Below are 72089 nucleotides of genomic sequence, written 5' to 3' on the forward strand. Positions count from 1 at the left end.
TTTTCATGCCTTTCCGTTGTATAAAAGGGCTTGATCCTGCCGCCGACATCCATCCAGGGATTGAGACCATGGAAATCCTGATAACTGGAAAGAAGGGCCGTCATCACGACCCTTGCATTGCAGATCATGTCGCTATTGATGAGATCGTTTAGTTCGGGATAAGTGAGGGCATAATCCCAGATCTCCGCGCCATTGGCCCTTACGAAGGCCATGCCACCGTCCAGATCGCATTGGTTGAGACTGTACCTCGGCCTTGTGCTTTTCTTGTCGTTTTGTTGTGGCCGCCTCGGATTTGTCGATGACTGCCTGGATTTTTTGCTCAACCATTTGGTCGCGTGCGTCAAGCTTCCATCAAAATCTGTAGAGGTTCGATACAGGTCCTTCGCGCCCAGGATGCGTGTGTTTCTGAAGAGGCTTTGCTTTATCAGCATTTCAAGTCGATGCATATAGAAAGCATTCTGTTGGAGGCCCGCGTTGCCTTCGGCCAGCCATTTCTCCTGCTCCTATGCGCTACTGATCGATTCGTTCTGCATTTTCCGAATCGCCAAACCCTCGCAAGAACCCATCCAAGACCAGCCGAAGAGCCCTCCTTCCTCGTTCGTTGTCTTCTAGTTAGCACCCACTTGGTGGTCACCTTCATGTTGGATTTGCCTTCATATATGCAAATTTATGTTGTTGTTAATATTGATAATTTAAGGTTGTATGTGCCTCCTTTGATTGAAGATCAAGGAGAGAATGTTCAAATTCCATCTATTGCAGACTTTTCTCTAGAATTCCCTCATAATCTTCAGCAAGACACTATACTTGACAAAAGAACAAGGACATCGAAAAGGGGAAGTGTCGATTATCTTCGAGTGGGGCTCAAGGGAACAAATCCTTCAAAATCCAAATGGATAGAGATTGGAAAGGTGAGGGAACTGTACCCTCACCTGCTGGACAACTGAAAGTGATATTTTGGGGTCCAAAAGGCTTCCAGTGGGGAGGAATGATCAGGTGCTCAAAATTATGCTCAAAAATCAAAGTCGTCAAAATGGTGTGGAACCTGAATGACCACATAGTTCTCGTCATCTTGAATCTGGCACAACTCATTTCACACTAAACAGACAATGTATGCTCCTAGAAATGCGTTATGTTCACTTTGTCAAACAGGTAAAATTTTTGTAGGTGCTGATAGGGATGCTGACTGGGCATCTATACAGCCCATTCAGCAAAAGGAATATTCTTGGTATATTCTTGTGGTATATTCCTTCAACATATTCTTTGGAATATTCTTCAGGCTCGGTGGCATCACTTTATTGGTCCACGTGTTTTTTTAGGGCCAATGAGGAGGTGATAAGTGGCTAAGCCTGAGGCCGCCACGTGTCCTCCTCGTGGCATAGTAAAATTTATTATGGTGGACAGGGAGGAGACCAGGCTGGACCCTACGACCTTCCATAAACGAATGCAATGGCATTATTAATACACCACATGTTTGTTACTTAACCATATGGGGAGGTAGGGGTATTTAAGTTTGAATGGTTTTCAAGTTGTGGGATGGGGACCATGGTTAACCCCTGACCCCGATCCACAGACCATGGTTACGGGCAAACCACAACCCCAAACCTTAACTACCACCGATAACCAATAACAATAACTGCCATGTGAATGCGTATGCAGCAGGTGGAGTTGGGGGCCCGAACGATAGGGCCGGGCCGTTGGCCTTAGCCCCTGGGCACGTGGCGCCCCCATGTGGCTAGAATTTTCAGAACATAAGAGTTAAAGGACATTTTAATGTTCTGAAAATTTTGCCTGATTTTCAGCAAAAATGTCGCTCAGTTAGAATGCTTAGTGAGCAAATTTTTAAGATGATGCCGAATTTTGGGGAAAATGTAGAGCAAATAGTGGGAAAAATAGGAGAGGTCATAACTTCTCCAATTTTCAACCAAATTGGCAAAAAGAGGCTAGGTAGTAATTTTTGGACATTCTGGACTCATTGGAGCAGATTTCAGAATCATTTGAGATTGTAAACACATATTGTTACATTTTTTAGCATAATAGAGAGGTCCAAGCCATTGGAAGCTGCACCAAGGAGACGTAGCTTAGGAGGGGTGAACTCCTTCATCATGTTCCTATTGTGATGTGTTTTTGGTGATGTTTTGTACATTTTTATGCTGCTATTGAGTCTCTTATTCATGTTAAAATTTCTGATAAAAAATCATTGTACACTTGCAAAACTCATGAATCCTTAAGCACATGAGAAGCATTTTGTTTCTAATCTGAGGAGGATCTTAGAACAACAATCTAATATTCTTAATCAAATCACCTATTAAGGCTAAATTTCAGGACCAAAGTTCTAGTACAAAGAAGGTTGAACTTAGGCATGTTTTGAGGCCAAATATTCGTGTCTTTGAATGTGAGTTTTAGGTTTGTTTTCAATATCTAGAGTTGTTCTCTATTGAGGAGGTGAACCCTGTGGATGAGGTAGAGTTCTAAAAAATGAGTTCTAATTTCTTGAGGGCTGCTTATAGGTGCATTAAAGTCCAAGTTTCAGTCCTAGGTTGGGGCCTGTTAAGGCCAAGTTTTGCTAATGAGGAGGTTAAGTTCAAGGATTATTTGTTGAGGGAAGTTATATTGCTAAGAAGGATGTGCTTGGGAAATTGAGTGCTTGTGTGAAGGATACAGGAGCAACTACTAGGAGGGAAGACTTTCCTTGACTAATATTGACTTGTGTACAAACTTTGGTGGTGACAAATTAGGGATTCGTACTTCCTTTCAGTTGGTGTTGATAAATTTGAATGTACTTTATATATATATATATATATATATATAAGAAAAAATATTCCATGGTTTTTCTTGCTTTGCACTTCCACGTAAAAATATTTGTGCTCCATATATTTATGTGCTTATTGATTGTGTTATAAAGACCCTTATGTCCGCGTCCTAATAGGCCTCGTGGAGGAACATGTGCCTCCAAAATATCTTCCATACTGTGACCAATCCCAAAGTTGGTTCTATACATATGACCAACAATTGAAAAAACAAATGCAATAGCTAAATGATGATGAGCCATATCACTCAGCCATAAAATTTGAGTTTGTGGATGGAATCCTCCGAGAAGAGTTAGAATAGCAGTTCCCGCCCCTTGGGAGGTACCGAATAAGTGACTACTAGAATCAGGATTTTGAGCATAGAGATTCCACTGACCTGTGAAAAACAGTTCTAAGCCTTCGGGATGCGGTAATACATCCCAAAAATTATCCCATCTGACGTGCACTCCCCTTGATTCAGGAATAGCGACATGAACTAAATGCCTTGTCCAGCTAGAGAACTGACTCCGAAGAGTCCTGAGAAATGATGATTGATGGGACTCGACATTTTTGAACCATGAAACACTTGGTCTCCATTTAGGTTGTAGATGTAACCTACCCGCTATTAAAAAGATGACAAAAAGAAATAGCAAGAAAAGAGCTCCAGCATAAAGATCTTCGTTAGTGCGTAAGCCAATTGTATACCACCACTGATAAACACCGGAATAAGCAATATTGACCGGACTGAGAGTACCTCCTCGGGTAAAGGCTTCTATAGCTGGTTGACCAAAATGAGGATCCCAAATTGCATGAGCAATGGGTCTTACATGTAAGGGATCGCATACCCATGCTTCAAAATTGCCTTGCCAAGCCACATGGAACAAATTACCAGAGGTCCACAGAAAGATTATTGCCAATTGACCAAAGTGGGAAGAATTTTTTTTATGATAAAGGCGTTCTTTGGTAATATCATCATGACTCTCAAATTCATGTGCGGTCGCAATACCGAACCAAATACGACGAGTAGTTGGGTCCTGGGCCAAGCCTTGGCTGAAATTTGGAAATCTTGATGCCATATACTTTTCAAATCCTCCTAGCCTTTATCCTACTGCAATAATTCTTACCAGGAAGAACGCCCATGTTGTGACGATTCCACCTAGAAGGTAATGAGCTACTCCTACAGTACGTCCCTGTACAATGCTCAAGGCTCTGGGCTGGATAGCAGGAGCAACCTTCAATTTGTTATGGGCCCAAACAATAGATTCAATGAGTTCTTGCCAATACCCACGGCTGCTGAATAAGAACATTAAACTGAATGCCCAAACAAAATGAGCACCTAAAAATAAAAGACCATATGCAGATAATGAAGAACTATAAGATTGGATCACTTGAGAGGCTTGTGCCCATAGAAAGTCACGGAGCCACCCGTTAATCGTAATGGAACTTTGTGAAAAGTTTCCTCTCGTAATATGAGTTACCACTCCCTGATCACTTATATTACTCCAAACATCGGACTGCATTTTCCAGCTGAAATGGAATATTACTACTGAAATTGCATTGTACATCTAGAATAAACCAAGGAAGACATGATCCCAGGCAGATACTTGACATGTTCCTCCTCTACCAGGTCCATCACAAGGAAAGGGAAACCCAGATTCGCTTTATCAGGTATTAACCGGGAGCTACGGGCATATAGAACACCTTTAAGTAGGATTAAAACAGTCACATGGATAGTAAATGCATGAATGTGATGTACCAAAAAATCCGCGGTTCCTAATGGAATTGGTAACAAAGCCACTTTGGAACCTACTGTCACCAAATCACCACCTCCCCAGGTTAAGCTGGTACTCGCTATTGTACCAAGAGCTGTTGAACCAGGTGCTGAAGCATGAGTGTTTTGTATCCATTGCGCAAAGATAGGTTGTAATTGTATAGCAGTATCTGAGAACATATCTTGAGGACATCCTAGAGCGCTCATAGTATCATTATGAATAAACAGACCAAAACTATGGAAACCTAAGAATATACATACCCAGTTGAGGTGTGATACAATTGTATCACGATGTACAAGAACACGATCTAATAAATTGTTGTATTGAGTAGTTGGGTCATAGTCTCTTACCATAAAAATCGCTGCATGTGCAACTGCGCCAACTATGATAAACCCACCAATCCACATATGATGTGTGAATAGAGAGAGTTGGGTACCATAATCAATAGCTAGGTATGGATAGGGAGGCATCAAATACATGTGGTGAGCTACAACAATAGTTAAATATCCTAACATAGCTAGGTTAATAGCTAGCTGAGCATGCCATGAGGTAGTTAAGATCTCGTAAAGACCTTTATGGCCCTCCCCCGTAAATGGACCTTTATGAACTTCTAAAAGGTCCTTGAGGTTATGGTCAATGCGCCAATTGGTCTTATACATATGACCGGCTATCAGGAAAAGAACTGCAATAGCCAAATGATGATGCACAATATCGGTCAACCACAGACCCCCCGTTACTGGATTTAATCCTCCACGAAAAGTCAAAAAGTCTGAATATTCCGACCAATTCAGGGTTAAAAATGGGGTCAATCCCTCAGCAAAACTGGGATAAAGTTGAGCCAAAAGATCGCGATTTAAAATAAATTCATGAGGAAGTGGTATCTCTTTAGGATCCACTCTAGAGTCTAGAAGTTGGTTAATGGGTAGAGAGACGTGTAGTTGGTGTCCTGCCCAAGATAGAGATCCAAGTCCTAGTAGCCCTGCTAAATGATGGTTCAACATGGATTCTACTTCCTGGAACCAAGCCAATTTTGCGGCAGCTTTGTGATAATGGAACCAACCAGCAAAAAGAATTAACGCTGCAAAGATCAATGCACCAATTGCAGTGCAGTAAAGTTGTAATTTCACTGGTTATTCCAGATGCTCGCCAAATCTGGAAGAACCCAGAGGTTATTTGTATCCCTCGAAAACCTCCACCTACATCCCCATTCAATATTTCTTAGCCTACTATTGGCAAAACTACTTGGGCACTGGGTTTGATGTGAGTGGGATCAGCCAGCCATGCTTCATAATTGGAGAAACGAGTGCCGTGAAAGTACATCCCACTTAGCCAAATAAAGATGATGGCTAGTTGACCAAAATGAACGCTAAAGACTTTGCGAGAAATCTCTTCCAAATTATTAGTATGGTTATCAAAATCATGAGCATCAACATGTAAGTTCCAGATCCAAGTGGTAGTATCAGGGCCTTTAGCTAGTGTCCTTGAGAAATGACCAGGTTTGGCCCATTTTTCAAAAGAGGCTTTTACAATATCTCTATCCACTACGATCTTTACTTCCTTTACTTCTGGTTCTGGTGAACAAATGGTCATTGAATTCTCCCCTTTTCGGACGGGACTTAAATAATAAGAAACCTGCCAATAGCAATTAGTGAACTTACGAGAGATATATCTCAACTCGTTTCTCCCTTTATTTTCTAGTTTATGACTGGAGCGACTATGATACGGGAGTCAATCTGAGGCAGGTGTTCAATTTTATTATGACATATCTTTTGAGGTGCTCAATGGACTGTGGGCTTTTATGCATGAAAAAGCCTTTTTTTTGTAATTTTAAAAAAGCAACGGTGATTATTACACCGTTTCTAGATGGATAAATAAATATATCTGTATATATATATATATATATATATATATATATATATATATATATCCATCTATTGATACTCCTCCGTATGTCCCATATAAAAGGCCATCCATTATAAATCGTTATTCATGGATCATTAATGAAAAAAATCTCCGGATGGATTTTACCCCTATTAAGAAGATCCATCAACAATCCAGAATCAGAAAAGGTATTATTTTTATATTGTAAATATATTCTTATAAGATGTCGACGAAATAGACTCTAATTTTTGGGAATATTCTGGAAAAATCCCATTGATTTTGAGTCAGATATTCAATAATGAAAACGATTTCCCAATAATAGAAACTCTCATTCTCCAAAGCATCTTGTAATCTTTAACCAATTTTGTGCTTCGATGTAATTGCCCGGAGCAAGTACTATAGCTTGCTCCCAATACTCAGCAGCTTGATCGAACCAAGCCTCCGCAGTTTCAGGATCTCCCTATCGAATGGCCTATTCTCCTCGGTCGGGATAGGTAAACTTGGAAAAGTTTTCTTCCCTCAGAACCGTACTTGAGAGTTTCCTACCTCATACGACTCAATCCACTATTCTTTAGTCCTCTACCAAAATTTCCAAAGAATTGGAGATGATTCATTGGGAGTTCATATTAACCAAAGGACCAAAAAAAGTCAATGACATGAGTTTCCGATTTAACTTCCAATCAATTCAATGACCAGGTTCTATCTTTTCTCCTACCCTCAAAAAGATGAAGTATATTTCTTTCTATACTTCAAATTGATTGTCCAAATCAAAGTCTTTTTGCAAGGTAACTATCTCAGTTCCATATAGAATTTTTGGAGAGTACTCTTTGGCTGGAGTACTTCACATCTTTAGGATCTGATGCTACACCGCTGCTCAATAGCTTAGTAGATCAACTCTATTACATAAGTTGATTCGTGATTCTTGTCAATGAGCAGATTTGATCGTATAAGCCCGAACCTTCTTTCAATAATTGATCTTTATGGTGCTTCCATCATCAATTGAATTTATTATCCATGGAATATTTAGGCTCTATCTATTCATATTCGGGCTCCTATGAGAGTTTTTTTCGCTACAGTTGATAAAATACCGTTACTTGGGACGATGCATATGTAGAAAGCCTTTTCTTTTGTCCTTACTCGTAGTAGTTATTAACTAAGTTATTCTATCGTACAGATAGTCGCACGTAATGACAGATCAAGGCTGTATTATTAAGAGCTTGTGGTAAGGATGGGTTCCGTTCTAATGCTTGGAAATGATATTCCAAAGCCTTCGTATGTTCCCCATTACTTGTATGCACAAGACCTATATTATATAGTATATAACTTCGATCATAAGGATCAGTTTCCAGTCGCATAGCTTCATAATAATTTTGTAAAGCTTCCACATATTCCCCTTCCGATTGAGCTGACATTCGTTATGGTCGTTCATTCCATTGAAATGATCTCCGCTTCAAAACCGTACATGAGATTCCCACCTCATACAGCTCCTCCTTTCTGTACAGTAGGTAATATGGGGAGTAATCTGTGGAATTGAAAAAAAAAATTCTGACCCAATATTATGAATTAGCAGGTGCTAGTGTATTTCCAATGAATCTCTAGCCATCCTTCTTGCAAAGATTCTTTTCCAAATACCAAGGATCTTACTACTAGGAATGGAACCTATAACAATTTCTTTGTTCTTAATGCCCTGTATTCTCCGGGGATTAATCACTTCAACAATCTCCGATGGTTCCATTATAAGGGTATCTGAAGTACAAACGAGATGGATGTTTGTTGTCTCAACCATTCTCACTACCCTTCAGAAAAGGGTAATGCATATGGGCTATAACGAAGCTTTTGTGTTGTCGATTTCCATACGTAGTGCTTTCTCCCCTCATGCACGCCTATCAAATAGGTTCAACTATAGAAGCAAGGTCTATTGCATAGGTGTAACCTTTCGCTCGGTACTAAAAGCCTCAAGAGATGAAAGCATCTAAAGGTGCATTGACTGGGGATACACGACAGAAGGAATTGTTCTATCTCCAGAACTCACCTTCACTGAGCGTAAGTTTTATTTTACCCAATTTTTATTCCCGAATACCTTACCTTTTCTTTCCCCAAAAAAGAAGAACGGAAAAAATATCAAATCACACCATATCTCTAATAGGTAAATGCTTCTTTCTCCCTCGGAGCCATCAGGATTATTCGCAATATGATATTTGCTACAATTGTGAAGGTCTTATCAATAAAATTTTCATTTCTTTGAGATATAGGCATAGTCAATTACAGATTTGATAATTTCCTTCATTCCCTTACGCAAATGATTCCATGAACGAAATTTTTTTCTGGTGCACAATACCATAAAATTGATTTCCTTACAATCATAAATATGTTCTCATTCTACCTATTCCAATCTATTCTTTAAAATTAGAAAAGATAGGGAATAAATTGAATAATTGTTTATTAGTAATGTGAATAATAATGGAAAAAGGCTCATATTGAAAGAATAATAGATTGGGTAAACTCAGGAAATCCAGTTCGATTATGATCTGAACAAAGAAAGAGTTAAACGATTGAGCATTGCATAATGAGGATGAAATGCGTACCCAACAATTGTGTGCTTTATCCATATAGATAAAAGAATATCAGGAAAATATAGTCATCATGACACAGGATCATTGCCAAAGAATTAGTTCTTATACAATTGATAAGATGATCACTACAGATCTATATATGATCATAATATGGAATGGATCAGTTAATCTGTCTTAAATTATTGATTAGGCGATCCGAATACGTCAGATTAACCGGGATGATTGAGGATTTCCTAAAATAAGAGGAAGTTGTAAAAAATGTCCTTTCATCTTTCCAGGGGGGATTGAATCATTACCTTATTTATTATCTATTTATTTCCGAAAGATTGAACTGTTCGTACCTGAACAAAAAGAATTCGTTTCGTAAGGAAGTTGCTATTGACTCATTTTATTAATTAGAACCAAGAGATCTCATAGGAAAGATGGCCGAGCGGTTCAAGGCGTAGCATTGGAACTGCTATGTAGGCTTGTGCTTATCGAGGGTTCGAATCCTTCTCTTTCCGTATCTTTGCCCTACTATCTATTTTCTTCTCATCCATTGTTTTTCCAATCTATTGAATCCCAATAGGACTATTTCCTAATTCCAGGATCAATCTACCTTTATTTGTAATAGAGAAAATAGAATGAACATTGGTTCGTGGTATGGGAAAAGTAAAGACTATTTTAAGAAGCAATAAAAAAAAGTATCACAGATAACAAGTAACGTACGTAAGGATTATAAAATGTCTCCTTCGGGGAAGGGAAAAAGAAGGGAGAAGAACATAATTTCCAGATGCCCAACAACCAACCCACCCTTCTCTTTCATTTCATTCTCGATTCAAGCCTGACGGGAATAATACTCTACGACCAACAATTCATTAATCTTCAAATTGATCCATTTACTATCTATTATTTGATTGATTAATCCTTTATATTGTAAGGAATGAAAAGTCAAATGATTTGGAAATTTATCCCTCTAGAACAGATCTATATTCTTCTTAATGATAGCTCTCAATATTTGTTGATCTCTTATAGTAATCACATCTTGAGGTTTGCAAGGGTAACTTGGTATATCTACCATATGGTCATTGACCCAGATATGTCCATGATTCACTAATTGTCTGGCTCCGGGAATGGTGGGAGCCATACCCAATCGAAAAAGAATATTATCCAAACGCATTTCAAGTAATTGCAATAGGACCTGACCCGTTGAGCCTTTGGCTCTTCTAGCAATACAAACATATTTCAGCAATTGTCGCTCTGTTAGTCCGTAATGAAAACGCAATTTCTGTTTTTCTTCTAGCCGGATACGATATTGAGATATTTTCCTGGAAGAAGACCGGTTCATAGAATCCTTTCTGTTTTTGGGTCTTTTACTAGTGAGACCTGGTAAAGTCTTCAGACGACATATTATTTTTAAACGAGGTCCCCGATAACGGGACACATAAACTCCTTATTCAATTAACAAATAGTGCTAGAAAGAAGAAAGAATAATATAACCCGTATGAGTACTACTGGAATTCTTTTATATGGAAAACGAAGATCTTTCTCCAATTTGTTATTGATCCTAATAGCTCCAATCATTTCATTCATCCCGTTCCTAGTTGGGAGTAAATGATCATGGCATGACGGACCCGACGAACGATCGAAGAGTATTCTCCATTCCATCTTGATCCTAACAAAACTTTGTGGATTATGGAAATGAGAGGAACAGAAAAGAGCCAGCTATTCGGATCGAACCGATGACCATCGCATTACAAGTGCGATGCTCTAACCTCTGAGCTAAGCAGGCTCGATGGAATATCACTCCCCATTTCATTGGGGTGAGATCCATAGATTCCTTTGGAATCCTAATGATTATGGCGCGAATCAGATTCAATGACGCAATCCAGATTACGATTACAACGGAACAATGTTTGAATGTAGATTCTTTCAAGGGAAAGAAAGGAGAAGTAAGGGTCAATTGATATCGATTGTTTTACTCACTCTTCCAAATCGACTAGGGGAGGATAATAACATTGCATTTCAAATGGATAAATAATATAATGATTCCCAGTCATATTCGATTGGGGTAGAGATAGAGAAGGGGAGAGAAGGGGAGTAGGGGAGGATATTTCTCCCACCCAATATTGAGCAAATATCCAATGAATAATGCTTATGGATATTACATAATAGGATTAGATCAAGGTATGATCTTGTTCTTCGAGAAGGGGATATGGCGGAATTGGTAGACGCTACGGACTTGATCGAATTGAGCCTTGGTATGGAAACCTACCAAGTGATAGCTTCCAAATCCAGGGAACCCTGAGATATTTTGAATGGGTAATCCTGAGCCAAATCCGGTTCATGAAGACAACTTTATTCTCCTAAGATAGGAAGGGGATAGGTGCAGAGACTCAATGGAAGCTATTCTAACGAATGAATCTCATTTGGTCCAATACTGTAGTTATAAAACGATCTATTTTCACCTTAAAAATGGAGAGAGATGTTATATAACATCAGACAAAACTGGCGATCAGAACTTGAATCGTTCCAAGCATATTATTCATAAGATAGATGCCAGATTCGAGTTGAAGTACTGATTTGAGATTAAGTAATCCAATTATGAACTTATCTACTCTAGATGGAGAATTGAATTCTTTATTGGAATAAATGGTTGGACGAGGATAAAGATAGAGTCCAATTCTACATGTTAATGTCAACAACAATGCAAATTGCAGTAGGAGGAAAATCCGTTGGCTTTATAGACCGTGAGCGTTCAAGTCCCTCTATCCCCACCCAGGTTTGTTCACGAACGGACTGATCTATCTTATCCAATTCCATTGGTTCGAATCCATTCTAATTTCTCGATTCTTTTACCTCGCTATTTTTTTTTTTTTTCATGAAGAGAAGAAATTAGAACTTGAATCTTTTCATCCATCTTATGACCACTTGAGTTGATCTGTTAATAAGCTGATCATATGATCAATTGATTTTGTGATATATGATCTACATAGATTAGATCATTTTGAAATTATTCAATTGCAGTCCATTTTTATCATATTAGTGACTTCCAGATCGAAAATAATAAAGATCATTCTAAAAACTAGTAAAAATACCTTTTTACTTCTTTTTAGTTGACACAAGTTAAAACCCTGTACCAGGATGATCCACAGGGAAGAGCCGGGATAGCTTAGTTGGTAGAGAAGAGGACTGAAAATCCTTGTGCCACCAGTTCAAATCTGGTTCCTAGCAAGATGTCAATATCCATGTCTCCATATCCATCTATCTAAATCTATTCTATCTAGATGCATATCTTGTTAAAATTGGAAACCAGGGCAAAACTTCATGTGGGTCATCTTATTCATGGCTGATAATATTTTTATTAGATTCCTCTTGTCGAGAGGTGTAGGATTGATATAAAGATCATCCGATTCCGATAAGTATTCATGGAGATATGAATTTATTTTGATTATGGAATTATTATCAAGCCGACCTACAACTCATGTAGGCTCAGAAGGCCAACAGTCGCATCTATTCACCCACCAACGTTGTGTATAAATATAAGAGGACTTTTCCTCATTTGGACTCACTCATCTCATCACATCTCTCTCTCTATCTACTACGCAGAAATGAGTCTCTTCTCTACTGCGCTGAAATGGGTCTCTCTCTCACACATGTGAAGCTAGAAGCTGTTGAAACTGAAGCTACAACTGCAGAAGTAAAGATTGACTTGCGTGGCCTAGAAGATCTCCTCTTTGGAACTGCGTTGTAGGTTCATCTGAACCTCCTCTGAAAGCCGCAACTTTTGGTGGTGGAATGAAGTCAATCCGATGAATGGTTTGCAAGATATCGATTGCCCTAGTTTGAAGCCAAAAACTGCTGAAACTGAAGCTGCAACTGCAGAAGTAAAGATTGACTTGCGTGGCCTAGAATATCTCCTCTTTGGAACTACGATATAGGTTCATCTGAACCTCCTCTAAAAGCTGCAACTTTTGGTGGTGGAATGAAGTCAATCCGACAAACGGTTTGCCAGATATCGGCTGCCCTAGTTTGAAGCCGGAAACTGCTGAAACTGAAGCTGCAACTGCAGAAGTAAAGATTGACTTGCGTGGCCTAGAAGATATCCTCATCTAAACTGCACTGTAGGTTCATTTGAACCTCCTCTGGAAGCCAAAACTTTTGTTGGTGGAATGAAGTCAATCCGACGGTCGGTTTGTGAGATATCGTCTGCCCTAGTTTGATAATGAAGCCGCTAATGTTGATGCTGCTGATCTAGGGTTTGCTACTGCTGATATGAATCAGATTTATTATACTATTTCTCTCCGCTGAATTATTGAAGATAAAAAAAGATTTGATCAAAGGGTTTCCCCACACATTGTGGGGTTTGTCCCTGGCTAGCCGCCACATCTTGTGTCTCTTGTCTTGGCTTGTTTTCCGTCGATCGTTTAATGTTCTATCTGCACTTTACTTTATGTACATGTGATTGCTAATCGGTGGAATATAATAAGAAAAAGAAGTAAACTGTTATAAGCATAGAACATACCATAACTTAACATGGTATCAGAGATGAGGTGAAGACAAAGCCCGAGCAAGAGCAAGAGCAATCATCGAAGAGAATATTGGCAAGGCTATCCTAAAAGAAATATGGGGTCCTCAACACTCTTTCCTGTTGAAGACAAGCTCCGTGAGAAAGCTGACTATCACGGCTGGAAGATTTCTATCGATCTAACCCTTGAGAATCAAGTAGTGTTGGATCATGTGAGAGGAAATATTGTTGAGCCTCCATCAAATGCATCCGCTGCTACCTAGAACAAATGAAAAAATGGAGAAGTCAAAACAATAGAAGATCATCCGGGACTCTATCGACAAGCACTTGGTGGCCTACATCTCTGAACTGGACACCTCCAAGGAAATCTACGATAGACTGGTGAGTTTATTTAAAGTTAATGATGCAAATCAAGTTTTTTTTCTTAGAAATAAGCTGAGGGAAATCAAGAAGGGTAAAGATGAAAGTATGCAAGCATACTTCTTAAGAATCATCGAGATCAAGAACGATCTCCTACCTATTGGGGAAACTATTACTGACAGAGAAATGGCACTCACAACTCTTGGAGGATTTCAATTTGAATGGTATGTGTTCAAGACTACTCTTTTGAACTATAATGTAATTCCTGGTTTCAAGGAATTAATGGCTAGATGCATTCAAGAAGAAACAAGGGAAGAAGTGCAAGAAATGCCCATGCCTAAAGGTCCTCCTGCTGCTTTTTCTTCTCATACAAAGAAAAGAAATAATTCCGAGACTAAATCAAAAGGAAAGGCTGGACCTAAGGCTCGAAGAAAATGACGATGTTACATTTGCGATAAAGCAAGTCACTATGTATGAGATCATGAGCATCATGATGAATGAGATCATGGACATAAAGGGCAACATGAGATCATGGACATATAGGATAGCATGATGATGATGCACACTAGTTTGAGCAGCATTATGATGGATAAAATCATGGACATGGGCAGTATGATGATAATCATGATTAGAGAAGCATGGTACAGTATGCAGTGGTGCAACTCGAAATCCCTCTGATGGCAATCAAAGGAATGAAAAATTCAATAGCAAAGGTAAGAGGAGAGCTGGGAATCAAGGAAGAGGACAAGCATTCAAGAAGGCTAGAAATTCTAGGATGTATTAAATTCACCTGACCTCAAAAGGAACCTAGTGTCCATCTTAGCAATGGAAGACAGAGGCTACAAGGTAACCTTCAACAATGGCAAGGTATGTATATGGAAAAATAATGTTAAAGATACCTTTACTCTTGGGTTTAGTGTTGATTCATTATATCAGGTCGATGGAAGTCCGCTAGGTGTCATGTCTTGTGACACAACTCTTTAGTCTGAACTTTGGCATCGGAGGTTTGCCCACCTTCATTACAAAGCTCTACCCAATGTAAGACAGATGGTAATAGGGATGTTCGAATTCCAAGTAGATAAAGAAGGTTTACGTCCGGGATGTGCCAAAGGAAAGCTCAAAAGGGGACCATTCCCCTCAAGCCAAAGCAACACCTCCGATATATTACAATTGGTTTACTCAGGCATACCTGAGGTTAGCATTAAGAGGGAGAATACTACACCACATACTCCTGAGCAGAATGGTGTGGTGGGAAGGAAGAACCACACGATGATGGAAGTTGTCCGGGCCATGCTACATGATCAAAGACTTCCAAAGTTTCTATGGGCTGAAACTACAATCACCACCGTATATGTACAAAATCGATGCCCCCATCAAGCATTAGGTTCCTAAACTCCTGAAGAAATGTTCACCACCGGTCAAATGGAAGTCGTGATTAGTCATGATGTCACCTTTGACAAAGATATGGCTCTCAGCAAGGTGGACAATCTGCTGACTTTGAGTAGCTCTCAAGAAGCCGACACCAGGGAACCGAATGAAAAGGATGATGAATCAATGCCTGATGTAGAAGAACCCATGGATCCGATTGATCCTCATCCACATGAGCCTTCCTCTTCTAGGAAGAGGCCTTCATGGCTTAGGGGGATACTTGATGATGCTTAAGGACATGCTGCACCCTGAGGAACCTTCCGTCAAAGTAAGAAACTTAACAGGTATCAGGGATACCTGAACATCATGAGCACAATCATACAAAATGAACCTTCATCATTCTCAGATGTCATCAAGCATTAACTATGGAAGGATGCTATGACCATAGAATATGAGTCTATTATGGAGAATGATGTCTGGGAAGTAGTTCCTAGACCCTGGACAAGACAATTGTTACTTCAAAATGGCTTTACAAGATAAAGCATGCAGCAAATGGAAGTATGGAAAAGTATAAGGTTCATTTTGTTGCTCGTGGTTTATCCCAGAAGGGAGGTATAGACTATGATATTTGCACCTGTTGCCAGATATACGACCATCCGCTTGATCATAGCCCTTGTGGCTTCACAAGGATGGAACCTACATCAGATGGATGTTAAGACCGCATTCTTGCATGGTTCTATCAAAGAAGAGGTCTATGTGGAGCAACCTTAAGGATTTGAGATTTATGATTGAAAATCTCATGTATGCAGGTTGAAGAAGGCTCTCTATGGGCTGAAGCAAGCACCCTGAGCATGGTATGAGAGGATCGATAACTACTTGATGAAGCTGGGATTCACTAGGAGTGAAGCTGATCCTAACCTTTAGTTTAAGGTTGAATATGACAAGCCTCTCATACTGGTGTTGTATGTGGATGACCTCTTTCTAACAAGTGCAAACCCTCTCATTCACAAATGTAAGAGGGAGATGGCTTCTGAATTTGAAATGAAGGACCAAGGACTTGAAGTGTGGCAGAAGCCAAGGGAAATTTTCCTATCTCAAGGAAAATATGTGGTAAATATATTGGAAAGATTCGGTATGATGGACTGCAAGCCTGTGACTACCTTGAGGATCTTAACTTTTAGAAGTTATATGGTAGTGATGTCAGACTAGACTTGGGAAATGCCTCCGAGTTTCAAAAACTCATTCACATTGATGTTCTTGGTGAACCTCTGTTCGAACATATGTTTTGCAGTTAGCATTGTGATCTCATATTTGGTTGAGCCTCACTGGATTGATGCCATGAATCTTCTGAGATGTCTTCAGGACACAATCTCTCATGGATTAAGACACACTACCGAAGATGTGAGACTACTTGGATATACTGATGTTGATTGGGCAGGCAGTGTGGTGGACCGTAAGAGCACTTCCAGGTACTATTTCACCTTGGGATTTGCTTCGATATACTGGATGAGCAGGAAACAGAAGTCGGTGGCTTTGAGCACTGCCGAAGCAGGATATATTGTTGCTAACATAACCTCCCATGAGGCAGTCTGGTTGCAAGCTCTTCAGTGAGCTGTTTGGATTTACATTGGATACCACTGTGATTCTCTGTAACAACCAGAGGTGGGATTCGATTATTGAGGAATCCCATATTCGTCAATTTCTCTAGCAGATAGACATCATCTGGGATATGGTAAGTCGATGAGCAAGGAAGCTCCATCACATTAAGATGATGTATAGGTTGATACACCTTGTCAAAGCCCCGAGGAAAGATCTAATCTGTGATTTTCCCAAACGACTTGGAGTCGGTAAGAAACCCTTGTACAAGGGTACTGCATGTTGCATACATTGATCTCTGGGAGCTCTGAGGGCTTGCGGTTCCTACTGGAGCAACATATGACCATAGGGTGACTCACCCTCCCCTGGTGGTGCACATTGGAACAAGATGTTTCACTCTCTTGTGGGACAAGATGATTCGCTCTCTTGTGGAACAGGATGATTCGCTCTCCTATGTAGCAGGATTATTAGTTCTCCTGTGAGGCCTGGATTGATGTGTTCTCCATGGCAGCCTGGATTGATGTGTTCTCCACGGTGATTGTAGCAGGATTGATGTGTTCTCCTGTGAGGACAGGATTGATTAGTTCTCCTGTCGAGGCATCCTACCCATGCAGTCTGGGACTCATGGGAAGTACCTCTCATCTGATCAATGAGCAGGGAAATGAAGTTAGGGACCATAGTAGTACCGATGGACGCATCGTTGTATCTATCGTACTCCCTACGCTAGGATGACCTCCATTGATCTGGGATCAATGATACTGGTCTGGGACAAGTGGTAGGACTTGTACCATACTATGACGCTGACTTTGGGTCAGTTGAGACTGGTCTGGGACCAGTGGTACATACTCCGAGATTGACTTCGTGTCAGTGCAGTACTGGTCTGGGACCAGTGAGAGTGGTACATACTATGACACTGACTTCGGGTCGGTTGACACTGGTCTGGGACCAGTGGTAGGAGTTGTACCATACTATGACGCTGACTTCTGGTCGGTTGAGACTGGTCTGGGACCAGTGGTACATACTCCGAGATTGACTTCGTGTCAGTGCAGTACTAGTCTGGGACCAGTGAGAGTGGTACACACTATGACGCTGACTTCAGGTCAGTTGAGACTGGTTTGGGACTAGTGGTACACTCTTTGAGACTGTGATACTAGTTTGGGACCAGTGGTAGGAGTGGTACTTACTATGAAGCTGACTTCGGGTCGACTGAGACTGGTCTGGGACCAGTGGTACGCACTCTAAGACTGACTTTGAGTCAGTGGAGGATGATACTGGTCTAGGACCAGTGGAGTTGTACTCACTATGACGCTGACTTCAGGCTGGTTGAGATTGGTCTGGGACCAGTGGTACATACTCTGAGACTGACTTTGAGTCAGTATGATACATCCTCGATCATTTCTTCTTCTTCATAATTCGGACAAAAGCAGAGCAGAACAGAACAATGCAAGAGCAGAGCAGAACAGAGCAAAACAATACAGATCAATGCAGGGTAGAACAAGACAAAGCCAAACAGGAAGAATAGAGCAGAGCAGGGCAAGGGTCAGGCTGTACAGGGTAATGCATTTAATGGATGAATAGTAACGACCGATAAACAGATTGCAGATGAAGTTCTCCATGGTTGAGAGGGAGTGTTAAAATTGGCAACGAGGGAAAAACTTCATGTGGGTCATCTTATTCATGGATGATAATATTTTTATTAGATTCCTCTTGTCGAGAGGTGTATGATTGATATAAAGATCATCTGATTCCGATAAGTATTCATGGAGATATGAATTTATTTTGATTATGGAATTATTATCAAGCCGACCTACAACTCATGTAGGCTCAGAAGCCCAACAGTCGCATCTATTCACCCACCAACGTTATGTATAAATATAAGAGGAATTTTCCTCATTTGGACTCACTCATCTCATCACATCTCTCTCTCTCTCTACTATGCAGAAATGAGTCTCTTCTCTATTGCACTGAAATGGGTCTCTCTCTCACACATGTGAAGCCGGAAGCTGTTGAAACTGAAGCTGCAACTGCAGAAGTAAAGATTGACTTGCGTGGCCTAGAAGATCTCCTCTTTGGAACTGCACTGTAGGTTCATCTAAACCTCCTCTGAAATCCGCAACTTTTGGTGGTGGAATGAAGTCAATCCGATGAACGGTTTGCAAGATATCATTTGCCCTAGTTTGAAGCTGGAAACTAATGAAACTGAAACTGCAACTGCAGAAGTAAAGATTGACTTGCATGGCCTAGAATATCTCCTCTTTGGAACTGTGCTATAGGTTCATCTGAACCTCCTCTGAAAGCCGCAACTTTTGGTGGTGGAATGAAGTCAATCCGACGAACGGTTTGCAAGATATCGACTGCCCTAGTTTGAAGCTGGAAACTGCTGAAACTGAAGCTGCAACTGCAGAAGTAAAGATTGACTTGCGTGGCCTAGAAGATCTCCTCATCTGAACTGCACTGTAGGTTCATCTGAACCTCCTCTGGAATCTGAAACTTTTGTTGGTGGAATGAAGTCAATCCGACGGTCGGTTTGTGAGATATCGTCTGCCCTAGTTTGATAATGAAGCCGCTAATGCTGATGCTGCTGATCTAGGGTTTGCTACTGTTGATATGAATAAGATTTATTGTACTATTTCTCTCTACTAAATTATTGAAGATAAAAGAAGATTTGATCAAAGGGTTTCCCCACACATTGTGGGGTTTGTCCCTGGCTAGCTGCCACATCTTGTGTCTCTTGTCTTGGCTTGTTTTCTGTCGATCGTTTAATGTTCTATCTGCACTTTACTTTATGTACATGTGATTGCTAATTGGTGGAATATAATAAGAAAAAGAAGTAAACTGTTATAAGCATAGAACATACCATAACTTAACATATCTACATACGGAGACACCCTGATTAAAATAGATAGATGGATCAATCTGTTCTCTCCCTCTTATTTGCTCATATTGTTCCTCTCTGTCCGTTCCAATTGAATCATGATACTCTGTACATATAAAAAAGTAGGATCGAGAACTCAGAAGTCAAGATTTGACGGTGGGACTGATAATTCGGCACTAGTCGGAATCTATTCATCCTATTCCATCCGAATCGAAATGGGATAGATTATCCCAATGATAGATCTATAATTGCAGAGTTGACGTAGATCCAAACGTTGTAGAGGGTAACTCGAAAGTAGATTCGAATTGAGGTTCATAAGATTGATGTAATAACTTTTGACCATAGTTTCTAGTATGAATACTGGATCCAATATGATGATCCCTATGATTTATAGTGAAATATTTTATTCTTTCCTTGTTGGAGTTCGGGCCTCATATATCCATCGAACTATCTTTTCTTTTCTTTCACGAAGTTTCGTTATAGCATCTATAATAGCCTCTAGTTCAGGTGGGCTATCTGGCGAATAAACATCCACAAGAATTAACTTATCTACTTTGAGAACGGTACTATAATAATCTGTACCAAACATTTCTCTATGATAGTACATGCTCCAGGGCAACTACATATTTTGGTTCCAGCATTTGAAATATCACTACAGAACGAGCCTTTTTCATGGTCACAATCCTTGCTGTTATAATGAGGTAAGCTCGTCTAGGTCCAGATCTTGGTACCAGACCGTAACGATCGGAGTCGAATCGCGAATCTATTAATTAAGTGAATTTGATGAAACCACAATTAATACTGTAAAGGAGTGTTCATAAACTGGAGAGTCTGGCCCAATTCATTTGATAGATCGTTTGGGGTAGTTGAAATATCTGGATTCAAAATTGTTTGATCGAGTAAAGGTAACTTCATAGGATTCATCATTGGCTTTATGTCATTTTGTACTTCCCTCCCCCACTTGGAAATTAAGGACCATTCCAACGTTCCTCTTTGCCACACATGGACTGAACCAATGATGAAAATAAGCACGAGAATTGAAGCTCCTATAAATGCATATATACCCTGTATATTAGAACTCATAGCCCATAGAGAAAGGGAGACTGTTCCAACATCAAGAACAACAAGAACTAGAGTGAACATATAATGATCTTAGATTGGATCCAAGTATCTTCCCATTGTTCGATACTTGATTCGTAACTAGTAGTCCGGTTCTTGACCAATGGGAGCCAAAGCTATGGAAATAAAGGATGCAAGAATAAGTAGGAATGAGACTATATATTAATGAAAATATCCAGCCAGAAAGTATTATATTAGGGAAATAGGAACATGAATATACTCCTTTGGAATAGATCAAATTCTTATATTTTTACGTAAACTTCTTCATTATTATCCCACCCACCATGAGTGGAAGACCAAAGGACCGAACAATAAATACAATCAATTCTAATTGATTCACATATTTTGTTTCGTCCATGGCTTATTGTCAAATTAATTCAATGAAATGTTATTTGAATGTCTATTGAGAATATTTGACATGAATCAAGTATGAGAGAAATAATGTAAATGGGTCCCAATCCCGAACTACCCAATTTTAGATCTGAGTCTATACTCATATTATAGAATGAATATGTTGATGATGTTTATCCAGCATCCATGGCTGAATGGTTAAAGCGCCCAACTCATAATTGGCGAACTCGTGGGTTCAATTCCTGCTGGATGCAGGGGAACTGCACATATCCATTATTGATGGAATGGGAAGAAGTATGAAGAATAACACCAAACAATTGAAGCATACCAAGCCTTTCAATAAAATGAATGAAAGGCTTGGTATGCTTCAATTAAGCAATACACGATAAAAATCCATCAGAGTATTATCCACCTATTGAAATAGATTCAACAACGGCTAGATCCAGAGGAAAGTTGTGAGCATTACGTTTGTGCATAACTTCCATACCTAAACTATGATATATCTGTATAATTAAATTGGTATATGATCCGATATAATAATAGCTATAGTTTTTACGGGAAAAAAAGGGAGAAAAGGAGGGAAAAATTTTATGGATGAAGTGAAATATCCAGTACTTACGGAGAAAAGTATTCGTCTATTGGAAAGGAACCAATATACTTTTAACGTCGATTCGCAATCGAACAAAACAAAGTTTAAAAATTGGATTGAAAATTTCTTCGATGTTAAAGTAATAGCTATGAACAACTATCGCCTCCCTAAAAAAGGAGGAAAGAGAGTGTCAATGATAGGACATCCAATACGTTGTAAATGTGTGATTATTACACTTAGAACCAGTGATTCTATTCCACTCTTTTCAGAACAATAAGATTTCAAATTTGAAACTAAATGGCCATTCGTTCATATAGAATTTTAACTCTGGATACACGCAATAGATCTGTATCAGGTTTCGATGGAAGAGTGCAGTTGGACCCGCAGAAGAAATTGACCTCTGGACAACATTATTGTGGGAAAGGTCGTAACAGAAGAGGAATTATTACCGCAAGACACAGGGAGGGGGTCACAAGTGTTTGTATCGTCAAATTGATTTTTGACGGAATAAGGAACACATATCAGGAGAAATTGTAACCGTAGAATATGACCGTAATAGAAGTGCATACATTTGCAAGGTGCATTACAAGAATGGCGATAAGATGTATATTCTGCATCCCAGAGGGGTCATGATTGGAGATACTATTCTTTCTGGTCCAAAAGCTCCTATATCAATAGGAAATGCCCTACCTCTGAGTGCGGTTTGAATTATTAATTTACGTGATCGGAAGCAACCGATTGGGTTTACTGCGAAACCTATAAATCTATCACTGATCCAACTAGGACACTTTTACGGGACGAACCCCAAAGGGAAACTGAGGATAAATGACAGCAGGTGATTGGATTCAAAATTGTTCATATCGGATCATTGGTTCTGAAGATATAATAATATGGAGAGGACTTGATTGTTTGTCCGAAGCATGAACAAAATGGGATAGAGGCACCCTATAAAAAGACAAGTTACTCACATTTGATCTGATGGTCAGAGGCAGATTCAGAGCTGGACAGTGGTAGTAATTCCCAAAATAAAAAGATGGGGAGAGGAAAAAAGTAAAAAGAGAGAGAAGAGAAAAAGATGTTTAATATGCCTCCTACGTTATCCATAACAACGAAAGTATTAGCGTAATTTGATAAAGTCATTCATTCTAAATGCTAAATAAAGAATATAAGCTAGATGATGGAATAGAGAGACTTAGGATGTAGAGAATCGGGACATAGAGAATACAATAGATGCTACTTCTCATATCGATTATATTTATTCAATATATGTGAATATAATATACATCCAGAAAGCTGTATGCCCTGAGAGAGGCTTGTACAATTTGGGAAGGGATTTTTATTCATCGGAATAAGAGTCTACTTCAACCAATATGCCCTTAGGCACGACTATACACAACATAGAAATAACACTTGGAAAGGGTGGACAGTTGGCTAGAGCGGCAGGTGCTGTAGCAGAACTGATCGCAAAAGAAGATCGATTGGCCACATTAAGATTACCATCTGGAGAAGTTCGTTTAATATTTGAGAACTGCTCAGCCACAATTAGACAAGTGGGTAATATCACTGCAAACAATAGAAGTTTCGGTAAAGCCGGATCTAAACGTTGGTTGGGTAAGCTTTCTGAGGTAAGAGGAGTAGCTATGAACCCTATAGACCATCCTCATGGAGGTGGGGAAGGAAGAACCCCAATTGGTAGGAAAAAACCTGTGACCCCCTGGGGTTATAGTGCACTTGGAAATAAAAGTCGGAAGAGAAATAGATACAGTGATGCTTCAATCCTTCGTCGACGTGAGTAAGAATGGTTGGATATCCATAAAAAAAAGGAAAGAAAGGTAATTGATCATGGCACATTCACTGAAAAAATCCTTTTGTGGCTAATCATTCATTGAGGAAAATTAAAAATCTAAATATAAAAGAAGAAAAGAAGATAATAGTTACTGGGTCCCGGGCATCTGTCATTGTACCCGCAATGATCGGTCATACAATTGCTGTTCATAATGGGAGGGAACATTTACCCATTTATGTAACAGATCGTATGGTAGACCACAAATTGGGGGAATTTTCACCTACCCTACTTTTTCAGGGACATGCAAGAAACGATAAGAAATCTCGTCGTTAATTGAGAAATATTTGTCATTCATTAGGGAGGATGGAGTCAATGGGAAATAATAGTCCAAGTCCAGAGATACGAGCTTTGGCGAGAAATATACGTATGTCTGCTCAGAAAGCGCGTAGAGTAATTAATCAAATTCGTGGTCATTCATATGGACAAGCACTTATGATATTGGAACTGATGCCTTATGGGGCCTGTTATCCCATATCACAATTAATTCATTCTGCGGCGGCGAATGCAAATCACAATATTGGTTTGAACAAAGCCAATTTACTCGTTGGTAGAGTTGAAGTGAATGAGGGTGCTGTTTTTAAAAGGATTCAACCTAGAGCTCAGGGACGTGGTTATCCAATACAGAAACCCACTTGTCATATAACTATTGTATCAGAGGAAATCTCCAGATCGAATGATCCGATTATGTCAATAGAATCCCGAAAAAAAGGATATGTATGGTGCAAAAAATAAATCCACTTGGTTTTAGACTTGGTGTAACTCAAAATGAGCATTCCCATTGGTTTGCACAACAAAGGAATTATTCCAAAGATCTCCGAGAAGATCAAAAAATACGTACTTGCATTGAAAACTATGTACGAACGCATATAAAGAGCTCCTCAAATTATGGAGGAATTGCACGTGTAGAGATTTGCAGAAAGATCGATTTGATTAAGGTCAAAATCTATATTGGATTTCCCAACTTGTTGTTAATAGAAGGTAGGGGTCAAGGAATTGAAAAATTAAGAAACGATGTACTAAATATGCTCGATTCTGTGGACCGAAAACTTCACATTTCTATAGAAAAAGTTGCAAAACCCTATAGAAAACTTAAGATTTTTGCAGAGTATATTTCCCTACAGCTAGAGAAGAGAGTTCCATTCAGAAAAACAATGAAGAAAGCTATTGAACTGGCTGAACGGGAAGAGATAGAAGGTATTCAGATCCAAATTGCAGGACGTCTCGATGGAAAGGAAATTGCACGGGTCGAATGGGACAGGGGAGGTAGGGTTCCCCTACAGACAACTCGGGCTAGGATTGATTATTGTTATTATCCGGTTAAAACCATCTATGGAGTTTTAGGGATAAAAATTTGGATTTTAGAAGAGTAGGAATAATTGGTCTTTTTTTTCCAATCTGCCCGATCATGGATCATCAATTCTATCAGATCGAATAGAAATTAGATTTACCATTTTGGAACTGTGCTATGCTTAGTGTGTGACTCGTTGGAATCAAGCTTTTCATTCTTTTCCGAAGTTATGTTATGGAGAACTCGAAATAAGAACGGATTGGTCTCTATAAATAAACTAGAGACTAACTCATTGCTTCATATTGCCAAGATCCAATAACTATGGGTAGATACTATCACCTTGTAAATACTTTCTTCCATGAGAAAAAAATGATATTTTGATCTCTCGTGAAGCGAGAAAGGTGTTTGGTAATGCAGAAAAGGAAGAAAACGGAGAAATATTCTCCCAATATTGCATGGTCCATTAACTACCCTCCAAAAAGCAGTGTGATAAAGCATAAGAATCATCCTGATTCATTCAAGCAAGATTGAAGGAATTCAGTTTATGAAGGGGAAAGAGCTTTGGGTTGATGGAAACTAAGGAAATTTATTCCGTAACAGATGAAAAGAAAGCTCCATTGCGGAGGGAAGACCTGGGCATTTAGATAGAAGCTATGGAACGATGGAACCTATGACTTCATAAGATCATATAGGAATCTTAATCATTCATTGGATAGGATGGCGAAATAAACCAAAAACCAATTAATCTCATTGGAGTCTATAGGTAAGTCGACCCCATGGAGCAAATACTGGAAGAGTAAATATTTGCCTGTGAAATTATTTATTAAGACATTGGATGGAAATGTAAGAGTTATTCGTCCTGTAAATTAGATTCTATATACAATATGTGTAATGCATAGATATAGACTCATTTATCTACACATTGATTATTCAGGAGGAGCCGGATGAGAAGAAACTTTCATGTCTGGTTCTGGATTAGAGATGGGATCAAAATACTATTAACCATCGACTATAACCCAAAAAGAACAAAATTTCGTAAACAACATAGGGGAAGAATGAAAGGAGTATCTTACCGCGGCAATCGCATTTGTTTCGGTAGATTCGCTCTTCAAGCACTTGAACCCGCTTGGATCACATAAAGATAGAAGCCAGATGAAGAACGATTAATCGTTATGCCCGTCGTGGCAGAAAAATATGGGTACGTATATTTCCCGACAAACCTATTACAATGAGACCTGCAGAAACACGTATGGGTTCCGGGAAAGGATCTCCCGAATATTGGGTATCTGTCATCAGACCAGGTCGAATACTTTATGAAATGGGCGGAGTATCCGAAACCGTTGCTAGAGCAGATGCTAGAATAGCTGCATACAAAATGCTTATACGTAGTCAATTTGTTACTACTTAACCCAACCCATCCATATAGAATCAAAGAGTTATTTCTGGTGGAAGAAGATTACTAGTTCGTAAGAACTCTTCCTTTTTTTTATGTTATCTGCTGAGGTAAATAATATTTTGGAGGAAAAATGATTCAGTCTCAAACTTATTTGAATATAGCGGATAACAATGGAGCCCGAAAAATAATGTGTATTCGAGTTCTAGGAGCAAGTAATCGTAAATGCGCTCATATAGGTGGTGTTATCATTGCTATAATTAAAGAAGCAGTACCTAACATGCCCCTGGAAAAATCGGAAGTAGTTAGAGCCGTAGTTATACACACCTGTAAAGAATTTGAATGTGACAATGGAATGATGATACGATCTGATGACAATGCAACCGTTTTCATTGATCAGGAAGGAAATCAAAAAGGAAACTCGAGTTTTTGGTCCGGTTGCTCAGGAATTGAGACAATTGAATTTCACGAAAATAGTTTCATTGGCTCCCAAAGTATTATAAGTACTAATAGATCTTGTAAGAATCTTTGACTTAAGGTTCATCAAATGGTACATGGATCAATTAAATTCATTGCACCTCAGGCATATTCCTCAAAGAAGATCGAACATGCCTTTTATGTCGAGACCAGGAATTCCTAAGAATTCGTTCGTCATGGGTAATGATACTATTACCAATCTAATTACTTCTATAAGAAACACTAACATGGTAGAAAAAGGAATGGTTCGAGTAACAGCTACTAATATTACCAAGAACATTGGAAGGATCCTTTTACGAGAAGGTTTTATAGAATATGTTAGGGAACATCAGGAAGGCCAAAAATATTTTTTGATATCGACTTCAAAATATCGGAGAAGGAAGAAAAGGACATATATGACGACGTCAAAGCGTATTAGCAAACCTGGTTTGAGAATTTATTCTAATTATCGAGAAATTCCAAAAGTTCTAGGTGGAATGGGGATCGTAATTCTTTCTACTTCCCAAGGAATTTTGACAGATCGAGAAGCTCGACAGAAAAAAAATTGAAGGAGAAATTTTATGTTATGTATGGTAATTAATCCAAATGTTGTCCAAAAATATTATATTTATTCTGTAAGATATCCCCATAGTATGAAAATTCGGAGCAAGTCGAGACACCATTCATCTTCATCTAAGCACGTTAGTCAAGTTTTTGAATCAAAAGAGGAGGAGATTCGATGAAGAAACAGAATCTGATCCATGTGAAAGGTTTGGTTACTGAATCACTCCCCAACAATATGTTTCGAGTTCTGACAGATAATGGATGTCAGATTCTGACTCATATTTCGGGTAGGATTCGACATAATTCTGTACGAATACTACCATGAGATAGGGTTAAGGTCGAATTAAGTGCTTATGATTTAACCAAAGGACGTATAATATATAGACTTAGCAACAAATCTTCAAACGATTGAATCACCTTTTGAACATCTGATAAGGATCGAGAATCACAGATGAAACAGACTCTCTGTCTCAGGAAACAAAATGTAATATGAGCAAATTGGAGGGTCACAAATATGAAAATTCGTGCTTCTATTCGTAGAATTTGTGGAAAATGTCGACCAATTCGTAGACGGAAACGAGTTATGATAGTTTGTTCTAATCCGAGACATAAGCAAATATCAATGGGTGCATTTACAAGTTTTTGAAGTTAAAAATTGTTAATATTGATTCACACCTCCCCCCCCCAATATTGCTTAATATTCCAAAAATTAGTATCAGAGTAGGTTCCCTTAGAAACAATTTGACCACTGGAAGGTAGATCTCAGTAAGACTCATGGAAAAGTAAACATAAAACACCAAACATGGTATGTTGTTGTTTGATGGATAAAATTATGCCTTTTGGAGCATAAGGATGAGATTGTTATTACAAGCACAAGGAGTTGATGTTTGGAAAGCTATTCTAAATTAATACAAGCTACTAGCCGTTGCTTTAATAGATTCGATTGAAAAAAGACTTTATGAGAGTAATTCAAAGGCTATGTATACCATTCTAGGAGGGTTGAGAGGATCAAAATTTGCCAAGGTTGTGCATTGTGAATCAACAAAATAAATTTGTGACAAGCTCAAGAATGTGTATGAAGGATATGAAAAGGTCAAAGGTGCCAAGCTTCAAACTTATAGAAGACAATTTGAACACCCAAAGATGAAGGAAGATAAAGACTGCAACATAATTTCTTCGGGTTTATGAGATCATGAATACTATGAGAGGAATGGGGAATAATATTGAAGATACAATCATCCTTCAAAAGATACTAAGATCTCTCCCAATGAGATTTGATTCTAAAATATCAGCTTTAGAAGAAAGACAAGATCTAGCTACGTTGAGTATGGGTGATCTACTTGGGTTTATTTTCTTAAAAAAAAGAAGTTATTGAAAACTTTAGAATATTCTAGGAAATTTTTGAAAATGAAACCAATTTGAAAATCAAGTGCTTGAGATCAGATAATTTATGAGAATTCACCTCAAATTAATTCAATGACTAATGTGAAGAACATGAAATAAGAAGACACTTCTCAACTGATAGAACTCAACAAAATGGAATGGTTGAAAGAAAAAACAAAACCATGGAAGAGACGGTTAGAACTTTGTTGCACAAATCTAAGATAAGTAATATCTTTTGGGTGCAAATAGTACATATAGTTGTTCACATTTTCAACAGAGGATGCTCAAAAGAAATAATGACAAAACTCACAATGAATTGTGGAAGATAAGACCAACTAGTTTCAAGCATTTCAAAATATTTGGAAGCAAATGTTACATAAAGAGGGATGACCAAAAGTTAGGAAAATTGACTCCTAGACAAATGAAGGCATATTTGTTGGGTATTCATGTAAAAGAAAAGGATACAAGTGCTACAATATTAGACTCAACAAGATAATAGAAAGCACCAATGTGAAATTTGATGAAATAGACTTGCTTAAGACCAAGAAGGAAAGAAAAAATTCACACATCTCTGAAGAACATGAAGAGGAAGAAAAAGAAGGAGAGAAACATCCAGAGGAAAAACAAGAAGACGCAGATAATCAACAATATTTGCAGACACCTTCTAGGACACCTAAATGCTAGTATCAAAAGAATAATCCATTAGAACAAATCATTGGGGAGAAGAATCTAGGAGTAGAAACCGGAGGAAGAAAACAAGTGGAAACATTGGAGCAATGGCATCTATCACTATTATCCACAATTGAACCAAGTGACTTTGAGGATGCTAGAAATGATGAACATTGGATCAAGGCCATGGAAGAAGAAATAAATCAAATTGAGAAGAATGAGACATGGGAACTTGTTCCAAGACCCAAGAAAACAAACTAAATCAAGATGGAAAGGTGAATAAAAACAAAGCAAGACTAGTGCACACAGGATATGCCCAAGTTGAGGGGATATAATTTGAAGAATTTTGTTCTCTAGTAGTTAGAATGAAAGCAATCATAATGTTCTTATCTTCTGCATTCTCTGAAAGAATCAAGTGTATTAGATGGATGAAAAATCAATGTTTCTTAATGGGGAGCTAGAAGAAGAAGTCAATGTAGAAAAACCAAAAGGATTCCTATTAGCAAATAATGAAGACTATGTTTGTTGATTGAAGGAATCCTTGTGAACTTAAGCAAACCCTTAGAGCTTGGTACTCAATATTGGAAAGGTATTTTCAACAACAAGGATTCATAAAGGGAAATGTAGACAATAACCTCTACATAAAATAAGATCAAGACAATATGATCATCATTGCAATATACAATGATGACATAATATTTAGAAGTGGTGATGATAGATTAAGTTAGAAACTTACAAAATATATGAAAAATTAATTGGAAATGTATTTGCTTGGGGATTTGAATTTATTTTTAAGACTCTAGATATCTTAGCTAGATGGAGGCATTTTCATCTCTCAAACCAATTATATCAGAAAAATGTTGAAGAAGTTAAAAATGGAAGACTGCAAACCTATGAGCACTCCTATGGTCAACCACATGAAAATTGAGCAAGGAAGAAGAATCCAAAGAAGTGGATCAAAGGCTCTATAGATCAATGATTGGTAGCCTACTCTATGTGACAACTTCAAGATCAAATGTAATGCAAGTAGTTGGACATGTTGCAAGATTTCAAGCAGCACCAAAGGAAACTCATGTTCTAGCAGTGAAAAGGATCTTCAAATATATCAAAGGAACAATAGACTTTAGGTTGTGGTATCCAAAAGGAAAGAAATTGACATTGGTATATTACACATATGCATATTGGGTAGGAAGTATAAATGAAAAAAGAAGTACAAGTGCATAAACCTTCTACTTGGGGCATTGTTTAATATCTTGGTTGAGCAAGAAGAAATCTTTAGTATACGTATATATAATAGAAGCATAATATATTGTAGTAATAGCATGTTCTACTCAGGTCCTTTGAATGAAGGAAACCTTGCAAGACATACACATAAAATATGATGAACCTATTCTGATACTTTGCGACAACACCAGTGCAATAAATATCTCTAAGAATTTAGTGATGCATTCCAAAACCAAGCATATTCCTATCATGTTTCACTTTCTAAGGAAGCCAATCACAAAAATGAATATCAAGCCAGAGTATGTAGGGAGGAAATAACAAATTGCATACATCTTCACCAAACCACTTCCCATAGTGACATTTGAGTATTTCATACAGAAACTAGGAGTAATTTCTTCTCCAAATTTATTTTCACAAACATCAGCAAAGAAAGGCAAGGGGAGAGAGTGTCGGGGGTAGTTACCCTTTATCACTAATGTCAAAGGGGGAGAGAAATATAAAGAAGCACGAAGACAAGGGGAACATGATTATAGGGGGAGTATGATGGTTGCCATTAACGACAAAGTGGGGGGGTTTTTTAAAGAAGTTGTCATCTATGTCAAAGGGTGTTCAAATGAAAGAGAAAATTACATATTCAAATAGTATATTTCAAAATATTGTTTTTGGATTTTTGATGCCCCATTTGGATAACCTATATTTGAATGCATAATTACTCCATTTACCTAGCTTAAATGGAATCATAACATATATGGTTGGAAAGCTTGTTATGATACCTTTATAAAAATATATGGCACTCCCTCTAACTCCTCATTATTGAGGTGAAATTATTTTTTGAATATTTACTATACATTTTTCTAATTGCACAAGTCAGTCAAACCAGTGGACAGGTTGGCCCAACCAATGGGCAAGTCGGCCCAGTCTAGACCCCAAATGCACTATAAATAGACACGAGAAGGAGGATTTCAAATCAGTCACTCAAGAAAGTTCGGATATATTCAAACAAGAGAAGAAAATAAGGAGTCATGAGCTTCATACCTCATGAGCTAGAAGTGAAGATGAGCTGATTTGGAGAGACTTTCCGAGGAAGGATTTTGACACATTTTTTAAGGGTTTTTTTTTGTCTTATTTTGGAAAGGTTTTTGGCTTATTTTGGAAGGAATTTTGACACATTTTTAAAAGTTTCTAGTCCTTGTTAGAAGTTTGATTGAAAACCTATTAGTGAGGGGAAAATTATTTTGTGGAAGGCTAAGTTTCAGGGTTTTCTAAGAGTGGTGACTTGTCCCTATTAAGGCCAAATTTCAGGACTGAATTTTAGGTACAAAGAAGGCCAAACTTAGGCATGTTCCGAGGGCCAAATCTTGGTGTGTTTAAACGTGAGTTTCAAGTTAGTTTTGAAGATTTAGAATTGTTCTTTGTTGAGGAGGTTGAACCCTGTGGAGGAGATAGAGTTCTAAAAGCCAAGTTTTGATTGCTTGAGGGTTGAGTTTAAGTGCATTAAAGTCCATGTTTCAATCCTGGGTTGGGGCTTGTTAAGGTCAAGTTTTGTTGATAAGGAGGCCAAGTTCAAGGATAATTTTTTGAGGGAAGTTATGCTGCTAAGACGGTTGTTATTGGGTAATCGAGTGCTTGTGTGAAGGACATAGGAACACTACTAGGAGGGAAAATTTTCTTTGATTAATATTGAATCTTGCACAAGATTTGGTGCCGATAAATCAGGGAGTTGATGGTTCCTTTCAATTGGTGTGGATAAACTAGGGACTTGGTGTTTCCTTTCTGTTGGTGCTGATAAATTTGAATGTACCTTTTATCTAGAAAATCATTATGTGGTTTTCTCTTGCTTTGGGCTTCCATGTAAAAACATTTGTGCTTTGTATATTTATGTGCTTTGCTTTATCCGTGGATGCATTTAAAAGTTTTTGAAGTTAAAAATTATTAGTACTGATTCACTCCCCCCTCTCAGTATCACTAAATATTCTAACAATGTACACTAATGATGATGTTAGAGGCAATAGTTAAAAAAATAATTGCAATTTTAGTGTGCCATTGAAAAGGGGTCCAATTGTCTTAGGCTAAGATTTCAAAAGAGCTCTACTTTTAGCCTTAAAAAAATTTCTCTTGGTAGAAGGAATCCTTGATTTAGGTGTTGATTTTTAAGGTTTTTTTTAGTCATTATATTTGGTTTATAATGCCATGGTTGAAAATTGTTGAAATTTTGATGTTTTTTGTTCTCAATATCACTAGTAGAAAATGATGAAATTAGTGACTAGGTGACTAAAAATGTTAGTCACCGCAATTATTTCAAGTGTATTACTACTAAATTTGAGCAATTTTAAGTGATCGAACTAAAAATGACTAAATTAAATGACTAATTTAGTTTAGGGATAAAATATGATTAGATAATAAGTGACCAAACTAAAAGTGACTAATTAACATGACTAATTTAGTCCATGACTAAAATATGTGACTAGATATTAAGTGACAAAATTAATAGTGATTAATTTAAATGACTACTATAGTCAAATAATAGAAATATGACCAAATAATGAGTACAACAAGTATATGAATTAGTCATTTGTTGTAAGTGATTTTCAATTGTGTCATTTTGGAAATGGAAAATTGTAATTTTGATACTGAAGTGTTTCATTTCACTACTTGGGTCTCTGAATCCATATGCAGTGTTAAAATTTAGAGACAAAGGGGTATTTGAATCCATTTATAGTGCTAAAATTCTAAATACCCTTTTTTCTCTGTTGGCATTATGACACAGGTTTGGTGCTATGACACAGGTGTTGCCCTTGATGGCAACTCACTCAGATAACATATCACAATTCAAGATATCAGAATGAAGGAAAAAGAGGTATACACAGGTTCCCCTTGACCAAACCATGTATACACGCGGGTTCACAGAACAAAAGGCGCGTATGTGTATACATGCACTTTCACGCAAGGAAAAGCGCGTACATGTTGGGAAACTTGGTTTTGGTTCGTGGTATTTGGTCCTTGGTATTTTGACCCATGGTATTGATCCAAGGTATCTTGTGCGAAGTATTGTCCCCAGGTATTTGGTCCAAGGTAATGATTCTAAAGTGGTTTTGGACCATGGTATTGAGTAAGGCCTAAGAATACAAAAGGAGGAGGAGATCATTAGGCAAACTCACTCAAGCATTGAATATCTAATGAGGAGCAAGATCTAGAATACTGGTCATTGGGTTATGGTGCATAGTTGGATCTGAATCAAGGAGGAACCTAAGTGCTTGAAGAAGGATAAGTTCTATTGATGGGTCAAGATCTTTAGGCTTGAAGGGAAGTAGATTTGTGTGGTTTTGATCTTTTATAATTGGTGCATGTAGTAATCTGTAAATTTAATGATTTGGGTATAACTAATGTTTGAATACTTGTAAAGGTTAAATCATCTTTTACAGATATGTACATAGGTTCAGTATAGAAAATGTGCGTATACACACTGGTTTGGCATTTAAAAACAACATATACGCAAGTGTGCCTTCAGTTAACAACGTATGAACGCATGTTTGACACATTGAAGTAGTGTACGTCTCATAAAGTATGTTTTAGCTACTTCTGTTTGCTGTTGCAGTGTTCTGGGTTCTGCGTTGGGTTCTGGTTACTGTTACTGTGTTCTGGTTACAATATTCAGAAAAGTGATTGTTTGATTCAGTTTTGGTTGGTGCAAAGGAGATTGATTGATGCAGATATATTTGATGTTATTGATGGATCTAGTTTGAAAATTTATGAAACGTGGTCCCTAGAAGAAAAGAGAAGGTTGTAGCCTTCTGTAAGTCAGCACCTACGTACTAGTAAACACATCAGCTAGTACAAGAGCTAAGGGGGTTGTAGCTCCCTTCCATGAAAAGCTGGAAAACGAGAAAAGGTTGTAGCCTTCTGCAGGTAGAAGCCTGCGTACTGGTATAAAACTGCACCAATACAAAATTTGTAAAAGAAGTTTCTTATTAAATAAAGATTGAGAAGATTGCAGCAGGTGGTTTTCACCCACATTGGGTTTCCACCTTATATCTTATGTTCATGTGTGTGATTTCCTGTTCTGTTTACTGCGTCTGATTACTGGTTATATGGTTCTGATACACAGATTAAATATCAACTAACTAAATTATAAAATTGCAAGGTATACACTGGTTGCTCTAAACACAGTTGCGTATACACACAGGTTTCATTAATAGAAGTAGCATATATAAATTTGTTTATGGAAATGAAATGTTGAATTTCTAATACTATTCACCCCCCCAGTATTATTTCCAACAATTGGTATCAAAGCAGGTCCTTCAGAAAAAGCTTGATCGCTTGAAGGAAGATCTATCATCATGAGTACCTACGAAAGAGACGGATCCATTAGACCACCAATCTTCGATGGGAGCAACTTCGTCTATTGGAAGGTAAGAACCACAACTTATCTTCAATCTCTTGGAACAGAAATTTGGGAAATCGTGGAAGGAGGATACACATTTCCATCAACAACTCCTACAAATACTGCAGGTAAAAAGCAGTATGAAACAAATAACAAGGCTATCAACACACTATTGGGGAGTTTGTCATAGTCAGAATTTGTCAAGGTTAAGCAGCTCAAAACTGCCAAAGAAATATGGGACAAGATCATTCTAAGCTATGAAGGAGACGATAAGGTAAAACATGCAAAACTACAATCTCTCATAATACAATATGAAACTCTCAAAATGCACAATGATGAAAGTATAGCTAATTACTTCTTATATATAGATGATATTGTTAGAAAAACTTGGGTGAAGAGATAAAAGAAGCTACTGTAGTTGAAAAGGCTTTGAGATACCTGTCTTCTAAGTTTCAATCAAAAGTTTCTGCCATAGAAGAAAAGCATAATCTTTAGAGTATCACTATGACTATTTTAAGGAAAACTAGTGTCGATTCGAGTTGCTAGTCTCACTAAGACGGGTAGCTACCTTAGAAACAAACAATGAAAGATTTTCAAGATTTCCTTTAAGTGTGATAGATGGAAGAGAAGAATTGAGGACCAACCTGGATCTTCCACTTTGATCCTAGCTTGATTTCTCCTTTCCTTGATAGAATTTGCCACTCCTCTCCTACTTGTCCCACTTCAAAGAGTACCTGTAGAGTCAAAGTAACAACAAACTATCAAAGCATCTCTATCAAAAACATCATAAACAATGCGGAATCAGAAACACAACGACCATACAATTGCATTCATAAAAAATAAGATTCAAAAATAAAAGATCATATGGAGGAAAACTCAAAGAACTTTATTAATAGTAATGTAAGAGAGGATTACAACCCAAATGTATGATCCAGCATCATCCTCCCAGTTGTAGAAGCCCTCTTCACCTCATGAACAAGAAAATTACCCAACAATGCAATGTCTCTTCTCACCAACAAACCAACAACACTTCCTTACAAAATACAAAATTCCAGCCTCCAGATCTCTCAGATGAGGGATCCATTTATATATGTCTTGCAAGGGTGTGAGTCAGCTCTAGGTTTTTTATTAGTGGCATTCCATTGATATTTCTTGGTTACACTTGGATTTTTCATGATCTCTTACTCATCCCTGGGCGAATTGAGAGAGGCAAGTGTCACATGAGAAGTTTCTGGAAGATTCCATGATCATCCACCTTGCAAATTGTCTCTGCCATTTGTCTATTCTCGCTCATCGCACCCCACAAAAGGCCATTTGAGTATGCATCGCACCTGGCCAGTTAGGCAATCAGTATGCATCGCACCTTACCCATGGAGCAGTCTGTATGGTCCAATTTTGGCCAGTTCTGATTAGTTTTTCAAGTGGAACTTCTGGGAAATGATGTAATCAGTTGACCATGATCCTTTAGGATGTGAAACAACACTTTTAGGGACTTAAGGAGCCCTTAGTTTATGGACATATGAGTTTGGGGTTGCAGTGCCCAAATATGTCTATAACAACTGCCCCCTAAAGCATGAGGTCGTAAATCTTCTGATGTCGGGTGAAATGATTTATTCATGAGGATCCAAGGTATTCATACTGGAAGGTGACCTGTATAAGATACAATACAATACATCATCATCATATTATTTTCATGATCTAGCTGAGGCGGGCATTCCCATGCTCAGCTTTATAAATTCATTTTCATGTACATAGGACAGACAATCGTTTGTTGTTGCAGACTGGTGATTCTTCACATGAAGAGTCATCTTCCCTAGCTTAGATGACTATCTGTGCAGCTTCTGTGTACAATTGATGTCTTTATTTTCCTGAATATATCGCAACCCAGATGGATGAAACTAGATCCGGGGTCTTCAAAACTTGTCCAATCTTCGCCCGATGTACAAGTCGATCCATGTGAAAAGATGTTCTGAAGTCAAACATGGAAAGACATCACCTGATTACTAGCCAATGATGTAAGCTGTTAACAGACACGAGAGGTCACCGATAATGATGATGACCCTCAAGGTACTACATTACAATTCACGTGGTGTGAATATATGAGCTGATGTCGAAAACCACACAAAGTCTTTTGGTTGAAGGTCATTGATGTAAACCTGTCGCCGGAAGTGAGAAACTTGCCATTTAGGCATGCAAGCTTCAAAGTACTGATAGGGTTGTTTCTAAGTCAGCTTCTTGGATAATGAGCTGATGTCGACAAGAAGTGACCTGTCATAGGAGGGCCTTGATGTATCCCACATCTATGACGCGAAACTAAGCAAATGATTTTTGTGGAGGTGAAAACAATCTGATGATATAAAGTTCAGGAATGGCGGTCATGAAAAATGAAGCATGGATGTAATGCAGTGGATGAGGCGTTTGCTGGATGGTGAATTCTCTAAATGAATTCTCTTGAACATATTGGCGACACTGATATGGATTGGTAGCGTTAACCCCAGGGATGGCACGGTGGACCAATGGTGAAAGTGAACGGAAAACCCAACCCAACTCAATCACAGTAATGGAGTGAAAGTGTCATGTTCAAGAGCGACTTGCTACCAATAGAGTTCTTCAAGTTTTCTTCCCATTTTTTCCCCAGTCATTGTTGACTAGTACCTCTTTATTTTTGACAAGATTGAGGAGGATAACATATGCTTTGTCTATAATTTCCCTTCGGGCTGTAAGGACCTCTTTCCAGACTGTATACTTTTTTTTTTTTTTTTTTTTTTACAGTAAATACAATAATAAAAGAAACACATTGAATCTCAAATTCATTTAACTCATACATTCCTACTACTCATTCAGGAAACATATCATAACGGTTCATACTTTTAACTAAGATCAATAGTAATGAAATACATATGTACCGTGCACCAGAGGCGAGACTCCACTTGCTCTGCTGTTGCTGGTATTCCCTTGTAGCTGGTCACCTCCGCGAGTGAATGATGATGCACTTGATCCGAAGGCGAAGACCCACCGGTTAACCTCCCAACCTACTCCTTGGGTACTCTTCTTCCCCACGAACCCCCGAGCTGCAATGGGGTTGTACAATGGAGACAAGCACTAGCTAGTAGAGGAGAGCACACCTTGGCTCAAGAGTCCCCTCTCTAATCCTCTACCTCACCAAACTCACTATAGCTTCGTAATCACCGTTCTGACAACATCTCATCCATCCAAAAATAGGGTTCCAAAAAGTCCCTTATTCCATGGCTTTCCCCTTCTTTTATAGGAGTCCTCATAGGTGACACTTGTCATGTCATGCATAATTGATTATTTTTTTTTATAATTTAATAGCTTGATTATTCACCCACCCATGTGTCATTCTCACATCAAAGGTCTCCCAAATTATTTACTTAAATTTTTATTTAAAACTAATATTTTCCTCACCTCAACTAGATTCCTATTTCTTCTCCTAGTTGTCTCTTTATTCCCTCCTTTTATTCCTTAATTTGTGTTCATTACTTGAAGTCAATTAATGATTCAATATTTTATCCCCAATCTACTCCCTAATTTAACTCAGGTTATCTCCTAGATGGATATTCTTATGTTGGTTGTTGACACATGGAGCTTCTCTATATTTCTCTAATTTAATTTATTATTCTCATTTTAATTCACCTTTCTCTTTTCTTAATTAGGTTTAAATTAGTTTTAGGATTAATCTTTATCCTTACCATTATGTTTGTCTTTCCCCTTTTTCCTAATTTAACCACATAATCTTCCTAGTACTTACCAACATGGGAAGGATAGAAATTTTAAGGTACTCTATTTTAATTCTTCCTATGATCCTCCTTATTCCAAGTTTTATTTTTGGTTTAATTACATTGGTTTCTAATCATCATTTACCCTGGGTGTAAATTTACCTAGTTTTCATTCCTTGCTTATATTTATTTATTATTATTATTTTTTTTTTAAAGATTCCAAGGGTGCCAAGTTTGGTTGTGCCCTTCAAGAACTTCCCTATAAGTTCCAAGGGTGCCACACCTAATAGTTTATTTGTGATGTCAGGGGTGCCAGTTTGGTTGTGCCCTTCAAGAACTTCCCTAGAAGTTCCAAGGGTGCCACACCTAATAGTTTATTTGTGATGCCAAGGGTGCCAAGTTGGTCGTGCCCTTCAAGAAATTCCCCTGAAGTTCCAAGGGTGCCACACCACTTGCCCTTCAAGCATCCAGTGACTATGAGGGGAAAGTATAGTGCAACGTCATAGACTGCTATCATCTCTTATGTTGCCTGCTATAGTGAGACTAATGGTGTCGGGGATCAAGGGATCCGCCTTGATGCGCGCCCCCCGGTAAAGTCCTCATGAGCGACCCAACTTTGGGACCTACCCTGATGGCATCGTGATCTTCAAGGCGAAGGTGTTTCAACCCTTCCAACCCAAGTCACGGCGGGAGTGCTAGTGGGTGAGATCAGGGACTCTGTCCCACCCCTCCCATGTAGTTCCATCCACTTGTACAACCCCATCACCCATATGTGAGTCATTCGATCAAGCAACTAATCTGTGCCTACAACCATTAACATATCATCAGAATATAGTTAACATATATGGCAGATTTCAAGCTCGACTTAGACTTTCAAATATGAAATAATATTGAATTTTCATCAAACCAGGTGTCATCAACTCGTCGTATGCGAGTGCCTCTGATGGTTTCCTGCCATACTCAATAATCATCAGTAACAAGGTTTCTCAATGTTAGTCATTGTCATAATAGCATCATTGACAATTCCTAGTCATTCACATTATTGTCCGTTGTAAGCCTGAACTAAAGGAAGTAGGTACACATCCATCATGGCTATCATCATTAAACATCAATGGAAGAATACATATTTATTAATCTATCAACATCGTAACAACAATTAGAAATATACCTAACCATCAAATTTTCATCATCATGCTTTTAGTAGAGAGCATACATATTCTTTACTGCCCTCATCATCATAAATTCGACTAAAGACCCAACTTAACTATTTAATGTTGAAATCATTAGAACACCAGCAGATAAGATACATAAACATTTTAATGTTGCAATCATCAGAACACCAATAGATAAGATACATAAACTATTTAATGTTGTAATCATCAGAACACCAACAAGTAAGATACATAACCATTCATGTTATCATAATATTAACAGAAAACATCTATAACATCACAACCCTGAATATCTCAATCACTAATAATAGTGTCAAGTGCCCGGATCTTCAACCTGAGGTCCTCAAAGAATAAAGTGTGGGCCTTATGGCTAAATAAATGTTTGTCATATCAATGTCAGTCAACTAGAGCAGGCACTACATACACCCCCTCTTAATAATAGACTTCGTCTCGAAGTCACTGGAATAGGTAAGGAAACCGGTGACGCATCTCCTCGGCATCCTCCCAAGTAGCTGAACTAGGACTATAATTGTCCCACTGGACCTTGACCTGGTCCACCAACTGTCGTCTAAGCTGCAACCTTCTCTGGTCCAGTATGCAAACTGGTTCAGTCATCACTGCTCCCTCGTCCGAAACCTGCAAATGACCAAAATCAATAATATGCGAAGGATCTGAGATATAATGACGTAAAACAGACACATGAAACACATCATGCATACGTGCTAAAGATGGAGGTAAGGCAAGCCTATAAGCCACTGGACCTTTCCTTTCTATGATTTCAAAAGGTCCCACAAACCGTGGAGACAATTTTTCTCCCTTTCCAAATTTTATAGAGCTTTTTTGGGGCCTTACTCTCAGGAACACCTTATCCCCCACTACATAACTTCGGTCTACCCGATGAGCATCTGCATAGCTCTTTTTTTGATCTTGCGCTTCCTTTAGCCTCCTCCTAATCATGGTCATTTGTTCCTCCATCTCTTGCACTACTTCAGGTCCTATTAATACTCGGTCCTCTAGTCGGTCCCAACTAAGAGGTGTTCTGCAAGGTCTTCCATATAAGAACTCAAATGGCGCCATCTTTATGAAACTCTGATAACTATTATTGTAAGAAAATTCTACGAGTGGTAAAAACTCCTCCCATCTCCTTTGTTGGTCCATTACATACATCCGAAGCATGTCTTCAAGGATTTGGTTTGTCCTCTCTGACTGCCCATCTGTTTCCGGGTGATAAGCAGTGCTGAAGTTCAATTGGGTTCCCAAAGCTTCTTGGAAACTGGTCCAAAATCTTCCGCTAAACACTCCTCCCCTATCGGATATGATCTTTCTAGGCACTCCATGTAATCTCATAATCTCATTAATAAAAACCCTCGCTATTTCTGGTGCCTTATATGTAGTCTTAACTGGTATGAAATGGGCGCTTTTGGTCAATGTGTCTACTACCACAAATATGGAATCATGTCTTCTTGAGGTCATTGGTAGTCCCACGATGAAGTCCATTGATATAACTTCCCATTTAGATTTTGGTATCTCATGGGGCTGTAATAAGCCTGCCGGATGCCTGTGCTCGGCTTTTACTCGCTGACACTCTAAGCATCTAGCTACCATGTTCACGATGTCCTTCTTCATCCCTTTCCAAAAGAAAAGTGGCTTTAGATCCGCACTCATTTTCTTAACACCAGGGTGTGCCATGTATACGGCGCGATGTGCTTCATTTAAGATTAATTGGCGAATATCTTCATTTGGTGGTACATATATCCTTCCTCGAAATCGTAATAGCCCATCATTATCAAGGGAATATTCCTCATATTTTGGGACCCTCATTTCGTCCTCCCTCAAACCTTTTCTAACCTCCTGATACCAGGCGTCCTTAATTTGTAATTCAAGTAGTTTCTCCCTCAAATTTGTCTTCAAGGGAATGACTGAAAATATCCGCGGCCTCCTACTTAAAGCATCAGCCACCCTATTTACTGTTCCTTTGATGTAAGTGATATCGAAATCATATTCACTAATTAGCTCAGACCATCATCTTTGCCTTGCATTTAAGTGATCTTGAGTGAATATGTGCTGTAACCCACAATGGTCAGTCCTAAGATCAAACTTCCTTCCTAGAAGGTAGTGCCTCCAAATCTTTAGTGCATAAACAATTGCTGCCATTTCTAGATCATGGGTTGCGTAGTTTTCTTCGTGGGTTCTGAGTTTCCTTGATGCATAGGCTATTACTCTTCCTTCTTGCATCAACACACAACCCAATCCTTCTTTGGAGGCATCAGTGCAAACCAAAAATTCTTGTTCCATATCCGGCACCTTCAAAATTGGTGCTGTTGTTAATAACACCTTTAACCTTTGGAATGCCTCTTCACATTTTTCAGTCCAGATGAATTTCTTGTTCTTTCTTTGGAGCTCAGTAATGGGGCTTGCTATTTTTGAAAACCCTTCGACAAATCTACGATAGTATCCTGCCATGCCCATGAAACTTCGTATTTCATGAACATTGGTTGGTGTTGGCCATTCCATGATGGCCTCGATCTTTACTGGATCTACTGCAATACCCTCCCCGGAGATAATGTGTCCAAGATAATGAATCTTGGTTTGGTAAAAGGAACACTTTGGCAACTTCCCGTACAATTTGTTTTCTCTAAGACAATGAAGAACTATCCTCAAGTGTTCATCATGTTCTTCTGGGGTCTTTGAGTAGATCAAAATGTCATCGATAAAGACTTGTACAAATTTGTCTAAGTAATCCCAAAATATTCCGTTCATCAAACTCATGAAAACACCCGGGGAATTTGTCAGTCCAAAGGGTAAAACTACAAATTCATAATGCCCAAACCTTGTTTTAAAGGCTGTCTTTGAAATATCTTCTTCTTTGATTCTCAATTGATGATATCCCGACCTCAGATCTATTTTTGAAAACACCGTTGCCCCTTTCATTTGATCAAATAAGTTGTCTATCCTAGGCAAAGGGTATTGATTCTTTATAGTCACTTTATTCAACTGGCGGTAATCAATGCACAGTCGCCACGACCCATCCTTTTTTTTTTTTTAAATCACTGGGGCTCCCCATGGAGATGTGCTAGGTCTTATGAACCCCAAGTCTAGTAGTTCCTTTAATTGGAACTGTAATTCCTTTAGCTCTGGAGCCGACATCCGATAGGGTGTCTTTGCAATAGGCTCCACGCCTGGTTTAAGGTCGATGGTGAAATCAATTTCCCTCCTTGGGGGTAGCCCGGGTAGTTCTTCGAGAAATACATCCTTAAATTCAACAAGAATTGGGTGTTTATCAAGACCTTCAGAGTCACTCTTTTCGTTTAGAGTGACCACTGAGAACAATTGACATCCCTTTCGCCTAAATTTCATTAGTTGCAAGGAGGAGATGAACCTCAAGGACACCCCTCGGTTCTTTCCGCTTAATGATTTTCGTTGGCCATCATCGTCCGTGAAATGTAGAACCTTGTCCTTGAAGTCTAGGAGTGCCTCATGCCGCTCCAACCAATCCATTCCTATAACTACGTCATAGACTCCTCGAGTTGTCGAGTATAGCGATATCTTGGTCTTACATACACCCAGGTCCACATCACAATCCTTTACCATTTTTCCTACAATTATTTTCATACCGCATGCCATTTCCACATGTTTAAATTCATATTGAGGAGTTGATTTATGTTTAATCTTTGATAATGCATTTATAGAAATAAATGAATCAGTAGCCCCTGGATCTATTAAAATGACAAAACTCATACCATCAATATTACCTGAGGTTTCCAACACAGTGGACTGGTGTTCGACCTGACGATTGTTCACCGTTGCATGGATGCGATGAGCCTTCCCCAGATCCCCCACATAGTTTCATTCTTAGTTGAGTTGATATTACCTGAATTTTGAGGGCAATCCCTCTCGTAGTGAGGACCCCCACACTTCCAAAACCCCTTCTTAGGGACTTGGCTCGTACTACCAACTGAACTGTGAGTTGGTCTAGAACTTTGCTGGAAAGAAGATCGGTGTTGAAGTGGTGTGGCTTGATGCTGATGCATAGGCTGATGCGGTTGTGGTTGACGAGCTTGATGCGGTACCCTGTGAGATTGCTGAGTTGGATGCCTATATGGTGTTCTTTGATTTCTTCCTGACCACCTTTGATGATTTAGCACATGACTCCCTTGTAAATTTCCACGTTCCATATTGTTTCTATCTGGTATTCTTGCTTCTGTGGGCCTTGATGACTTACTATGTGCACTGCTCATGATCTCCTCCTCTGCAATGATTGCCCGCTGAACTGCCTCGTGCAAGGTGCGAGGCATTAAGATTCTAACCTTGTTACGAATGCCAACATTTAATCCATACACAAATTTGTTCACCTTGAGCTTCTCTGTGTTTAGGCGAGGGGCATAACGAAGTAATTCCATGAAACGTGCCTCATACTCTGGTAGGGAGCGACTCCCTTGCTTTAATGAATTGAAATCATTTAGCTATCTCTCAAGGAACTCTTCTGACATGTAACGCTCTTTAAATTTTTCTTCAAATAGTTCCCAAGTTACTTCTGACATGTCCATCCCCAACTGGGTCAATAATGTTTTCCACCAAAGCAGCGCGTTTCCCTTTAGTTGGAATATACCCATCTTGGCCTTCATGTTTGAGGTGTAATCTCTAAGGGTAAAACACATAGCCATGCTTTCCAACCATGCCTCTGCAGTTTGACCATCAGTGGAACCCAAAAACTCTGGAAATTTTACTTTTTCCAAGTCTCGACGTACATCATTTCTTGCGGTGTTTTGGGGTGTTTCATTTTGTATGACCCGTCCTCCATGCTCCCTCTCCAAACGGTTTATTAATGCCTCAGACATGTGTTGGAATGATCTCATTAGGTTCAACACTTCTCCCGCGGGTATCTTCTTTTGTGTGGAGATGTTTTCCCCCTCATTAGGTGGGGTGGTAGGAGTTGGCTGCTGTGGTGGCGCCACGTTGTGCCCTTTAGCTGCCCCACTCCTTCTGGTACCTCTCCTAACCATGGTTCACCTGCCACAGTTTTATACGATTTTTTTTTTTTTTTTTATAAGTAAAACCAATCAAAAACAAAATAAACTAAAATCTATTAATGAGATACGGAAAATTGAAGAAATGCTAAATTAAAATTCTCAAACTTCCTGAATTTTGATAATATTCCTTGAAGAACTTTCCTTATCACTCCTAACATATTTACCTTCCTAATCTTCACTTCACAACTTGCCTTTAGAAATTTAAATAACACTGATATAAAACCGACTTTCCAATCATTTTAGCTATTACTGAAACTCAAGTCAACTTAATTTACTTTTATATATATATATATATATATATATATTTTATTTTATTTATTCATTTATTTTAACTACCATCGTCACAACACACTTCAATGTTGTTGCCATCTCTGTCATCTCAATACCAAGAGTATTGGCATGCATCAGAAGTTATTGTCATCAAGCTACTATCTTTTCTGTCATCAAGGTCACTCTGTCATCAAGAGAATGTCATTACTGTCATCATCAAGGCCACTGCTATACGAGGGTACTATACTGGTTCTCATCAATAGTCATACATCAAAGTCTAATACTGTCTCATTGTTACAATCATACAAGGTCACTGCCAAACATGGTCACTGCTATATCAAAGTTATTGTTATATAGGTCACTGTCACATATCCAAAGCACTATCATTAAGATCATTGTCAACTATCAAGAGAACTGTAATGAAGATCACTGTCAAAGTCATCAAATGTTGCTGTCAAGCCTAAGTTCGCTGCCATGTAAAGGTCAACACCATATTTTCAATTCACGGTCATTAAGAACACTTTTGACTGCAACAGCCAAGCATCATTACAAACATATAACTTTGTCTATCAGGTATCATTGTCAATCATTGCATCACAAGGTAGATTACTGGTCTTACATCAAAGTCACAAGATCACTGTAATGTCAAGGTTATTGCCATACACGGTTACAGTCGTGTTAAGGTCATTGCATCCATGTCACTAATATAGGGTTACAACCAAAACAACATACCACTGTCAAGAATATTGTCATCATTATCATGGTTACTGTCATATCAGATTCTACTGTTATACTAGGATATTGGCATGTCAAAGTTACTTTGTCATATATCATTAAACTGTCATGCAGGTTTCCACAAATATAACTACCATATCAAAGGGTGTTGTCATATAAAAGGTCACTGTCATATGTTATAAAGAGAAGAGCGAACAGAGTTTTAGAGTGCAATCCAATAGAGTATTAGTCAAAAAGGAATTAGATACAATCCACATACATATGTGAGCTGCCATGTCAAAGTCAATGCCAAATTTCCCAGCCGCCTTCAACAACATTGTCATGAGGACACTGTCACACCATACTATAAATTAAGCTACAAGTGAATTGCGTTCAACCTCAGGCTAATCCATGCTTAGTAATCACCCACATCCTCACGCATAGACATATTTTCCTTCCTCAAAGTTGGCCAACCCTCCTAGATGCTTCTCTAAGCTGCTATAAGAGAAGTATTCGCTCCTCTCATTGTGTGTGATCAATTCGTGGATAACTTCTATGCATCTATGGCCAAGGTATCCAAGAAGCTCAGAGGAATTGCATGAGGCTACACAACATTGCCTGCGACCTTGTGAAGAAATTGAACAAGCATGCCTATTGCAAGGGTTTCTGGGCCACCTTTTTGATTCTATTGGAATTAGGGTTTCGTTGGATTTATTGCAAGTGATGAAGGATCAAATCCAACTGCTAACCTGAAGCAGTCTTCTGTAGCATTCAGCTTCATTCCAGAAGCCCTAAACATTACAGTCTTGAAAATAATAAAAGATTGACCTCGACCTACTAAATGTTTGTCTTGTGTAAGAATTCATTGTGATTTCTGAGGGCATCTCGATCTCTCCTCTTCACAATAGATTTAAACACTAATTAAATCCATTCTCTGTGGACCAATCCAACAGTTCTATGACATACAAATTGGGGATGCATTCTTACGGGTTTTGCTAATTTTGGGCATAGGGCATCGTTGGTTGACAAGTTTTGTGCAAGAGAAATCGATGGGAAAAACATCTCACTTGAATCATGTGCAATCAACTTAGGGAAATGACCTACATGCATACCTGTGGTCATCAGGTTTTATTCGCTGGGCTATTCTGTGCATATGTTTTATTAACTCCACAGCTTCCTAAAAATGACTTCCAGCAGCATGGATGACTCGTTTATTTGAACTTTGACTAATCCGAGAATCCTAACCAGTGATCTTGGCATTCTTAACTGTCATGTATTCATCCCTTAGAAATTAGATCTGAAGCACCTAGTAATTTGTGAACAGTTCTGAGACAGAAGCTGTATTATGTGTTAATTGAACCTGAGATTTATTGCTGTTAAATGAGCACATGCGGGGAGTAGGGCTTTCACTGTAATAGCGTCTGGCACCATTTCTATCAATTGCATTTCATTAAAGAGTCCCAAGGCTTCGTGGGCTTGTCCATTCTGAGCATACGCTCCAATCATTGCATTCCATGAGACCAAATCTCATTCAGGAATTTTGTCAAACAGTTTTCGTGCGACCTCCAAACTACCACATTTGCCATACATGTCCACAAGGGCATTTGCCACAAAAACATCCAACTCAAACCCATTTATGATTATATGACTATGAATCTGTTTTCCCTCTTGCAGAGATGATATGGCGGCGCACGCCTTGAACACAAAGGGAAACGTGAAATCATTGGGTAGCGTAACTGTTCTTTGCATTTGGCAATAAAATGCAAGTGCCTCCTTGAACAATCCGTTCAGGCCACATCCTCTTATCATCACATTCCATAAAAATACATTCCGTCTGTTTATTTTATAAACAGAAGGCGTGCATAACCCATACTGCCAAACGATGCGTACAAGCTCACAATTTTGTTGAGTAAAAAGGAGTCATCGTTATATCCCGTGGTGAATATGTGGGCATGGATTTGCTTTAGCGTTTTGATAGCTGTACACGCTTGCAGTATCTGCTTCAATGATATCATTTCGTAATTGCCTGCAAAACATGCGATTAGGATGGGGATGGCCAAGGCCTTCGAGTTTTGCGTAATTTCAGGCCGGCTATAAACCTGAACGAATCCAAAACATGCCGAGTGTTTAGGTTGAGTGGTTTTCAATGCCCGAATATGAGAAAACCATGTTCAGGACAGAAAAGAGGAGGGAGTCCATAGTCATGGTTTTGTAAGGTAAACGAAGGTTTCTCCCTGTTGGGGGATGATTCAGTGGTTCAATACATTGAAAACTACTGGTAATTATGGGATGGGTTAATTTAACAGAGTTAGAAGAGCAAATAGAAAGGCTTTGCCCAAGGGCACAATTATGATCACATGTTCTGGTATTATTTCTGAGTGTACTTGTTTCTGAACGTAGCCATGAATTTGGAGATAAATTTTGAAGTCGACACCTCTTGCCCGGGGTTCTAAACTCTTGATTTCTATCTCGCTGCATCACGCCGTGTTTTACAAGTTGTATGTCGGGGTTTGAAACTCTTGATTTTAGAAAAAAACCGATATATAACAAACAAAACTAGTCAAGCATGCATGGGTCCATAGGCTTCAAGGGTTCAAACTTGGCTCTGATACCAAATGTAAGGATCTCTTTCCAGACTGTATATATTTTTTATTTATATTATATATATATATATATATATATATATATATATATATATTTTACAGCAAATACAATCAGAAAAGAAACACATTGAATCTCAAATTCATTTAACTCATACATTCCTGCTACTCATTCAAGAAACATATCATAACGGTTCATACTTTTAACTAAGATCAATAGTAATGAAATACATATGTACCGTGCACCAGAGGCGAGACTCCACTTGCTCTGCTGTTGCTGGTATTCCCTTGTAGCTGGTCACCTCCGCGAGTGAATGATGACGCACCTGATCCGAAGGCGAAGACCCACCGGTTAACCTCCCAACCTACTCCTTGGGTACTCTTCTTCCCCGCGGACCCCCGAGCTGCAATGGGGTTGTACAATGGAGACAAGCACTAGCTAGTAGAGGAGAGCACACCTTGGCTCAAGAGTCCCCTCTCTAATCCTCTACCTCACCAAACTCACTATAGCTTCGTAATCACTGTTCTGACAACATCTCATCCATCCAACAATAGGGTTCCAAAAAGTCCCTTCTTCCATGGCTTGCCCCTTATTTTATAGGAGTCCTCATAGGTGACACTTGTCATGTCATGCATAATTGATTATTTTTTTTTATAATTTAATAGCTTGATTATTCACCCACCCATGTGTCATTCTCACATCAAAGGTCTCCCAAATTATTTACTTAAATTTTTATTTAAAACTAATATTTTCCTCACCTCAACTAGATTCCTATTTCTTCTCCTAGTTGTCTCTTTATTCCCTCCTTTTATTCCTTAATTTGTGTTCATTACTTGAAGTCAATTAATGAGTCAAGATTTTATCCCCAATCTACTCCCTAATTTAACTCAGGTTATCTCCTAGATGGATATTCTTATGTTGGTTGTTGACACATGGAGCTTCTCTATATTTCTCTAATTTAATTTATTATTCTCATTTTAATTCACCTTTCCCTTTTCTTAATTAGGTTTAAATTAGTTTTAGGATTAATTTTTATCCTTACCATTATGTTTGTCTTTCCCCTTTTTCCTAATTTAACCACATAATCTTCCTAGTACTTATCAACATGGGAAGGATAGAACTTTTAAGGTACTCTATTTTAATTCTTCCTATGATCCTCCTTATTCCAAGTTTTATTTTTGGTTTAATTACATTAGTTTCTAATCATCATTTACCCTAGGTGTAAATTTACCTAGTTTTCATTCCTTGCTTATATTTATTTATTATTATTATTATTTTTTTTAAATATTCCAAGGGTGCCACACCTAATAGTTTATTTGTGATGTCAGGGGTGCCAGTTTGGTTGTGCCCTTCAAGAACTTCCCTAGAAGTTCCAAGGGTGCCACACCTAATAGTTTATTTGTGATGCCAAGGGTGCCAAGTTGGTCGTGCCCTTCAAGAAATTCCCCTGAAGTTCCAAGGGTGCCACACCACTTGCCCTTCAAGCATCCAGTGACTACGAGGGGAAAGTATAGCGCAACGTCATAGACTGCTATCATCTCTTATGTTACCTGCTATAGTGAGACTAATGGTGTCGGGGATCAAGGGATCCGCCTTGATGCGCGCCCCCTGGTAAAGTCCTCATGAGCGACCCAACTTTGGGACCTGCCCTCATGGCATCGTGATCTTCAAGGCAAAGGTGTTTCAACCCTACCAACCCAAGTCATGGCGGGAGTGCTAGTGGGTGAGATCAGGGACTCTGTCCCACCCCTCCCATGTAGTTCCATCCACTTGTACAACCCCATCACCCATATGTGAGTCATTCGATCAAGCAACTAATCCGTGCCTGCAACCATTAACATATCATCAGAATATAGTTAACATATATGGCAGGTTTCAAGCTCGACTTAGACTTTCAAATATGAAATAATATTGAATTTTCATCAAACCAGGTGTCATCAACTCGTCGTATGCGAGTGCCTCTGATGGTTTCCTGCCATACTCAATGATCATCAGTAACAAGGTTTCTCAATGTTAGTCATTGTCATACTAGCATCATTGACAATTCCTAGTCGTTCACATTATTGTCCGTTGTAAGCGTGAACTAAAGGAAGTAGGTACACATCCATCATGGCTATCATCATTAAACATCAATGGAAGAATACATATTTATTAATCTATCAACATCGTAACAGCAATTAGAAATATGCCTAACCATCAAATTTTCATCATCATGATTTTAGTAGAGAGCATACATATTCTTTACTGCCCTCATCATCATAAATTCGACTAAAGACCCAACTTAACTATTTAATGTTGAAATCATCAGAACACCAGCAGATAAGATACATAAACTATTTAATGTTGCAATCATCAGAACACCAATAGATAAGATACATAAACTATTTAATGTTGTAATCATCAGAACACCAACAGGTAAGATACATAACCATTCATGTTATCATAATATTAACGAAAAACATCTATAACATCACAACCCTGAATATCTCAATCACTAATAATAGTGTCAAGTGCCCGGATCCTCAACCTGAGGTCCTCAAAGAATAAAGTGTGGGTCTTATGGCTAAATAAATGTTTGTCATATCAATGTCAGTCAACTAGAGCGGGCACTACACGGGAAAACCTATTGCTTTGTGTTTAGCGAGCCTAGCGTCAGTGAGACTCGTTCTTGTCTGGGTGGACAGGTTTTTCACTATTGTTTTAAAGAGTTTAACGACAAAGATAACTCGTTCCTTTTCATGTTTAGAGAGTTTGAAAATGGACGAAAAGGAGACTCCAACAGTCATTTTTCGTGGCATAATCCCTTAAGTCTGAAAAAAGTGTAAAATAATATGAAAGGGATGACTTTTTGATAGTTTTAATGAGTTGACAAAGACAAGCGCTCGATCTTTTGTTTAATAATCCCTCAAGTCCAAAAATATTGAAATATATGAGAGGGATGGCATTCCCCTTACTTTAACGAGCTGAGAAGGCCAATAGCTTGACAATATTTTTATATTTAATGAGTCTAAAAAGAGTTTAAAAGAGGCTCGTTTTTTAGGAACGAGTGGTATTTCTGGGTAGAAGCTAGTTCCAGGTAAGTTTGGAACTTCTCAAAACATGGCAGTGTGAAGAGGGTGGCAATCAGAATCACTCGTCGCAGATGTTCCTCAAAAGGGTAAACAATCAAGTGGAAGCGTATGGTCGGCCAAATGAAATGGAGGTGACAGAAGGAACACAATCAAAGTTCAAAAAAGAGCATATAGTAAAGCAATCACAAAGGTTATTTACCAAAGGCAGGTTTTTTTTAATGAACTTGAACCTTGTGCCAACATGTGCTCAGTGCAGGTTGATTTTTTAACAAACTTGAACCTTGCTGTTTACCATTATTTTGATAATGTCTCTTGGTAGATTTATTTTTTAATGAGCTTGAACACTACTATAACATGTGCTCATTACCTTTTTATGTAAGCTAGAAACGACCGAGCTATGAGGTTAAAGGGTTAAGAACCTACAAATTAAGAAAATCAAAGGTATTTTTTAACTTGCATGCAAAGGTTTGCATGCCCCCAGGTCTTTCAGTAAAAGGAGAGTTTCCAGGTTACCAAATGGAAGTTCCTGCGGTTAGGCAAGATTGTTTCTGTTAATAGACAAAAAACTCTTCCTTTGCTTTGTCTATTGAAATAGACAAAGGTGATTGCTATGAGCTTCCAATCAGATAACATATGAAGGTGAATGTTGTGAGCTTCCATTCGCAATCGTACAAAGGAAATAATCGCGTTAGACTGATCACATAACTTATACATGAATGTTATTCGGTCCAAGTATTATAACCTTTCAAGAAAAATCTCTCTTTTCCTCTGGGTTCGCCCACCGAGGCAGACTAGGGTGCATGCCCCCTAACCTTCATCACACTCACCGAACTACTCGCGGTAATTAGGTGGATGGGATGAAGGTTGAAGAGACATTGTTGATGCGGAGAGACCATTTAGGGATGATGGTTGATTTATAGCTGTGTTTGAACCAGGAAATGAAAGTTGGTCGACAAGTTGCACCAATTTGCCTTCATGTGGAAAACACATCACTCAAAAGAATGTGGAAACAATGGCTTCCATGCTATATATATAATCACATCCTAGGAGTAGATTGTAATCTAGTGGACCTTGGACTACCATCACGTTCAAATGAATGGTTTTCTTTCTCAAAGTTATCGGCAACTTTGGAAGGATCCCTAATGGTCGACTGGTTCCTTTGTTGAAGCCCAACAAATTTTGTTTCTCAGGCAAAAGCGATGGTGAACCAAGCGCTTTCCAAGCAGTTGAGGAAAGGATACTCACGAGCCCCTTCATCTATGATAGTGCCAGACATGATCATTTTGTAAACTTGTACTATGATACGGAATGGTACATTAGATGGAAGGCGAGGTTTCGCTAGTTGATTCCAATCAAAGAAAACGACTAGACTACTCGGAGGAAGTACCGGATAAATGTCCGAATAAGTTTCATGAACTGGGGGGTCTCTTCCTGTTGTGAAGGAATGGGCGGATTACCCCCAAGTTCATTAGACTCTGTATCGACAAAAAGAATTTGAACGGTGTCGTTCTCATTCTCTTTGGAAACTATATCATCTAAAGGTGGATTTTTTGAAGGCAAGACTGGGTTGAATGCCATCTCAACTAGTTGACTTTGGTCCAGTATGGACTCAGAAGGTTCACTTTCAATGATAGGTGATTCGATCGACAATTGAGTTATGTCAATCGGGTTTTCAACTAGCAAAGGACTTGGCAAGAGTTTCTTGTATCCGGGTGGAAGCTGCTGCGGTGAAGCAAGATGGTTATCCAAAATGCTTTTGGCTTTGTCCAGAAAAGGACAACGGTGAAGAGTATGATCACCCTCACATAACCTACATGGAACTCTAACTTTTACTTTCTATTGATTGACTTCATTTTCACTAGTTGATGGTGTGTTGTCAACCTGACTGTCATGGGTTGATGACACCGAATGGTGCAACCAGGGAGACAATTCTCTCAAGATCCGCGGGATGCAAGGGTGATCTCGATGGTAATGGTTCTCCCTGCAAATGGCGCATGGAGTTTTTGGTTTGGAAACTTTAGTGTGTGGATTTTCACCAGATGATGCATTGGTGTTCCCTTGTTTAGCTAGCTTCTTCTTCTTCTTCTTCTCCTTCCCTTTCTTTTTTCTTCTTAGTTACTTGGTTTTTAGTGTCACTAGTTTCACCAAGCGAAGAGGAAGAAGGGGAAGGAGAAACAAACGAAGTAGAAGGCGAAGGGGTAACTTCAGTATCATCTGGTTGCTGATTAGATTGTTGAGGAATTACGGTGTTTTGAATGACAGAGGTCGAGAAAAGCCATACCGGCAGGTCGATTATGATTCCCGGAAGGGACAATGTAGCCATATATGGAGAACCGATATCTCCCTAAGAGGAGAAAGGACTAGGATTCCCTCCATGAGGGATTCCTTGATTGGTAGACTCCATTATCTCAACTCCATATCAACGTAGGAACAAGGATGTTATTAACAATGTAAACTTTGAAACGGGAACTGATACTGTTACCCGTTTCGTAGAGATAACAAAAAAGTGACCTGATTTTGAAAATGGGTGATGCAGAACGAACATGTTTTTTTTAGAGCATAGTTTTTGGCACTTTAATTTTTTTTATGTACATTACGTTTTAGAATCGTTTTAAAATGGTAGTGATTTTCATGCTGATTTAAAAAAGTGAGTATTCTGCATCACCCCCTTTTTTAAAAAAACCTTTTTTCTGGCTTTAAATTTTCTAATATATAAAATGTAAATAATTATTTTGTAAATTTGATCATTTTTGAAGTGGTCGTTTTCTTCACATTTTCTTGTTTTTTATTTTAATTTTAACTTTTTTTTTTTAGTGAGGTTTTTATTTTTTTGCATTTTTAAATTAGGAGGTCAATATTTAGAATTTTTGATATTCTACATATTTATACATCCTTAATTAATTTTTCAATCCACATGAAATAATTGTTTCTAAAAACAATATTTTTTAACAATGGACATAAAAATACCCATTTTTAACATAAATCTAACTAAAAAACTACACGTTTTGATAATTTTTTGCTAGAATTGACATGTCAAAATCACAAATTTTATACAATAATTTTAACTAAAAATGGTAAAATAATAGCTTTTTTTTTAATGAATTTCATGTCAAAAAAATAATAATAATCATTTTTTTTTCAAAAAATAATGATTAACTTAAAAATCATGCGAAAATCACATACTACAAATATTGAACGTATAACAACCCTAATTGAGTGTTTATTCTTCTCATAAAATGTCAAATTCAAAACATTGCAAAGCTTGATTTACAAACATAACTTAAATTTAATCAACAATGTCACGTAATCCAAACTCTTCGTCCTCTAGAGTTTCATCATTGTCTTCTTCCACAATATTTTCTGTTTCATTTTGCTCATATTCCTCTTCTAATGGGTCTTTGATGTCTGCGAATCTCCCAATGTATGTCTTTCCAAACATTTCATGTAATGGTGGTTGGGGTTCCTTTGCCTTTTTTGCCACACGTGATTCACTAAAGTCCCCTTTCTTCAACCCAATTTCTTGCATTGCATCTGGAAGAAATTGAAGAGCATTAATTCTTTGCTGAATGAAATTGCACTGTACTGGATCTTTTTCAATTGCAATGCAATTTCTTCCTTTTTGAAGGCAACATGCTAGTGTTGTACCTAATTATCAAGCACAAAAGAAATAATGAACTAAATTAGTACAATGACATATTAATTAAAAAATAACATATTGAAATTCAATTCCATATAATAAAACTTACCTGAGCCAGAAAATAAATCCAGAACCCAATCTCCTTCATCCGAACAAATGTCTATAAGATAGTTAATCAATAATTGTGGTTTTTGATAAATGTTAACTATCTCTCCTTTTGCTTCTTTGTCTTCATACGTTAGTTTTCTCACAACAACATCATAAGTCAGTATTTGGCTATGACTCTTTCCGTCTACCCAATTAAAAATCATACACATATGGCTATCATCTTTTGCCCAACTATCAATATGAATGAACTCACAATCATTTATAAATTGTTGATCTTCATTGTTAAGAAGATTTCGCTTTTTCCTGTAACATGAAATAGTAAAAGTTCAATTAATTTGTACATAAATAAATTTTTCAACATTAATCAAATATACATTTTAAACGTCTTACCATGTAAGCTACATCCTTGAATTTGTTTTCCCCTTGAAGTTTGACAATATCAATGCCAATTGTGTGTCTGAATGAAATGTCACAAATCTCCATAATGGTGATGATGTGACTTGTACAAATCCCGCAACCACTTTACTAAAATCTTAATAAGTATAAGGGTTACTATCATAGTCAATGTTTGGAATATTGAAACCATGGGGAATATCTGCAATGACTAGGGAATAATCCCTTTTAGGTATGAGTTTAGCAATGTCTTCACAGTCGCCTTGTATTACTTGATATTGAATAGTGTCTAGCCCATTCCAAATGAAATGATTAAGACTTGGATCAAGTCGAACATTCTTAATACGTTGCTTTTTTATTCTTTCGATCTTTATTTTTTCAATAAAGGTTTTGAAACTATCTGGTGCTCCATTATCATCCTTCCTCATCTTTTATAAAATAAACAAATATATGTGTAAGTTATAAATTAAAAATAGTACACAGGTGAATAAAAATGAATGTATAAATCAAGATACCTTTTTAAATGCAAGATAAAAAGCTTTTAATGTTGATGTAGAACTTGAATCTGGATAGTTGCATACAACATCATCCCAACTATCTTCATTCAACAATCTAACCATTTGTTCTTGAATTTTCATATAAACTTTGTGACTGCATAGATAAAGTAACAAAAAGTTAATATAATAATATGTATAACAAGTACTACCAAGAACAACATGTTTTATTTAAAATATAGTTATAATCTAGAAATAAATAAAAATAATTCAACAAACTTACTTTTGAAATTCTTCATACATTTCCTCCAATGATAATTCCCCTGACCTCACACAAGATAATATTGTTTTGACAATTTTATCATCTTTCACTCCTTACATCGCCCTCCAAGGTGTGATAGTCATATCGTCTGGAAGCTGCTTCATTTCAGGAGCTAATTTACTATTGCCACATATCAATGGCTTAGACTTTTTGACCTTCTTGTTTTTAATGGCAATGTCTTCCCACATGCTAAAAATATTATCAATCAACTTCTAAACATCTCCAGTTCTAATGCCAATTGGAAAATGTTATCAACATCTCTGAAAAAATCACTATTTTTGTTTCCTTTTCCACCTTTTGAATTTGTTTTCTCTTCAATTTGATATCCTATTTCTATACAACATTCCTTTCAGAAATCTGCAGTAACATTTATCCTATCCCCACCACATTTTTCTTCAAATTCACTATGAATAAATCTAACCCTTTGGATGAAAGTCATAGACATCCTATATTCATTATCTGAATTATGATCCCATGCCACTAACTTCTCTTCTGTATTTGATAAACTAGCGTAAATGATACATTTCATTGTTTCAAAATGTGGGTTATTAGGATATTCATCCATCAATTGTCTTTGAGCTTCTACAGAATGGTTCCCCCCAAGCACATAATAAATGTATTCAAAAAATTTTGACTTATCAAATGCTTCTTTGTTGGGAACTTGAAGTGGATCAACAAGAAGCACATAACTAACCACATGAGCATATGGATTGTACCCCATCAATGTTTTCAAGTTGTGAACATGCAGATGATGTGGCTTTCTAACTTGATATTGACCTTGTCCTTCACTTGCTTTATAGGTTTGCCTAACATTAAGCTGAAATGTGCGACCACCATCAATTAAGTTTCTCTTTGTCAAATTCTCTCAAATGACATTTTGTTTTGTTTTGATAATGCCATCCTCTAAATCAGCTCCCGGTGTAATGATTTCTCTGTTTTCTTTTGAAGTTTCACTAGGTTCTTGACTGCTGGTCATGACTGCTTCAAAATTTTCAGAGTTACTTTTCTTGGTCATAACATTCCCAACAGATTTATTCTTGGGCATTGTTACTTTTGGCTTTTTATGGATCTTCTCAGTTCCAATGTCATCTTCAGTAATGACAACATATGCTTCACTGTCAATTTCAACTTCATCATTCTCAAAAGTAACTTGTTTACCCTTGCTATATTTATCCACCAGAGGCCTTTTTTTCTGATTCTTTGGATGTAGTTTTGTAGCATCATCAATTACTACATTTTGCCTATTTTCCATATCTTCTTTTGACACTGAGTAAAAACTGCTGACAACTTTCATGATATCATGCTCTATGAAATGAATGCCTCCCAACCTAATTGAACAACTTTCAACAAAATTCTGCCAAACAAAATATCATATGTCAATAAAAAACAAAGCTAAAAAATATAGCGAGACACTTTCAAGAACACAAAATACAAATATAAATAACAATACTTACGATGTTTTGTGTCATCTCATTTACGATTTGTTTACACAACTTTGTAGATACCTCTCTCGTGTCATACAATGAATATGATAGTCGGTATTTAATCCTTTCATGTGACTTGGGAGCCTTTGTAAGTATGTAAACAACTTCAGTGTCCGGTACCGAACACATATCTATGACTCTTCCCATCACCTCAAAAATTCCATTATCATTCTGTATATCAATATATAGATATATATTCACATTTGTCCTTTCTTTTTCTTTCACATACCAGATTCTTGATGGAAATTTCACTTCTTTTGAATTCTTCCAGTCTGAAATCATCTTCTTATCACTTGAAAGATTTGTAGTCATGAACTCAGGTGGAGTTCATTCACCAATGTTTCTTGAAGATGCACCTTTAAGAGTCTTTGGTCCAGAAAGATTCACTGAAATTCTCTTTGATACCATTTTCCTGAAAAATAGAAACATATAAATCAGTAAATAATAAAAATATATGAACTTAAATTAACAACGAAAATATATCATAAATTTTTTATTTGTATGATCAACAATCACCCCACCGACCGCTCCTCACATTTCAAAAGGGCATGCATTAACATTCTAGTGTAAAAAAGGTAAATCACGAATAAACATTTCAAAATTAACTATATATATATATATAATATGAAATGTCAGTTTTTTTTAATAAGTACAAAAAAATATGTAATGGCGCCTCACCTCAACCCCTCAGCGCCCCAGGCGCCCTTGTGGGCACCCACGCAACCCCCCCCCCCCGCCGGTGCCCCTACTGCCCAACCCTCCCACCACACCCTCGAGCGCCCTCACCCAACCCCCTGCCTGCGCGCGCTCACAACCCGATGGGCCCCAACCCTCCCAAACCCCCCCACGCTTGGCCCAGGTGCCCTCACCCGCCACCTCGCCCGGGCGCCCTCGCAACCCCCCCGACCGGCGCAAGCGGCCTTACCCACGCGCTCACCCCAACCCTCCCAACCCCCCCCCGGGTGCCCCCTACCCAATCCCCTGCGCCCCAACCCTTCCTACCCCCCATGCCGACCTGGGCGCCATGCTAACCCCCCCGCCCGCTCACCCACACAACCCCCCGCGCCCCAACCCTCTCAACCACGCCCCCCCCGCAGCTCGGGCACCCTCACCCGCCCCCCGGCCTCGGCGTCCTCACCCGCCCCCTTGCCCGAGCACCCTCACCCATCCTCACCCGCCACCCTAGACGGCCCGGGCGCCCTCACTCGCTCCCCCGCTTGGGCGCCCTCACCCACCCTCAACCGCGCCCCCACCCGGCCCGGGCGCCCTCACCTGCCTGCCCGCCTGCCTCAACCGCGCCCCCACCCAGCCCGGGCACCCTCACCCGCCTCACCTGCCTGCCTCAACCGTGCCCCCACCCGGCCCGGGTGCCCTCACCCACCTCACCTACCCGGCGCCCTCACTCGCCCGCCCGCTTGCCTCAACCGCGCCCTCACCCGGCCCGGGCGCCCTCACCCGCCTCACCCGCCCGGGCGCCCTCGCCCGCCCGCCCACCCGCCCGGCGCCCTCGCCCGCTCGCTTCACCCGCCCGAGCACCCTCACCCGCCTCACCCGCCTGGGCACCCTCACTCGCCCGCCCGCCCGCCCGACGCCCTCACCCGCCTGCCCGCCCGCCCGACGCCCTCACCCGCCCGCCCGCCCGCCCGGCACCCTCACCCGCCCGCCCGACACACTTGCTCACCTCCCGACCTGCGCGACCCGCGTCCTCGTCCACCTCACCCGCCCGCCCGCCCACCTCCCTCACCCGCCCACCCGCCCACTCGCCCGGCGCCCTCGGCCGCCCACTCGCCTGCCCAACTCGCTCGCCCGCCCGCCAGCCCGCCCGGCGCCCTGACTCGCCTGCCTCCCCGCCCGGGCGCCCTCACCCACCCACCCTCCCCGGCGGCCTGACCCACCCTCCCTCGGCCGCGCCACACAGGCCACGCTCGCCCCTGCCCGGCAGGTGGCAGGGCGAATTTCGGGAATCGCCCTGCCACCTGCCGGGCGGGGGCGAGGGCCGCCCGAGTGGCGCCACCGAGTCCTGCACGACCCGGGCGGCCCTCGCCCCGACCCGACAGGCGGCATGGCGATTCCTAGCCTGCGCGACCTGGGCGGCCCTCGCCCCCGCTCGGGTGGCACGGCCGAGGCCTGCGCGACCCGGGTGGCCCTCGCCCCGACCGGCGGGCGGCAGGGCGATTCCCAGAATCGCCTTGTCGTGTGCCGGGCAGGGGCGAGGGCCGCCTGGGCGGCGCGGCGAAGGCAGGCGCCACCCGGGCGGCCCTCACCCCCGCCCGGCAAGCGACAGGGCGATTCTGGCGGCCCTCACCCCCGCCTGGCAAGCGACAGGGCGATTCCGAGAATTGCCCTGTCGCCTGCCAGGCGGGGGCGATTTCGGGAATCGCCCTACCGCCTGCCGGGCGGGGGCGAGCGCCGCCCAGGTTGCGCAGACCGAGAATCGCCCTGTCGCTTGTCGGGTGGGGGCGAGGGCCGGCCGGGTGGTGCGGCCAAGGCCTGCGTGACCCGGGCGGCCCTCGCCCCCCGAAATCGCCCTGCCGCCTGCCGGGCGGGGGCGAGGGCGGACCATGTGGCGCGGCCGAGGGAGAGTGGGTCAGGTCGTTGGGGAGGGCGGGCGAGGACGCCGGGCAGGCGGGTGTGTGAGGGCACCCGGGCAGGCGAGGGCGCCGGGGTGGGTGAGGCGAGCGAGCGAGGGCGCCGGGTGGGTGGGCGAGGGCGTCGAGAGAGCGGGAAAGCAGGCAAGGGCGCCTGGGTGGGTGAGGCGGGTGAGGGTGCCCGGGCCGGGTGGGGGCACGGTTGAGGCAGGCAGGCGGGCGGGTGAGGGCGCCCGAGCCAGGTGGGGGCGCAGTTGAGGCAGGCGGGTGAGGGCGCCTGGGCGGGTGAGGCGGGTGAGGGCGCCTGGGCTGGGTGGGGCCGTGGTTGAGGCAGGAGGGCGGGCGGGTGAGGGCGCCCAGGCTGGGTGGGGGCGTGGTTGAGGGTGGGTGAGGGCACGCGGGTGGGGGGGTGGGTGAGGGCGCCGGGGCCAGGGGGCGGGTGAGGGTGTTCGGGCTGGGGGGGGTGGTTGAGAGTGTTGGGGTGTCTGGAGTTGTGTGGACGCCCGGGCGGGGGGGGGGTTAGCACGATGCCCAGGCTGGCAGGGGGGGTAGGGAGGGTTGGGGCGCGGGGGGCTGTGAGGGCGCTCAGGCGGGCAGTGGGTTGGGTTGGTAGGGATTAAGGGGGCAGGGGCGCGGGGTGTGGGTGAAGGTAGTGAGGGTGTCGGGAAGGGGGTTGGAGGTAGGGGACGAGTCGGGCTGTGGCGCCCACCGTAGTAGCTCACCCACTCGCCGTGGGGATTGGGCGATTCTGATAATCGCCCAGCCCCACGACAAGCGGGCGAGCTGCTGGGCCACCCCCACACCCCCTATCCCCCCCATGCCCTCACACCCTGCCCGCTCGCCCGACCTCCCCGCCCCCGTGACACCATGGCGGTCCACCCACGAGTATTGGGCGATTGAGTTTGATCGAGCCCACCATGCTTACGACGGATGTAATTGTTATTTTGGCTTAGAAAATTTATTAATTTAAAAAAAAAATCTTTGAGGAAAAAATTTAACTTACCTTTCAATTACGAGAATTCTTCGTTGAATATGTTGTTGATAGCGATGTAGCTGCTCCACAAATTCACGAGTCTTTCAACGTTTTTTAGAAAGCTTGGATGTGATGTGAGTAATAGTGATAATGAAATTTTAATATATTAGTGAAATTATGGAGATGTTTTACCGTATGGTTAATGTGGGATAATTTGTTTTAAAATATTATAAAGCGAATATTGTAAAAAAAATTTACAACGGGTTGAATGTGGGATAATTTGTTTTAGAATATATTATAAAAATCTAAAAAATAAAAATTCAATTGTTTGGTAAATATTATATACTTTAACTATTAAAATAATTAATGTAGAAGTTGTAGTTTACAATTTTAATTTTAATGATTTATTTCATTAAAAAAATTTAGTTTACATTTTTCAATAAATTGTAGAACATAATAATGAAGGTAAATAAATCTAACAAACTTTTTGGAGGGAAATATTTTCGTGAAAATTTTTGGATGGAAATATTTTCGCGAATCTTTTTGGAGGGAAAATTTCATTCTTTAAGCTATATAATATCGTTAGGGGACTCTCCATTTGTATCATTTAACATCTTCTATTTGAAAGGGATGGATTGTTCTGATAGTGAAATTTCGATTTATACACCATCAACATCTTCATCGCGTAACAACTCTATTCATATCGATGAATATAGCGGGAATTCTTCCACTATGAATAGAAAGTCAATTCTTCCACTTAGTCCTGATTCTAAGGACTATGAGAGCAACACTGATGAAAGAGGGGATGAAGAATTTCAAATAAATAAAGAGTCACGGATTCCACTTAGTCCTAATTCTGAGGACTATGAAAGCCGCAGTGATGAAGAGCATGATGGTGAAGTTCAAAAGAACGAAGTGTCACGATGTCCACTTAGTCCTAATTCTAAGGACTATGAGAGAATCAATTTTGAAGAGCATGATAGTGAAGTTCAAAAGAACGAAGTGTCACGATGTCCACTTAGTCCTAATTCTGAGGACTATGAGAGTAGCAGTTTTGAAGAGCATGATGGTGAAGTTTAAAAGAACGGAGTGTCACGGTGTCCACTTAGTCCTAATTCTGAGGACTATGAGAGCAGCAGTTTTGAAGAGCATGATGGCAAATTTCAAAAGAATGGAGTGTCACAGTGTCCACTTAGTTCTAATTCTAAGGACTATGAGAGCAGCAGTGATGAAGAGCATGATAACGATTTTCAAAAGAATGGAGTGTCAAAGTGTCCACTTAGTCTAGATTCTAAGGACTACGAGAGCAGTAGTGATGAAGAGCGTGATAACGATTTTCAAAAGAATGGAGTGTCAAAGTGTCCACTTAGTCCTAATTCTAAGGACTATGAGAGCAGTAGTGATGAAAAGCATGATGTTGAATTTCAAAAGTATGGAGTGTCACGGTGTCCAGTTAGTCCTAATTCTAAGGACTATGAGAGCAGCAATGATGAATAGTCGGATGATGAATTTCAAAATATTGGAGTGTCACAGTGTCCACTTAGTCCTAATTCTCTGGACTATGAGAGCAATAGTTATGAAGAGCGTGATGATGAATTTCAAAAGAATGGAGTGTCACTGTGTCCTCTTAGTCCTAATTCTAAGGACTATGAGAGCAGCAGTGATGAAGGACAAGATGATGCACTTAGTCCTAATTGTAATGAGTATAAAGGTAGCAGTGACAAAGGACAGGATGTAGCATCTTCAATAAGTAAACAGTCACATTTTCGATGTAGTCCTAATTCTATGGACTATGAGAGTAGCACTGACAATGCACATGAGGAAGAATATCCATTAAACATCAAGTGAGATTTTCCATTCAGTCCGAATTCTAAGGACTACGACAGTAGCACTGAAGAAGCAGAAGATGAAGAATATCCTCCACGTCAATATTTGAAAAGCAGAGCTGATCATCGTGTGGATAACATTCCTCTTAATGATGATGAAAAGCCTTATACAAATGATGATCCAATGATGGAGATGTTGCCAAGAAATATTGTATCGAGGAGTAGGAGCAGACATTTTCGTATCAATGCAAGTTGTTCTAGTTATACAAGGGGTAGAGTAGAATATCTGATGAGAAGAAGTTCTATCAGTGCTCTCATTTCAAGTGAATATTGCCAAAAAGATTGCTTGAAACATATGGATTTCAAATTTGCATTAGAAGGAAGGAAGAGATATTTGTCAATGAATAAAAGCATGCAAAATTCATATTTAGTTGGGTGCATGCAATCTACATTGTCAGGTTATGATTATCATATTGGGACTTTATTTATCTGTAGAAAAGGTTTCAAAATGTTTCATTCCATTGGGAATTTTCATCTCTCGAGAATTCAAGAAAATTTGGAAAAGGATCCCACATTTTATTCAGAAGTACGTCATAAAAGACAGTTTGGGCCATTATCAAATATTGCAATGTCATGGATGAAAGATTTCTTTTCAAAGCATGGAGAGTGTATGCCAAATAGAGAGACAATACATATTCCAGATAATTTTTCAAGACAAAAATCTACAACTTATACAAAGAATATGCAGAAGGTGCCGAGGGACATGGCCAGTTTATTACATATCAATATTTTGTGAAGGTATGGAAGAAAGAATTCAACAATGTCCGTATTCCTAAGAAGACAAGGATGGGGATTTGCAGTACCTGTGCTTCTCTTAAATAAAAAAGGGACAAATGTGAAGGCTCAGAAAGAGGTAAGCGTTCATAACTTTAACTTTTAAAATTGTATAGTCATCAACTATGAAAACCTATTTCTTAATGAATTTCTTTTATGTTGTGTAGATTTAATTGTCAAAGAACTTCGGGAGCATCGCGAACAACAAAGAAACGAAAGGAAGAAGTTGTACAAGCATCGAAAGAAGTGTTATGATAATCCGAATAAATATTTGGGTTTGATAATTGATGGTATGGACCAGAAGAAAACACTTTTACCGCATTTTGTTCGCACACCCAAAAATTTACAGGAGGAAAATTTTATTCAGTTTCACTTGGTTGGTTGTATGGTCTTCAATGGGAAAATGTTGCCAAGGGTGTACTTCACAACTCCAAATATTCATAATGATGCAAATATGACCATAACCATAATTCATGATGTGATTTATCATTGGTCTGTTAATCTTCCTGAAGTTTTGTATCTACAATTGGACAACACTTGCCCTGAAAACAAAAATCAGGTTGTTTTTGGATATCTAAACATGCTTGTTGAATTGAGAATTTTTCAAAAGGTAAAGGTTGGTTTCCTTCTTGTTGGGCACACTCATGACCATATTGATCAGATGTTCAGTCATTTTTCAGTCACATTGAGGAGGAAGGAAGTTGGGAGCTTGCCATCACTAATTGCATGTATTAAGAAATCATACATGCCAGAGCTTACTTTTGATGTGTTGAAAGAAACTGTTGACATGCGAAGGCTTATTCTAGGATCATATGGTGAGGGGAAATGCATTGAGCAACTTAATGACATTAGCTTCCAACATCAATTTCGTATCAAAAAAACTGATGGGAAAACACTAATATGGGGCAAGAAGTATTCAGCTACTGCAGAATGGGCACCGTCATCAGGTTTGCAATTTTTGAAGTTCATTCCAGATCATCCAATATTTGCATCAAAAATATTGTTATTACAATCAGTTGGTGAAGTTCAGAATGTACACAGACAGAACAGAGATATAAATTATTCTGATTGCCTAGAAGAAATTAAAAAATGTATATACATATGAGTACTTTGACATTGCTGATTCAGTTTGGTGGGAGTCATTTTTCAATAATCAAAGTGATCTCATTTCAACAACAACAAATGAAGATATACCTTTGAAAAATCCATTTATTTGGCCACAAAGTGTGTCGAATGAACATGAGGAAGTAAACATGGTTGAACATCAACAATCTCAAGGTATTATTAATTCTTCACAGGAAGCAGAAAGAGAGATGTATATTGGTTCCAGAAGATCTCATGCACAATGTGAAGCCATGGAAGACCTTTATAGGGGTTCAGTACAGGATATTAAGGAGGGTTGCATGATTGCAGTGCTAGCAATTGGAGATCCCAATCGCTATCCATTTTGGGTTGCTAAAGTTATAAAGGTCTTTACAGAAAATGAGGATGTTACAAGTGTTGAAGTACATTGGTATGCCACAAATACACACCCATTCAATGGTGTGTATAAGCTAGAGATGGTAGTTGACAAAAAAAAATGGCGAAAAAAGAAAAAGAAAGGGTACAAATATAAATCGCCACCACACAGACATATTAAAATTGTAGGATGTTGACATACTTGTTTATGAATTCAATTTAACAAAGAGAGGAACTCTTCGCTTCAAGACGATAGAGATTCTAAAAAGGTTGTTACCAGAAGGAACAATGTTGACATGGGAGTCTGTTGAAACGAGTGGTAGATCTAGAAGAATTTTGAAACCTAAAATGTTGGGCATGCATGTGGACTCAGATGGGGTACTAGTTGATGAAAGAGAAGAATATGGAACATCTTCATTAGCATCCAGTCAGTCATCTGAAGATGTGAATTTTGATGGTGTGAAAGAAAATATGAGTGATTTTGAATAATTGTTTAAGACAGTTTATATCACTGATGTATGCATCGTATCTTTTTCTATATGGTGTTAAATGAGAAGTTTTGAGGAATTTTTATGTTGTTGGATTATATGTCTTAATTATGATAAAATTTATTTTTTAAAATATCTACAATGCAATATTAAATTAGAGATATAATGTATGTTTTATTCAATATACAAATAATGACTTTTGAATTCATTTAGTGATGTAATTTGTTCATAATGTCATGGTTTTTTAATTTTATAGTTGAAAAAATTTCAATTTCTTTTGTGTCTAGCATGTTATGGTTGAAAACATGTTAAATTTATACTTAGGAAAGAAAAATGATATTCTACCAAAAACATTAATGTGTTTTTTTCCTCATAAACAACTTTGTTTGACACATAAACATTTGGTTTTATTAGTATTTTTAATTTTTTTTGAAAATTGACCCTAAAAAAAAAATCATTATTCCAGTATCATCACTTTCATTTTGAAGCTATATTTTGCATGAAAATTTCATAGTAAATTTCGTACTCACTGCCATTTTTAAAACATGTTCAAAATTATTGACACCTAATCCTCAACGGATGGGTGAATTGGAACGCGAACAGTCATCAAGAAGATGAATTGATCCGTCCCATTTATGTATATAAATGATAGTTAGCTAATGAATTATGCAATCAGTTTTTTCTCTGCCATTCTGGAGTTACCTTGGCTTGACATGGTATCAGAGCATAGGTCCCAGGTTCTTTTTTTAGCCTTTGTGGCTTTGTAACTCCTGGTCTGCTTCATATTCCATTACCTGCGACGCTGCCCATATATTCGTTGGTGTCAGAAGTGGGATTTTCTCTCAATAGACCACCCTCCAACCGTTATGCTTGGTAAATATCGCTAGCTGGCCTCCCTTCATACACTGCGGCTCTTTCCACGCTGATCACCAAACCTATACTGCTGCTCTTCCATAACTGTCACCACACTGTTGTATCAACTCTCCATTGCCAGACCTGTTGCACGCTAGCCGGCCTCCCTTTCGGATGTTGTCCTGCTACGTGCCTAAGCAGCATTGAAAATGCCATTTCTGAATTTATGATGGTGGTTTTTGCCTTCAATAGCCGAACTAAATTGACAGAGATTATTCAATAGTGAGTGTTGAGATTGTCGCTGTTGGTGCCTCCTCGCTCCAAGAGAGTTTTCTATGCGGAAATCGTCGAAATTTTGTATTTCTTTTGTTCAGCTCGGAATCGAAACCTCTACCAGGTAGAAGGTTCGTCATCTTGTCAATTTATTCACAGAGCGCACATTTTGTGATCCGCGTCAACCTTCTGATTCGGAAGGATGGCCACCAAGGTCTAATTACATTGTTTGCAAAAGAAGCATGCAAAAATATACTTTGCAGGCTGCATAACTTTCGACAAGGGCTGACAGTGATCCATCCTACTTAAAGGGATGAAGAGGACCATTATAGTGAACCTCCGAGATTGCTGTAATCCTTGAACCAAGATGAGTTTGATTTGACATATTTTATACAATAGTACATAGGCCACCTTGCTGTTTTAACCTGTCAAGATTTACTGTCTAAAATTTGGTATACGAGACTGGCGCATCCAAGAGAGGTCGATCTCGCAATAGAGGGATCCCTCCTGCTACATGAGGAGGCCTCGCAATAGATGTACCTCTCCATCCGTTTCCTAGAATCTCTAACTCCTCGTATAACCAACATCATTGGCTCAAATATCCAAGCGAGAGATATGCATAGAAAAATCCTGCATGAAGATAACCATGTGACTTTAACCTGAGATGGCTTTAGCACCTTGATTCATCTCAACGTGGAGATGTATTCTTTCTCACTGTGAGTCCCTTAAGTTTGAGAATGCCGATATATGACAAGAGAGATGATTTTAATGGCGGTTCTGGTATAATGTTGTGCTGTTGATATGTATTTATGATGGCAGTTTTGAGTATTGCGTTGTAAGCAGTTTTCAAAGGGCTTATGTAAGCAGTTTTCAAAAAGGGTTTATTTATCATTCTGAGTATTGCGTTGTAAGCAGTTTTCAAAGGGCTTATGTAAGCAGTTTTCAAAGGGTTTATTTATCATTCTGAGTATTGTGTTGTTCTTCAAAGTATTTATATATATCAATCAAAGTGTTTGATATTATGCAATTTATTACACAATTTTCTTTTGAATGATAATGCTGCATTGAAAAGTTATCATTTCAATGCTGATGCTTCTAGCAAACATTAGAGGGATTTGAAGGCTGTAACGTAAGGTTTTTTTTTATCAGCAGAAGTAATTTTTTACAGAATGCATTCAATCATCTCTATGGTCGGAATAGTTCTCACTGGCAAGGAGAACTATTCTGAATGGTCTCGGATGGTAAAACACACCCTCATCTACAATGAGTTGTGGAAGGGAGTGTGTGTCGGAGAAGAAGACAAAGACCCTGTGCAGCCTACATCAGATAAAGAACTTGTCATTTGGGAAAACAAGAACAGCAAAGCCTATGCATTGATCGCAGCATCTGTAAATGAAGAAGTAAGTCGTCATATTTCATCCTATTCCACTGCCTTTGAAGCTTTACAAAAGCTGAAAGAACTCTATGATTCACATTCTGCACTTGAAGTTGTTCAGCTCATGATTAAACTCTTCACTCTTGAACTGAAAAATAATGATCCCCTTGCTCTTGCATCTGAAATAAAGTCTATAATGCATGATAATAAATCCACTAAGGTTGAGCTGGATATCTCTCTTATTGCCTTTCTCAAAGCACTCTATCCTACCTACTCCAATTATCTTGAGTCTTTACAAGAAAATGGAAATCTTAAAGACATAAACTTTGAGTCTCTTGTGAAAAAGTTTGCTGAAAGAGAGAAAGCCTTTGGAAAGAAGACAGTCCCTGAATCTTCTGAAGAGACTGTTTGCCTTGCTCATAAAGAAAAGCATCCTGCTCAAGATTCTACAAGAGGAAGAGGTGGACGAAGAGGAAGAGGAAGATACTTCAGAGGCAGGGGGGGCAGACATTCTCAAGCAGAAAAGGCAGATCTGCATTGCATTCGCTGCAAACGAAATGGATCACATGATGCTTCTACATGTAAGCTACCATGGGACAAAATTGAGCAGAGAAGAAATCAGCAGAAAGGTAAAACTGATGATACAGACAAAGGTAAAGCACCTGAATCCGCTCACTATATTGAGGCACAATGTAACGTTGGAGTAAATGAAGATTTGTTTAATGATTCACTTGCTTCTTCGAAAAATGATTGGCTGCTTGATTCAGGAGCAACCTGTCATATGACTCATAGGAAAGATTTTTTTGAAGATTTCACTGACAATGTTGATGGAGCAGTATACTTTGCAGATCAGTCAAAAATCAAGCCATCAGGGCTTGGCACAATCAGGCTTAAACTGCCTGGTCTTCCAGACTTTCTTCTGGATCATGTTCTATATCTCCCACAGCTCAAGAGAAACTTGTTGTCCCTGGTCCACATCCGCCAGCAAGGTCACTCCATTCATATGTTTGATGGCAAGCTTGAGGTAAGAAAGGCATCTGACCACTCACTTGTCATGAGGGGTATAGAAGAAGAAAGAATTCTTAAACTTCAAGGAAATTCTGCTCATGCACAACATTTCTCATATATTTCTCATCATGAAGAAGGTACACTTCCGTCAAGTTTATTATGGCATGCTAGATTTGGACATTTAAACTATGATAGTCTCCGCTTGTTGAAGAAAAATGGTGTTGCTGGTTTGCCTACAATTCCTAGAAAACATAAGCAATGTGATGCTTGCATTCTAGGAAAGCATAGCAAACAGTCTTTTCATGATTCACATTCAAGAGCACATAGGAAGCTTGAACTCATTCATTCAGATTTATGTGGTCCAATGCCTGTTCCTTCTGCAAATGGAAATAAATATATCATGACATTTATTGATGATTACACCAGAATGTGTTGGGTTTATTTATTGAAGAACAAATCTGATGCTTTTCAAACATTCAAGAATTTTCATAAGTGGATTGAAAATGATGCACAATCTCATATTGGGTCTATTCGCACTGATAATGGAAAATAATATACATCAAATGAATTTGAACACTATCTTCGCCAACATGGGACTAAACATCAAACAACTGTGCCTTATAATCCTCAACAGAATGGTGTAGCTGAAAGAATGAACAGAACAATTTTGAATATGGTACGATCCATGCTTTTCTTCAAAAATGTAAAGATAATGTTTTGGGCTGATGCTGTTCTATGTGCTGCATATATAAAGAATAGATGTCCATCTAGTGCTATAAGAAACAAGACTCCTTATGAATTGTGGTATGGACATGTTCCTTCGGTAAAACATCTCAGGATTTTTGGTTCCACCTGTTATGCTTTAATATCAAAGGTACATAGAAACAAACTTGGTGCTAGAAGTCGTAAGTGTATCTTCCTGGGGTATTCAAACACATCTAAAGCATACCGTCTCTATGATGAAGTAAATAAAAAGTTTGTTGTATCTAGAGATGTAATTTTTCTTGAATCATCCAAATCTGATAGCGTTGTTGAGCGACAACTTGATCGCTTGGATAGATTGAAAAAACCAAAATCATTTCAAGAGTTTGATAATCAGATTCCACATCTTGAAGGGGGATTCCTATACTAGAACAACATGTGGAATCTTCTTCTGAAGAACAATCTTCCCTGCATGAAACTCCAACAATGGATGATGCTTTAAGTGATGTAATTGGGAGGCTCAATCTTGATTCAGTCCCAACTCAATCAACAGAGCAGCCTGGACCATCTCAGAAAGGTCCCTCAAAGTGGCTGACAAAGACACTTGAAAGTGTTCATCCTGATGAAATTGGAAAAACAGGAACCAGAAATACAAACCGACAAGATGGAGGTGATGTAGATAACTCTAATTCACCTGTTGATATGGATGTTACTTATGATTGTGAATTGAACTTGTCTACAGATTTTGAACCAAATTCCTTCAAAGAAGCGGCTTCTCATGATGAATGGAAAGAAGCGATGCAGAAGGAGTATGATGCCCTCATAAAGAATGGCATTTGGAAGCTGGTTGATCCTCCATTTGGAACCAAACCAATTGGCTGCAAGTGGGTCTACAAGAACAAGTACAAAGCTGATGGCTCACTTGACAAGCACAAAGCTAGGCTTGTGGCAAAAGGTTTTGCATAGAAAGAAGGGGTCGATTATGAGGAAAATTTTTCCCCCACAGCAAAATGGGCCACCATCCGGACACTCTTTGCACTAGCTGCTCAGAACGGTTGGAAAGTCCATCAAATGGATGTAAAAACTGCATTCTTGAATGGAGATCTAAAAGAGAATGTTTTTATGTCCTAGCCTGAAGGATTTTCTGTGAAAGGACATGAACACAAAGTATGCAAACTTGTGAAGTCCTTGTATGGCCTCAAACAAGCACCACGAGCCTGGTATGAAAAACTAACTGAGCATATTCTGAAACTCAACTTCAAACATTTTGATCTTGATGATGCAACTTTATTTGTCAAGAAAGTTGGCAAAACAGTTGTATATCTTGTGGTATATGTAGATGATGTTTTAATGACAGGGAACAATGAAAGCTATATTGCATCCATAAAGAAAGAATTAGGAAAAAGTTTTGAAATGACTGATTTGGGCTATGTTCATTACTATCTTGGCAGTGAAGTAACCTAACATCCAAAATCCATATTTCTTTCTCAAAAGAAATACATTGGAGATTTGTTAAACAGATTTGGCATGACAGAGTGCAATCCTCTTTCTACTCCAATGGAACAAAACTTGAAGCTCACATCTATTGAAGGAAAGGAATTTGAGGATGCAACAAAGTATAGACAGCTTGTAGGAAGTCTCATCTACCTCACTACTACCAAACCAGACATTTCATTTGCTGTTGGAATCCTCTCCAGG

General features: G+C 39.2%; 1 protein-coding gene across 1 annotated transcript; it reads right to left on the bottom strand.

The window, feature by feature from the left end:
- Positions 1 to 40346: 40346 nt before the first annotated feature.
- On the bottom strand, positions 40347 to 40967 carry LOC149207598 (uncharacterized). The gene is made up of 2 exons (XM_089398086.1): positions 40743 to 40967; positions 40347 to 40526 (listed from the first exon to the last, which is right to left on the bottom strand). Exons 1-2 carry the CDS (start codon positions 40965 to 40967, stop codon positions 40347 to 40349), a joined length of 405 nt encoding a protein of 134 aa, XP_089254212.1.
- Between the last annotated feature and the right edge of the window lie 31122 nt (positions 40968 to 72089).

The sequence above is a fragment of the Pinus tabuliformis genome, chromosome 1_2, assembly GCF_031772625.1.
Source record: "Pinus tabuliformis cultivar Carrire ecotype Pingquan chromosome 1_2, CPIR1, whole genome shotgun sequence".
Taxonomy (NCBI): Eukaryota; Viridiplantae; Streptophyta; class Pinopsida; order Pinales; family Pinaceae; genus Pinus; species Pinus tabuliformis.

Bases quoted from the DNA above. Each gene is read 5' to 3' on its own strand.
- LOC149207598 (XM_089398086.1), bottom strand. From the start codon at position 40,967: ATGGCGCCATTTGAGTTCTTATATGGAAGACCTTGCAGAACACCTCTT. The intron at 40,527-40,742 runs GTAAGGCCCCAA...GGTCATTTGCAG, and splicing joins GGGATAAGGTGTTCCTGAGA to GTTTCGGACGAGGGAGCAGT.